The sequence below is a fragment of the Podarcis vaucheri genome, assembly GCF_965113315.1.
Source record: "Podarcis vaucheri genome assembly, chromosome: 14".
In the NCBI taxonomy this organism is placed as follows: domain Eukaryota; kingdom Metazoa; phylum Chordata; class Lepidosauria; order Squamata; family Lacertidae; genus Podarcis; species Podarcis vaucheri.
Window position 1 is genome coordinate 1,232,277 of NC_138752.1, and position 55,049 is coordinate 1,287,325.

Consider the following 55,049-nt stretch of genomic DNA (forward strand, 5'->3'; position numbering starts at 1 on the left):
CAAAGTGCAAGTAGATAAATAGGTACCGCTCCGGCGGGAAGGTAAACGGTGTTTCCGTGTGCTGCTCTGGTTCGCCAGAAGCGGCTTACTCATGCTGGCCACATGACCGGGAAGCTGTACGCCGGCTCCCTCAGCCAGTATAGCAAGATGAGCACCCCAACCCCAGAGTCGGCCACGACTGGGGTCCCTTTACCTTTAAGAACGTTCAGAATCTTTAACAAACTGCGGCTCCCAGAATTCTCTGGGGGAAGCCCTGACTGCTTAAAGTGGCATCACAGTGCTTTTGGTGCCTGGTGTGGATGCAGCCAATGTACCTGCTTTCAGAACCGCAAGGGTAGTGCCTCCTGATTCCTAGATGGGCCTTCTTTGGATGTGTTGAAATGACCTGGAAAAGTGGAGCTAAATGCTTCTGGGGCTTTTCCACACGGCGACGGCTTTGCCTTCTACAGCAGCTTGTCCTGGGGGTATATCAGGCCTGCTCAAGCGCAGGACTCCCCCCCCCCCCCGCTTCAGAGGCTCAGCCTTGGCCTATCAAGCCTCACACAGGTTCTTTGGAGAGGATGTGGTCGGCCACTGCGAGAGCCGGATGCTGGAGTCGAGGGGCTGAGCTCTGCTTGCTTGAGCCAAGGCCCTGCAAAACGCCCTTCCTTGTTCCCAGTTCATGTCCTCCAGGTCTGATCCAGTGCACAAGGAGGAAGCAACCCATCCTACATGAGGCCCTCAATCCAGTGATCGCGTATTGCTCTTAGCACAGAAGGTTTCAGACAGAGGATATCCCCAGCCTTACTGGGAGATGCAGGGATTGCGCTTTCTGTGCGAAGAGCAGATGTCTGGCCCTGAGAGGCTGCCTCCCCCTGCCTGGCACCTCACTGCCCTCTGGGTGGGATGAAATTAAGCCTGGCTTCTCAGGAACTCTGAAAGATGAACTGAGTTATAAAAGATGTAGGAACTGGCCTCCGCTCTCACTCAGCACATCCCAAAACACAATGATGAACTTCTTTTAAGGCTAAAGTTTCCATAGGGGAAAACAAAACACCAAACAAAGACTGATGACAGCAAGTGTGTTAGTGTGTGTCAGAGTGGGTGCACATAGGGTGAAGTCAAACCAGTACATCATTTAAAAAGGTATCAAAGCGGTTTACAGTAATATGAACATAAAAGCATACAATACAACCTACAAACAGTTAAAAGCAGACATCAATTAACTATTGTGGAAGGATGTATTTGTAATTCTCTGCATGGGTGTGGAAGAATAAAAAAAGTTTTCAGCAAGCATTTGAAAGTTAGCACAGAAAGCACCTACTGAATCTCTAGTGGCAGAGAGTTCCACAGGACTGGGCCAGTGACACTAAAGGCTCAGTTTTTTGATGTTGTCAAGGGAGCCTCACCAACTTGGGAAATGACCAAAGAAGCTTCTGCAGATGTCCTCAGTGACTGAGCTGGAGTATCAGTCTGCACTCTGTTGGGCTTCCCACTTGCAGCGTCCAGGGAAGAGCTAAACTGTGCCAGGGTTAGCAAGTTCACAAGTGTACACACAGAAACATATATCCAAATTAAATGCACTTCTTCAGTGCCTTGATTTAAATGGTTTTACTCAGAGTATGTCTTCATTTAGGGGCAGGAAAACTCTGGCCCTCTCGATGTTGTTGGAGCCCAGTGTCCATCCGCCTCTGCCAGCATGTCCACTGCTTAGGGACAAGAGGAGTTGGGGTCTAACAGCATTGGGAGGGGAGCAGGTTGCCCCTCCCCGACTTAGTTGGCTATCACTCATATATTTTGTGGGGAGAATTGCCAGTCCCGTATTAGGAGCATCGCCCTCTTTCTAAGAAAAATAAGATATGAATTGATTTGTTCATAAGACAATACTTATGCCTTCAGGAAATCACAGCAACTGACATCAAGGGCAGATCATAACTGTACATTTAATGCACACCCAACAAACAGTTAAGCCATATGATCCCCACCCCAATAATCTTGAGAACTGTCTTTGGTTAAGGGTGCTGGGATTTGTAGCTGTGAGAGGGAAACATGTGACTTTCTCCAAAGAATCCTGGGAACCATAGGTTCCCTCGGCAGCTTTGTGGGCTTTTTAGCACGAGGGCTGCAGAAACGTCACCCTTGGCAAACTACAGTTCCCAGCATTCATTTTGGGGAGGGGTGGGGGGCATGCACGAGAAGTGTGTGAAGCTACAGAATATGCAGTGTTTGGAAATAAAGTAGGACGCTTGTCCCCCAAACCTTTTCAGCTTAGCGGTTGCGCAGAAAAAGGAAAAGAGTGGCTGATGGTTGGAGTTTTGGAAGTTCCCAGGAAGGCAATGAAACGAAAGGAGGGTGAAAACCACGTTTGATGGTCTTAGCAAAGTCAGTGCAAAAGGATATGGGACGCGTGAGGCCCCCGTATTCCTTTTTGTGTTTGCAGAAGCGCGCTGCCTGTTTGGCGACCCAGCGTGGCGACGGAGCCCCAGCAGCCCGACGCCCTCTCCGCAGCCACTAGGGGCAGCAGCGAGCGGAAAGCGCAAAGGACGCCGCCCGGCAAACGGCCTCCTGCCCACCAGGTGGCGGCAGAGAAGCCCCTCTCGGGGCCTGAAAGGACTTCCCCGCCCTCCTCCACGACCTCCTGGCGGCGAGCGGCGCGTCATCGTCTGCGTCACCAGGAGGCGCCGGAAGTGCTGCGGGGAGCCTTGGAGACGGGTTGAACCATCCCTATATCCGTCGAGACAAAGATCTCTGAATTAGAGGCGAGCACTGCGTGGGGGTCGCGCGGGGAGGGCGAGGGAGGGGGCGGCCGTGGGGGGCGGGGTTTACTAGGCCGCGATTCCATAGCAACATCCCTTTCGCCTCCCTCGGGGGCTCCTCTGCAGAGCGAGGAAGGGGGTCTCCCCCCCCCCTCAGGGCGGGCCTCTTGCCCGGGGAGGCGCTGGATGCGGCCGCCCTTGCGCTGCTGCCTCGGGCGCCTTGGGGCAAACTTTGGGCCATTGGCTGGGATGGGAAGCCGAGGGGAAAGGCCTCCCCTTCCGCCACCTCGGGGAGAGGGCGACCTCGGCGGCGGCTCCCTCGGCTGCTATTTTTATATTTCTATGGACTCACCTTTTTTCCATGACAGGAACTCCAGGCGGCTTACAGATAAAATAGAAACAGCTGAAAATAAAGAGGGGTGGGTGGGAAGAGCCATTAAAAAGCAATTAAACAATAAAATTGAAGCTATCTATCTCTCTATCTGATATATGAGAACATACAGATCATTATAGTAAAAACATCACAGCACTAACCTTTTAGGACTTGGAAATAATGACCTAGTGAATTTATGGCAGAGGTGAAATTAGAACATGTAGCTTGTTTTCTTGCTCTCTACATTGTTTATTATTTTATTGCTTTCCTTGTAACTTGATCTTACGCACATTTATTTCTTCACTGGGAATGTTTCTACCTTGGTTTAACTACCCCTTTCCTTCCCCAGACCAATTCTGTGTGTCCTCAGTTTGTATGAAGAAATGACTACGCAAGTAAGTGTATCAGAGCCACAACTTTTAATTTTATGATTTAAAATTTATTACTTTATAACAGGGATATTCCTTTTTCTCCCCTAGTACAGTATTCTCTTCAAGCAAGAACAAGGTGAGGAAATAATCCTACTTTGTGCCTGATTAACAAAAGCTGGCAAATTGAATGTATGAGAAAGGTATAGACTTTTAACATAAGTTATGAATTCCATCTTAACTGTTCAAAGAAAGAAAGAAAAAAAGAATTTATGAAAGAAATGTTCTAGTTGTCGTGATTTCTGATATGTTTGAAATATGAAGACACAAAATTAAGGATCAGAAAAGGGAAAAGTGTGAAAAATGAATCCAATTTGTATCCAGCTGTCATAATTTCTGATACCATAGGGATAGGGTACCTTTGGCCCATCACATGTTCTTGGGCTCCAATTCCCTTCAGTCCAAGTCAGCATGGTCACTGGTCAGAATGATGGGATTTGTAGTCTCTAGGTTGGCGAAGTTATGTACAGTCTTGAGAAGAGACAAACGGGGTGGTGGGAGAGACATCCTAACACTCTTCAAATGGCTTCCTAAATAAAAGCTGGCAAAGGCTTAAACTCTGCTGTTCAAGAGGACATGATTAGATCTAATGGGCTTAAATTGCAGGAGAGTAGATTTTGGTTGTACCATTCTTGAGAACGAGCAGATTGACAATGGAACCAGTTTCCTAGAGCAAAGATAGTGTGTCAGACCTAGTCACTTTGGATATCATCATCAACCTTTATTACAGTCCAGAGACTCAACAAATTGTTACAAGGCAATACACAATTCATACAGCCTACCTCCAAGTTAAACAAGCATTTTGTTCAGAATATAGGGATCATTGGTTCTTGCAACCACCGAAAAAAACTTTGCCACTGCTAATGTTCTAGCATTTGTCCGGTCTTCCAATAGGAACCTGCTATAGTAAGCCTCTGATTTTCCCAGGAAAGGTACCAGCAAGGGTAATATCAGTTCAGCCCTGGCTTGCTCGTATTTTGCACAGTGCAACAAAATATGTTTTATGGAATTGATGTCTTGAGCACACGAGCAAAGTCTGTCCTGGTAGGGAACTCCTCTCAACCTGCCATCCAACACTGCAGAAGGAAAGACGTTTAGTCTGGCTTTGGTGAAAAGCCTTCGATAATTTGGTACTATCAGGTTTTTAATGTAAGATGTTAACTTAAAGACACTTTGGATATGGAGCCAGATTTTCTGTTACTCATCCACCCCTACCCCACCTCACTAGCTGAGTAAAACAAAGGAGAAATATATCTACTTCTAAAATTGTGTCCAGAGTGGACTAATGGACATTAGGGCAGAATTGATACTATCTGTGACACCTTGCTGTTATCCAGTAAAACTTAAGATAACCACAGCTGTTAAACTGCATTCCTTTTTGGAATCATCTTGCATTCATCTTTCAATCAGTTATTTTCTTTCCCAGCACATGATGACGCCATCTGGTCCGTGGCCTGGGGGAAGAATAGAAACGATGGCTCAGAAACAGTCATCTCAGGCTCTTTGGATGACATGGTGAAAGTCTGGAAATGGTGAGTTCCAAAAAAGAAAGAAAGAAAAAGAATTGGTTAAACTGAATTCTCGAGAAGCCAGGAGCATGATGTAAACATGTGCTGGTCTGTTTGGCATCATAGCTAGTTGCTGCTGATATAACTTCTGTTAACTTGTCTAATCCTTTTTCTTTCAGCTCTGATATAATTTGGTTTCCTGTGTATACACGCTGTAGTTCAACACAAATTCAGATTTGATTTTTAAGCTGTGCTTTGATTTACCCAAGCAAGCCTTGCAAAAAATTGTTTTCATTGTGCTGTTAGTAACTTGTGGTTTCGAAAGTGTTGACAGTGGGTTTCAGACAAGGGTGTTTCCTTCCTGGAAATGCCAGGGATTGAATGTGGGATCCTTGCCACTGAGCTAAGGCCTTTCCCATTGACTTTCTTGGGACTTCTATGTGCATAATTATTTCATCTCCTTTTCATGTGGAAGACTGAAATTTGGGGAGGGCAATGGATTGTGAAAACCAAAATTAATATGGAAATGGAAAAATATGCAGAACAAAATTTCAGAATGTGGTGATAGGTGTGCCATATGAAGAAACATGTATTGTTTTTAAATTTTAGTTTCCTTTTATTTTGCAAAGGAACGGAGAGAAGCTGGATCTCAAGTGGACATTAGAAGGTCATCAGCTGGGTGTAGTTTCGGTGGATATTAGTCACACGGGTACCATTGCTGCGTCAAGTTCTTTAGATGCTCACATTCGTATTTGGGATTTAGACACTGGCAAACAGATCAAGTCAATAGATGCTGGACCTGGTAAAGTTCAAAAGTTCTCTGACTACTAAGAATATACGGTTCAAGGGCTGCAAGTGTTCTAATGAGTAGTTAATATTTATTTTTAGCATACTGTTTCTAGTATTTGTGTTATGAAATTTATATGAGAGTTATACATTGCTCTGAACCCTTTGAGAGGAAGGTAATTAATAGGTTATTGATTTATTGTTGATATTTAATTTAAAACATTAACTAAAGCTTTATGTATGTATTTGCTATTTTCATAAAGGAGGACCTTGTGGTGGATTACAAGGTGAACATATCATCATCAAACCTTTTGTTGGCATCACATACAAACATCCATAACATAGCAGTACAGAGTTACCACTTCCCCCGTGGCACAAAACATTTACCAAAAAAAAAGGAGAGGCAGAGCAGACTACTGTCACATCTCTAGGTCTCCAGGGAGATCAGTTGTCTGCAATGTGTTTCAACAACAGAAAGTGTATGACCACTGACTCTGGTTTCTATTTGGGGATGCAGAGTTGCTCTAGGAATTGCTGGTGGAGATCAGCATATAGTTTACATTTAAGAACCATATAAGTAAGAGTTTCCACCAGGTGGTCATCACATGGGCAGATTCTACCTCACTCCACCTTGTCCGAGAACGTTTCTCCAAAGGAGGTTTGATGGGTTTGAGTTGAACCTGGCCAGCGAAAATGCCCTTCTTTCTTGAGGGTTAAACAAAAATTTGAGATAGTTGTGGTTAGTTTCATGTGCCCAAGAAAGTAAAGAGGGGAGCATGTTTTTTGTGCTGCTACTGTTAGATCTGGCTTTCCTTGTCCCACAACCTAGCCTTGGCAGATGGTAGGGACATTGAACGCAGAAGTTCCATTGACAGCCCAAGTTGCTGTACCTTTGTGTTAAACTGTTGTAGCCTGGGGAAAGAAAGGGATCTAGCAACACTTCACTAAGAAGAGGATCTTTATCTGTTGTGAGGCAGATGTTTAACCAGCATAGAATAAATCTCGTCCAGGCAACAGTCTCTACCTTGTGTTGACCTCCCTCTAGACACAAGGCTGCATAGGGTACACAGCGTGGGACAGCAAAAATCTTAAAAAGGAAAGCTGTCTGCACTTGTTCAACCATCTGGGTAAACCCTAGCAGCCAGATTGGAATTCCATAGAGCAATTGAGCTATAATTTTGGTGTTGAAGACCTTAAGGGTCATATGTTCCATAAAAATCTAGTCACAACTAACTGCAATCATATGCATGCTGACTGTAGTTCATTAAACTCTTCAGGACTGACTTCTGAATAACTTGACACAGGATCAGGCTATGGATCCCATAGAAGTCAATGGGGAGTTAGTTAGTAATTTGTTCCATTAGGAAGTAGAGCTCTGCATGTTTGCTCAGATGGTTTGTTCATTGGGACAGTTCCAAGGTGACTGAGCTGGTGATGATTCAGTAAGGGGCCCCAGTTTTAACCTTGTCACTGTGATGAAGTTCACTAGCTGAATTTCAGGTAAGCCACTTCTTCTTAGCTTCTTTTTCTCCATCTTCAGAATGGAGGATAGTAATCCTGACTAGTGATGTGAGGTGAGAATATTCTCCGGAGAATATTATCGAGAATGAGAATACAGTGGTACCTCGGGTTACAGACGCTTCAGGTTAAAGACGCTTCAGGTTACAGACTCTGCTAACCCAGAAATATTACCTTGGGTTAAGAACTTTGCTTCAGGATGAGAACAGAAAGCATGCTGCGGCGGCAGCGGGAGGCCCCATTAGCTAAAGTGGTGCTTCAGGATAAGAACGGACCTCCAGAATGAATTAAGTACTTAACCCAAGGTACCACTGTATTCTCTGCTAGAAAATTCTCTGGAGAATATTCTCCTCAAATTATAAATTTGAATGTAAGAACCAGTTTTACAACCCACATTTAAAAAATCTAGTAAATAGTCAAGCCAGTGTAAGTAATGAATAATGATTTTTTTGATCCAGTTACATTACTGGGCATTGTGTCATTCACCACTGGCAGTTCTGAAATGTGAGCATTTTTTAGTTTTAAAAATGCTATTCATTTAATCTGATGTGCATTTTAATTCGCATGCATTTCAACTACATGTAATAGCCTTTTTTCTATTTTGGTGTGACCTTATTCTTAACAATTCTGTACCCTTGGCCATACAGTGTTATTTTTTTTTACAGAAAGTAGCTTTAATGCTTTATACACTTAAAAGTACCTAGGCTTATACAATTATGTGTAACAGCATGTGAGGTGGCTTTGATTTAAACAGTTGGTGTTTCTATATTTTTATTTAGTGCCAGTACAGTGGTGCCTCACAAGACGAAATTAATCCGTTCCGCGAGTCTCTTCGTCTAGCGATTTTTTTGTCTTGCGAAGCAACCCTATTAGCGGCTTAGCGCTATTAGCGGTTTAGCGGCTATTAAAGGCTTAGCGGATTAGCGGCTAAAAGGCTATTAGCGGCTTAGCGGCTTAGAAAAAGGAGGGGGGGAAGCGGGGGAAAATCGGAACACTCGCAAGACGTTTTCGTCTTGCAAAGCAAGCCCATAGGGAAAATCTTCTTGCGAAGCAGCTCAAAAATGGAAAACCCTTTCGTCTAGCGGGTTTTCCGTCTTGCGAGGCATTCGTCTTGCGGGGCACCACTGTAACTGATTTTTGCAGTGCCATTCAATGGTACAAGGTGCCATTTACCAGGGATTGACATACTGAAATATATTATCATTTTTATATGTATTCATATAGTTTTGTTTATCAAGCTGTGTTTTAGTCACCAAAACAGTTATTAAGTGTTAGAGCTATTAGAAGCACAAGATAGCCTATTACTGAATTTACTTGTATCAAACCTTAACATGCCAATTGGATTTTTTGACTAGTCCTGTAACATTTACAATGCGTGTTCTAATGGAAGAATAAAATATGATTTCACTACTGAGTTTCCTTATATCAAACCTTAACATGACCATTACTGGTGCCATCACCTTAGAATGGTTTAACTTTAATTATAATGAATATTCTATTTTAAATGAAAATTCTCTAATATTCTCATTAATCAAGAATATTCTCCAAAAGATTATTCTCAAGAATTTAGCATCACTAATCCTGACTCACTTTATTGGATTGTTTGTAAGGATTACAAGCTCCATCTGGTATGCAGGCTGAGACCCTACCTGCCTGTGGACTGTCTTGCCAGAGTGGTGCATGCTCTAGTTATCTCCCACTTGGACTACTACAAATGTGCTCTACGTGGGGCTACCTTTGAAGGTGACTCGGAAACTGCAATTAATCCAGAATGCGGCTAGACTGCAGCTAGACTGGTGACTGGGAGTGGCCAACAAGACCACATAACACTGGTCCTGAAAGACCTACATTGGTTCCCAGTCATTTCCGAGCAGAATTCAAAGTGTTGGTGCTGACCTTTAAAGCTCTAAATGGCCTTGGTCCTGTATCCCTGTCTTCTTCTGCCCGGACACTGAGGTCCAGGGCCTTCTGGTGGTTCCCGCCTTGCAAGAAGTGAGGTTATAGGAAATCAGGCAGAGGGCCTTCTTGGTAGTGGCGCCGGCCCTGTGGAACGCCCTCCCAGAGGTGTCAAGAAAGTGAGCAACTACAGTGGTACCTCTAGTTGCGTGCACCTCTGGATACGAATCCTAGGGTTACGCACGTGGCAAACCCAGAAGTATTTTCCCAGGTTTTGCCATGTGCACATGCACAGAGCAGGCACCTCCGGTTGTGAAAACCTCAGGATCCAACTGGAGCTCCGGAACGCATCCTGTCCGCAACTGGAGGTACCACTGTATTTTACTTTTAAAAGGCATCTGAAGGCAGCCGTGTTTAAGGAAGTTTTTAATGTTTAATGCTGTATTGTATTTTTAATATTCAGTTGGGAGCTGCCCAGAGTGACTGGAGAAACCCAGTCAGATGGGCAGGGTATAAATAATAATATTATTTATATTATTATACAGTGGTGCCTCGCAAGACGAAATTAATTTGTTCCGCAAGTTTTTTCTTCTTGCGAGTTTTTCGTCTTGCGAAGCACAGTTTCCCATAGGAATGCATTGAAAATCAATCAATCGCCTTCCCCTCTCTCCCCGGACCCCTTTTGAACCAAGGGGCGGCAACGGGGAGAAGCGATTCTCCCCGCTGCCCCTTCCTTTGCTTTAAAACAGGTCCGGGGACAGAGGGGAAGGCGCACGCGCCTTCCCCTCTGTCCCCGGAGTTTGCGGGGCTGGCAACGGGGAGAAGCGATCTTCTCCCCGCCGCCCCTTGCTTCAAAAGAGGTCCGGGGACAGCGGGGAAGATGCGCTGCGCTTCCCCGCTATCCCCAGAGCTTGCGGGGCAAGCTTCGTTTTGCGAAGCAAGCCCATAGGGAAATGCGTCTTGCGAAGCGGCTAAGAAAACGAAAAACTCCTTCGTCTAGCAAGTTTTTCGTCTTCCGAGGCGTTCGTCTTGCGGGGCACCACTGTATACACCACTGTATAAATAATAATAAGTTGTTGTTGTTAAATAATTAATATAAATCATTTTGAATGATTCAAACCATTACATAGATATCATCTTCAACATCATCACCAGGATATTGAGCACAATAGCATGTGAACGATGATAATGGCTTGCAATGGGATGCACCTTCTAATATCTGCTTTCATGCACAGCTAGTCATACATCAACATTGCTGTGCACTTATAAGGACAGTTCAATTAGTGTTGGATATTTAATCTGGAGTTTAGAGCATTAACTTTTCCCTCCTTCTCCTCTCACAGTGGATGCCTGGTCACTCGCTTTTTCGCCTGACTCCCAGTATGTTGCAACAGGAAGCCACATAGGGAAAGTGAACATTTTTGGTGTCGAGACTGGGAAAAAAGAATATTCCTTGGATACAAGAGGCAAATTCATCCTGAGTATTGCATATGTAAGAATCCTGTCTGTTAATTGGCCTTTGGTGCAATCTCTTTTACTATCTCCACCACTTACTAATTTGTCCTGAATGCCCTGTGTTTTGCTAGCATTTAAAAAGTGGTGCCAAGGGAGAGATGACCAGGCCCCAGACCTCCGCTGTGCTAGGTCATTAATGGTTTCAAAATGCTGATCAATAAGTGCTGCTTAAGAAGATTTTCAAATCCAGCACCTCTTACTCCGTTTTCTTCTTCCCAAGGCTGTGTGTGCAAATCTAAACCAGATAAAATGCTATGCTTTCACACTATATGGGGCCCACAGTAGGAAAAATGTATGGGTGCCCGGAGACATTAAAACACAGGCCCAGATAAATTGAATGTGACAAGAATATAACTGTGTACTTGTCAACAATCAGTGTTTGTTTTTTCATGGGATTTATAGGTGTGTCCCCACTAGCTGATCCTAGAATATGTTCTGGTGGGGAGCCTTTGTCTTGCCAGCCAGTCGTTGCCCACCAAAGGCTCTAAGGTGGCCAAGGCTGTTTCCCCCAATTCCTGATTCAAGGGCTTTGCATGGAACCCCAACTGAAACAGAAGTGGGGGGGACACCTTCCTTTTAACAGCACTTTGTACATTATGTCATTTTGATGACATGTGATTGGCGTATGGGCAGCCCAGTGAGGCTGATCTTGATAAGGATCTGGCCCATACCGCCAAAAAGGTTCACCACCCTTGTGATATAGCCTGAAATCAGCAGTTGGCACATTTTATGCCCCGGACCAATTGGTGCACTTGATTAGGGATTAGGGATCCACCTCTGGGTTTTCTTGCAGGAAAATCAGAGCCTTGTTGAAGTGAGACTGATATCCTCTGGTGGAGTGTAGACCAGTACTGCAAAGCATCTAGTGCTCTGCAGACTTGCCTAATGCTGCCAAACTAGCCCCAAGCAGGATGATTTGTAAGAGACCTGCAATGTCAACCTGCAGCTTGAAGCCTTTCCCATCACTGGATCTTACCCCTTACATGCGCACTTGACCACTTTGATCTGTGGAACTTGCACTTTCACAAAATGCCACATAATGTTCATTCCTCATCTGTTTGGACTCATCCAGTCTATGCTTTGGAGCAACCTTCCTAACATTAACACAGGCAAGCATCTTTTCTGTGCTGTTCTAGATGCTTTCTAAAAACTTTTTATTTCAACTTAGAATCATAGAATCATAGAGTTGGAATAGACCACAAGGGCCATCGAGTCCAACCCCCTGCCAAGCAGGAAACACCATCAGAGCACTCCTGACATATGGTTGCCAAGCCTCTGCTTAAAGACCTCCAAAGTAGGAGACTCCACCACACTCCTTGGCAGCAAATTCCACTGTCGAACAGCTCTTACTGTCAGGAAGTTCTTCCTAATGTTTAGGTGGAATCTTCTTTCTTGTAGTTTGGATCCATTGCTCCGTGTCCGCTTCTCTGGAGCAGCAGAAAACAACCTTTCTCCCTCCTCTATGTGACATCCTTTTATATATTTGAACATGGCTATCATATCACCCCTTAACCTCCTCTTCTCCAGGCTAAACATGCCCAGCTCCCTTAGCCATTCCTCATAAGGCATCGTTTCCAGGCCTTTGACCGTTTTGGTTGCCCTCCTCTGGACACGTTCCAGTTTGTCAGTGTCCTTCTTGAACTGTGGTGCCCAGAACTGGACACAGTACTCCAGGTGTGGTCTGACCAGAGCAGAATACAGTGGCACTATTACTTCCCTTGATCTAGATGCTATACTCCTATTGATGCAGCCCAGAATTGCATTGGCTTTTTTAGCTGCCGCGTCACAATGTTGGCTCATGTCAAGTTTGTGGTCAACCAAGACTCCTAGATCCTTTTCATTTGTACTGCTCTCAAGCCAGGTGTCACCCATCTTGTATTTGTGCCTCTCATTTTTTTTGCCCAAGTGCAATACTTTACATTTCTCCCTGTTAAAGTTCATCTTGTTTGTTTTGGCCCAGTTCTCTAATCTGTCAAGGTCGTTTTGAAGTGTGATCCTGTCCTCTGGGGTGTTAGCCACCCCTCCCAGTTTGGTGTCCTCTGCAAATTTGATCAGGATGCCCTTGAGTCCATCATCCAAGTCGTTGATAAAGATGTTGAAAAAGACCGGGCCCAAGACAGAACCCTGTGGCACCCCACTAGTCACTCTTCTCCAGGATGAAGAGGAACCATTAATGAGCACCCTTTGGGTTCGGTCAGTCAGCCAGTTACAAATCCACTGAGTGGTAGCATAGTCAAGTCCACATTTTACCAGCTTCTTTACAAGAATATCATGGGGCACCTTGTCGAATGCTTGCTGAAATCAAGGTAGGCTACATCCACTGCGTTCCCTTCATCTACCAGGCTTGTAATTCTGTCAAAAAACGAGATCAGGTTAGTCTGACATGACTTATTTTTCAGAAATCCATGCTGACTATTGGTGATCACAGTATTCCTTTCTAGGTGCTCACAGACTGTTTGCTTAATGATCTGCTCCAGACTCTTCCCTGGTATTGATGTCAGACTGACTGGGCGATAATTATTTGGGTCCTCTCTTTCCCCCTTTTTGAAAATAGGGACAACATTTGCCCTCCTCCAGTCTGCCGGGACTTCGCCTGTTCTCCAGGAATTCTCAAAGATGACTGCCAGTGGCTCTGAGATCACATCTGCCAGTTCTTTTAATACTCTTGGATGCAGTTCATCTGGCCCTGGAGACTTGAATACATCTAAACTAGCCAAGTATTCTTGTACTATCTCCTTAGTTATTCTGGGCTGTGTTTCCTCTGCTGAATCATTTGCTCCAAATTCTTCAGGTCGGGCATTGTTTTCTTTATCGGAGAAGACTGAGGCAAAGAAGGCATTGAGGAGTTCAGCCCTTTCTGTGTCCCCTGTTTGCATTTCACCATCTTCTCCTCTGAGTGACCCCACTGTTTCTTTGTTCTTCCTTTTGCTACGAACATACCCATAAAAGCTTTTTTTGTTGCTTTTAACCTCTCTAGCAAGCCTGAGTTCATTCTGTGCTTTAGCTTTTCTGACTTTGTGTCTACATGTTCTGGCTATTTGTTTGAATTCCTCTTTGGTGGTTTCCCCCCTTTTCCATTTTTTGTACACATCCTTTTTTAATCTTAACTCAGTTAAAAGTTCTTTAGATAGCCACCCTGGCTTCTTTAGGCACCTTCCATGTTTCCGTCTCATTGGTATTGCCTGACGTTGTGCTTTTACTATCTCCCTCTTAACAAACTCCCAGCCATCATGAACTCCCTTTCCTTTTAGTATTACTGTCCATGGGATCTCACCCAGCACTTCCCTAAGTTTTATGAAGTCGGCTTTCTTAAAGTCAAGAAATTGAGTCCTAGTATGCTTGGCCGCTCCTTTCCGCTGTATAGTAAACTTCAGAAGAGCATGATCACTCACGCCTAATGATCCTTCCACTTCTACCCCACTAACCAGGTCATCAACATTGGTTAGGACCAGATCTAAAATGGCTGTTCCTCTTGTTGCTTCTCCCACTTTCTGGACAATGAAGTTGTCTGCAAGGCCAGTGAGGAATCTGTTTCACCTTATGCTCTTGGCTGAGTTTGACATCCAACAAATATCTGGGTAATTGAAGTCCCCCATTACTACTATCTCCCTTCCTTTTGCATGCTTGACCATCTGTTCCAGGAAGGCATCATCTATGTCCTCGGTTTGGCTTGGGGATCTATAGTAAACTCCCACAATGAGGTCTCCGTTATTCTTCTCTCCCTTAATTTTGACCCAAATGCTTTCACTTTGGCTTTGAGGTTCTAAATCTTGGATCTCTTCACAGGTATACACATCCCTGACATATAACGCCACTCCTCCTCCTTTCTTGTCTGGTCTGTTTCTCTGAAATAGATTGTATCCCTCCATTATTACATTCCAATCGTGGGACTTATCCCACCAGGTTTCAGTGATGCCTATTATGTCATATTTAGTTTGCTGTACCAAGAGCTCAAGCTCATCTTGTTTATTTCCCATGCTTTGAGCATTAGTGTACAGACATTGAAGTCCATTGATCATTCCCCCGTGTCTCTTATTTAAGGATTTTTTCCTCCCACCACTAGGTCTGCGTGCTGTTTGCTCCATTTGGTCTATGACATTTGGATGATCATCTTCATCAATTGATAGACTCCTACCTTCAGGAGCACTGTCTCCCTCCCCCACATTAGTTAGTTTAAAGCTCTCCTGATGAGGTTTCTGAGATTTTTGGCAAAAACATTTCTCCCAACCGTTGTGAGGTGCAGCCCATCGCTTGCCAGAAGTCCATCTTCAAGAAACTGCAGTCCGTGATCTAAGAATCCAAACCTTTCCTGTTTGTTTACACCATTTGCGAAGCCAGCTGTTCACTTCCACTATTTTCCCCTCTCTCCCAGGGCCACGGCGTTCAACTGGGAGGAGAGATGAGATGACAATTTGTGCATTTAATTGCTTCAATTTCCTGCCCAGAGCCTCGTAGTCTCTTTTGATCTTCTGGAGGCTATTGCTTGCAGTGTCATTGGTTCCCACATGAACCAAGAGGAAGGGGTATTTGTCAGTGGGTTGTATGATTTCTTGCAGTCGTTCAGTTACATCTTGGATCTTAGCCCCGGGGAGACAGCACACCTCCCGAGACATCTTGTCAGGCCCACAGATCACTGCTTCTGTTCCCCTCAGTAGGGAATCCCCTATCACCACTACACGCCTCCTCTTAGGTTTGGTCGGGGTTCTTCCGTGAGCTGTCCATTCCAAGGTCGCCTGCACATTCCCTGAGGACTGACTTTGCTGCTCGTCTTCATATACCTGATCGACTGTAATGAGGGAGAGATCCTCAAATGGAGTCTGTTCTTCGTCTTCCATGCTAGGGGAGAGGACCTCAAAGCGATTGTGTATTTCTAAACAATCAGAGTGAACCCTGGGCCTCCTACTTCTTTGAGTCACGTTTCTCCATATATCTGGCGCCTGTGTTAGTGAACTAGCCTCCTTCTCAGGGGTGTCCCCTGTCTCCTCCTTGGTGGAGACGGTGTTCTCTGTTGCTTCCAAGAAGAGCTCCAGCTCTCTAATTTTTTGGAGCGTAGCTACACGTTCCTCCAGTTGCTGGACTTTGTCTTTTAAGAGGGAAATCAACATACAATTGCTGCAGGTAAAGCTGCCTGCAACCTTTGGCAAGATGGCAAACATTGCGCAGGAACCGCAGGCGACTGCAGCTGTTCCCTCCCCCTCCATCCTGAGAACGTGTCGTTGGGGGTGGCTACAGTGGTCCTCCATCTTAAAAAGCGTGAAGACAGGACAAATAACCCCCCCCCCAAAAAAAACCCTAGGTCTCCCCCAACAAACATTTGAGACTAGCTCCCCTAAATCTAAAAGATGGATCAAACTGCGCCCGCCATAATCAGCCACAAACACACACACAAGAAAACCCTTTTGCTCCTCCTTCAGCCGCTGCCCTGCAAGCTCTGGGGCAGCGGTGGTTGTTTTGATTAGGTGGTCTGTAAATTTCTCTAAATAGAATATGTTTTCCCTTTATGCCTGCTTGCACTTGGGGATGGAGGAAGATAACATTTTTTTAAAAAATAGCAAATTCTTTGTTATTTGCAGAGCCCGGATGGAAAATATCTTGCCAGTGGAGCTATAGATGGAATTATCAATATCTTTGATATTGCGACTGGAAAACTTCTTCACACGTTGGAAGGTAAGGCTTGGAATGCTTGCAGCAGATTGCTCTCCATCTCTGGGAAGTGGTCTGAAGCCTCCAAATATAGAGGCTGTGCTTTGCTTTCTTCACTCGTTTTCAGGTTCCCAGCAGAGCTTCTCCTGCCCATGCTTCCAGAAACAGTTCAGGAAAGGAGCTGGTCAAACAGGGTTGCAGGGGTGGGGGCAGTACAAGATGTGATATCTTCAGGCCTTCATGGATGAAAGTGGGATTCTTTTATATTTCAGGGCACGCTATGCCAATCCGTTCCTTGACATTCTCCCCAGACTCCCAGTTACTTGTCACAGCTTCAGATGATGGCTACATCAAGATTTATGACGTGTAAGTGTTAATCCTTCTCTGTCCAGAGCATGGCAATGTCTCTCAAAACTGATTCGGTGGTAATGTAATGGTAAAATCTTACCTTTTGGAGATAAAAAAGTCAATTTCCCCTTGACTCTTGTACACCTTTCTACCTCCTTGCATCTCCTCTTAACTGCTCCTCAGTTTCCCAAACCAACAGGAAGTTTCCAAACTTGCCAGGATAGCATGTCCTTCAGAGGTTGTTGGGCTCCAATTCCAAGGCCAATGGTCAGGACCGGTGGGAGTTGTAATCCAACAACATCTGGAAGGAACCAGGATGAGGAAGGCTCTCTGAATCACTTACGTCAGTGACAAACTTTGGCTTTCATAGAAAAGAGCAAACAGCCCCAGAAGACAACCCTAATCTAGTGTTAGCAGTTTCTTACAGTGGCCAACGGAGTTAGAAACTCAGATATACAAACTAGGCATCGCATGGCACCTTAAGCCTAGGTTATGGTCACAACAATGGAAAGTCTAGCCACCCCCACCCCCCAGATTACAAAGCTGAAAATGAATTGTGTATATCATCAAGCAGAATCAAATTTAACAGTGGTGGTTCCCCACCTTTTTGCTGCTGTTTTGATTCCTTTGCGTTATTCCAGGTGTCTTTTGTGGCCTTTTGAACAATGGAAGCAATTAACCATTCTAAAAAGAAAGCATCAAAAATAAAATGAGCACCCCAGACCATACCTTTGTGTTTTGGGCAAATAAATCCAGAGTAACTACCATTTCCTGATTCTGTTCTAACCAACAACACCACTTATTACAGCCTACGCAACTGATGGCAGAGAGGCCCAATGCATGCGTGTGCATGTATTGCTTGCTAGCTTTTTAATCCAATGAATTCACAAGTTAGTTTACAATTGAGACAAACAATTATAAGTGAGCCAGAACATCATCAGAAAAACTACCAAATAAAACAAGTATCAATAGAATCGATATGGAAGCGGGCCATTCTTCAGATTGTTAGATGGCAATGGCAAGGAAATCTGCATGCTTCCCATGGCTTCCTCCACTAAAGAAAGGCTGTGTTAAATTTTCACCTACAAAGCTGGCCAGGCCAAATTTAGGGTGCAGAAAAGGCAAAAAGAAAGAAAGAAAAACAAAATAGGCCATCACCATGATAGGGTAGGTTTGGTGGCCTAGATTTGAAAGAAAATGGGAAGGATCTTACAAGAGTTGGGGAGATGAGGGGGAAAAGGGGGCCATTGCATTTTAAGATAAAGGAGGAAGGAAGGAGGAGAGCAGAATGGAGCCTGCAGAGACAGGATTCAAACACAGAACACTGTCCCTCTAGAAGGGGTCTAGGTGGTCAGAAGGGAAGAAATGGGGGAAATATCCAGACAATGAAAAGGAGAATGATCCGGTGGGGCAGGGGGAGGAAGAGGTCATGAGAAAGCTGGGATTCCTCCCCAAAGGCAGAAACGGTGGGGTGGTGAGTGGGCAAGATAAACTGCAGGAGGCAGTAGAGTGAACATGGTATACTTTAAAACATACACAACCCCTAGCCGGCCAGGCAGCACTGACCCTGGAGGAGACGTTACCTTCATATGTTCACTCCAGCCTTAACAGTCACACACAGTCGCACACGGCTTCAGCCATTCAAGCACAGGCAACCCATGCACGTTTTACTTTGGAAGAAGCCCCATGGAGTTCTGTTGCAAGTAGAAGACAAACACCAGATCAGGGATGGAAACAACCCTTTTCTCCAAATGGCACACACATGCATACCTCTTCTCCCTCCCTCCCTCTGCTGTCAGAGAGATCTCAACCTCCGTCCCTCCTCCCACAGTGGTGGCTCCTTCCCTCCCAGCACTCAGACAGGCTCTCTGAAGTGCAGATTTAATCCTGAATAAAAGCCTCCCCTATGGCACCCTCCCACCCTTGCTTATTCTTTCTCAGCCTCCTGTGTCTGGTGGAGAAACACACTCAAATGCAGCTGAGCAGCAGAGACACACCAGCAGCAGGCAGCCGCCTTCTCTCTAGAGAGCCAGTATGGTGTAGTGGTTAAGAGCAGTAGGCTTGTAATCTGGGGAACCGGGTTCGCATCTCCGCTCCTCCACATGCAGCTGCTGGATGACCTTGGGCCAGTCACACTTCATTGAAGTCTCTCAGCCCCACTCACCTCACAGAGTGTTTGTTGTGGGGGAGGAAGGGAAAGGAGAATGTTAGCTGATTTGAGACTCCTTGGGGTAGTAATAAACCAGGATATCAAATCCAAACTCCTTCTCTTCTTCTTCTTTCTCATGTCTTTCTAATGTAGGGTGGCATTAGCATTCACGTGTGCAAGTAGATCCAAGTGGCAGCCAGCAACAGGCAACAGCCTCTTAGAAGCGCCAGCAATTTAAATTAGTTGCAATACACGGCGACAAGACATAAAAAATTCCTCACAATCAGCCCATTCTCTGTTACAGGAGGTGCCTGGTGCCCAGTTAGTTTCAAACACTGATGGCCACCCAGATGCCTTTGGGTATCCTGCAAGAGCGGCCTTCTATGTCTGAATCATAGAATCATAGAGTTGGAAGAGACCACAAGGGCCATCGAGTCCAACCCCCTGCCAAGCAGGAAACACCATCAGAGCACTCCTGACATATGGTTGTCAAGCCTCTGCTTAAAGACCTCCAAAGTAGGAGACTCCACCACACTCCTTGGCAGCAAATTCCACTGTCAAACAGCTCTTACTGTCAGGAAGTTCTTCCTAATGTTTAGGCGGAATCTTCTTTCTTGTAATGTGGAAGTTCTATTTTGTTGACATGTCTAATAGCTACAAAAAACCTCTTTTTCCTTGGATTTTTGTTCCCACCCGGCCATCAGCCCCTAGGAAGCTGCCTTTATACCAGGTGGTATTGGTTCATCGAGCCCATTTCCCCCCTGGATCACCATAAAAATATTTACCTTCATCCATTTGGCTTCTGCAAAGAAGCATCTTTTGATGTTGTTTGCCCTTTTCCTTTGGAAGATGAAGGTTGTAATTAATGTGACTGATAAAGGCAGCCTTCCCCAGCCTCTGGCCCTCCAGCGGCTGCTGAACCCCATCTCCCCTAAGCCCCAGGCTGCATGGCAACCAGTTGGAGATGATGGGGGTTGGAGCGCACCAGGTTGGGGAAGGTGGAATTAAGGGAGAAGTCATATCCTGCTAAGTGATGATGTTGGTTGTGTTTCCATGAAGTGTGAACCCTTTCACATGGCAGGAAATATGGGATGCAGTCTGGCACATACGTTTTATTCTTTTGGAATGCTAATCTCTTGGACCTTGAATGAAGAATGTGGTAAAACGGACCCATCACTCCCAGGTAGCTGAGAATTGCAAGGAGGATTCATGAGAAGCAACCGTTTTGTCACACTTGTCCACAAGTGCGCCAGCTTTTCATTGAGAATCCTCTGATAAACATCTGAAGAAACTCAGAAGTTCCCTGGAATATTATTTTGAAGAGCCTGTTGTTAGGGTGTATTTCTAAACTGGAGCCTGTTTTTGAATTCTGCAGGCAGCATGCGAACCTGGCAGGCACCCTGAGCGGCCACGCATCTTGGGTGCTAAATGTCGCGTTTTGTCCTGACGACACCCATTTCGTTTCTAGGTATGTAGAATGTTGACATGGCCTGATTTGGTTGGGTTATGCGTTACATGTTCATCTTGCACTTTCTTCATGGAACTCTAGAAAGGAGTATGTCACTGGTGGGTTCATTGTTGAGCAGCACTTAGCCTAATTTCATGTGGGTAGCAAGGAGAGGGGGATATGGAGGGGAAAGGAGGTGGTGCAGAGAGAGAGAGAGAGAGAGAGAGAGAGAGAGAGAGAGAGAAGTGGTGACCCACACTGGGCTTTGACCTTTCCACGCCTGTAGCTTGTATGTGGCCTCCAGCAGAGGGAATGGTTGCCTGCTGCAGGCCTATGCTGGGTTTACTCTCTTCTGCCTCCCCCCAAGCCATTCTTTTTAAATCACTAATTTTATAAGGGGCAAGACTACAAACACATAACACATGAGAGGAATCCCCAGAATTACAAGAGAGGTAAGTAGAGCAGCCTTGTAAAGCAGTCTAGGCTGAGATAGACTCTGGTCCCTCGTCATCTGGTGAACTTCAAGGCTCACTGTGGATTTGAACTTGCCCCCTGAACCTATGACATTACAGCATCACCGTTCATTTATGTGGATGGGATGTGGAGAGGAAGGCCTGTTTATAAATGGAGCTTCATAGAGTAACATTCACATAGTTGTAAATCTGAGTGCATGATTTTCTTAATTGGGCAGAACTAAGAATTAGCAGCCTTATTTTCAAAAGGTGCCAAGTAACTGTAGGATTGTATTCAACTAACTTATACTCAGATAGACTCCTTAAAAATTATGGACCTAAGTCATGGCCAGTTAATTACAATCATAGGTCTACTATTGAGTAAAAGTTAGTTGAATACAACCTATGCAACTGCTTCCCCTATTTCTAAGATGAGTTTTTCACAAATGAATATACTGTATTGGGGGGGGGGGGTTGCCCAGAGTTGTTCAGCTTTTTTGGGGCGGGGGGTTGCCAACAATCGCTCCCCCGCCTGACCAACACTCCCAATTGCCAGCAGCCACCAATCACCCACCCAATCACCACTGAGTTTCCTACTCGCACCTGCAACCAATTGCCCATCCCCCCCTGCCCTATCCATGTTTAAGACGACCCACTAAAAAAACATCATCTACACGGAAAAATATGTGTTGATGTTAAAAGAAGTCTGATTAAGAGTGTATTGGGATAAATGACAAAGAATTCCTAAGGAAAAATTCTCAAATGGGGTCTGCTGCCCAGAGAAACGTGTATGAGGCATTCCGTTTCTTTACCTTGCTGATCTTGCTCTACTGAGTGTGGGTTTGCTCTACTCCGCTGCAATGTACTTCCGTGTGTGGCTTTCCCCATAAACAGCAAGGTGTTAGCAGCATGCCTAAGCTCTTGCCCTTGTTCTCCTGGGTTGGTTTGTGTGAGTGGAAGATAACTGTTGGTGTCATCTTCAAGCATGGCAAAATGAGGGGCATCTATTGCAGGGGTATGAGCCGTGCAGAATTTTTCTGACAGCTGCATTGAGCCACACTTGTCTTGCTGGGTTGTGCAGGACAAAGGAATTGCCTTACGCTGACTCACACCATTGATCTATCTTAGCTTAGGGTTCACTACACTGACTGGCAGCCCTTTCTGCAAGTGCTGGGGACTGAAGTCAGATGCCGTACCACTGAGCAAGGTTCTGCATTAGACACAGTTGCAAGCTGTGGGCTCACTTTCTTGCATGTTGTTTGGATAGCTGCTGGTCATCAAGTGTACAGTGAGTGGAATGTGTGAACTGTGTATTGCTGTGGTGAAGGAACATTGATGCCTGAACTTTCAGCTCCCTTGTTGGGTCAGGCCAGTGAGTTCTGCAAGTTTGGTCTCGGTTGGAAACTAAATGCACTGCAGTCTTTAATCTTGTATTGCTAAGGTCAGTTAGTTACTCTTTACTCATCTGCTTAGTTTTTGTGGTGCTGTAGTGTAAATCACCGAGCCTTGGGCTTGCCGATCGGAAGGTCGGCAGTTCAAATCCCCACAACAGGGTGAGCTCCCGTTGCTCAGTCCCTGCTCCTGCCAACCTAGCAGTTCGAAAGCACGTCAAAGTGCAAGTAGATGAATAGGCACTGCTCCGGTGGGAAGGTAAACAGTGTTTCTGTGCACGGCTTTGGTTTCACCAGAAGTGACTTAGTCATGCTGGCCACATGACCTGGAAAAACTGTCTGCGGACAAATCTCGGCTCCCTCGGCCAGTAAAGCGAGATGAGTGCCACAACCCCAGAGTCATTCGCAACTGGACTTAACTGTCAGGGGTCCTTTATCTTTATGTAGCATGGCAGCATCTGCTTTGTGCTGTCTAGCACAACACATGGACTGAACATTATGCATGGCAAATAAACACTTAGGGAAACAAAAACAATTCTAATGCCAGTCTTCAGATTTTCTGCAGAGTCCCTGCTCCAAGCATCTTCTTTAGTATGCTACACTCTTAAAAGAGGACCTTTTCTGCGTCCGCTCAAGGGACACGTCTGGTGCCAACACTGGCACAGGGGAAGACCTTTTTGCCCAGACAATTCAGATGGTGGTTTTGTTTTTGCTTGCTCTGTTCTGCTTTTCTTTGGGGTTGGAGGTGTTAGTCACACTTTTGTACACCAGGCCTGGAACTTTTCAAGGAAATATCCTAAATAAACATGACAAAATAGTTAGTACCGTGGCTTCAGGATAGATGAAGTGAGAGATGTGACTTGCAATTTTTTAATTCCCCAAAGAGGGAAGGGCGAGCTCAGGGTTGGGGGCTCACACCAGTGGACTGCACAAATGGTGATGATTTCAGGAAGCAGAGGTGGGTTGGTATTAACAGGGAACAAAATTGTTGATCATTGTTCTTTTCCAGTTCATCAGACAAAACTGTGAAAGTGTGGGATGTACCTTCCAAGACCTGTGCTCATACCTTCTTTGATCATCAAGATCAGGTATATAGAACTTTGTGGCTGCATAGAACTAGTCTTGAGACGTTCCAAAATTTGAAGGGTTACTTCCTGCTATATTTGTGGAGTTTTCTTACAAAAGTAGTATATAAATTTTGTTCCATAAAATAAATGTGAAGTGTGTCGAATTAATTGTCTATTAGTGCTGTCTACTGAGTTCTCTTAACACCTGAAACTGAAGATTTCCACCCACCCACCCCCAAATAAAACTGGCATTTTAATTCAAGATGCTTGAACCACTCAGCTTGCCTCTGTGCAAAGTGCTGGTAACAGGGGTGTGAGAGACTGAAAGTACAATCCCATTGGCCTGCCTTTTTAGCAGAATGAGTGTGCTTTTGCTGGCAAAGGGGCCATAGCTTGGTGGCAGTATATGCCTGGCATGCAAAGAATGCAGGCCCAATGCTTGGCATCTCCACATCAAGAAGCAAGCGACGGGTAAGCTCTGCCTCAGACTATGAGTTGCTGCTACTCAATATGAGGCAGCTTCTTGTGTTTCAGTTTTACGATTGTCACTGTTTGACTCCTATCAGCCACAGTCAGGCACAGTGGAGTTGCAGCCCAACATCTGAGGGCCCATTGGGTTGGTTTTCTCTTGTGCAGTGGGCGGTACACAGCATATATAAATTACCTTTAAAGAAAAGGACTTGTGATCATTATAATTTTTTAAATGTCTGTTATAAGCTATTGCCTAACTCTATGCAATCAATCTTAACAGATTTTTGGTTTGTTCACAGGTCTGGGGAGTGCAATACAACGGAAATGGTTCTAAAATTGTATCAGTTGGTGATGATCAAGAAATCCATATTTATGACTGTCCAATTTAAATGTACCTAAATCAATTTGGGTTCCTTTTGAAAGCTGTGGAACTTTCAAAAGGTGTCAAGAAAACCTTTAGATTTTGACAAATGCAAATAATCAATATATATCTAAGTTTGCATGATTTTTGCTATTTATGTTTATAAATGTATTTGTTACTTTAAATTACTTAATTTGCCAACTGGGCTACTGGAGTATCATTTCCCCTATTGGCCTTTTTTCCTGTTTTTGGGGTGGCAGTGCTTGTCATGGGCGGCACAGGTGTGACTACAAACAAGAACAAAGGCTGTGCAGGTGCTCAGGGGAGCCCAGCAATTTGCAAATATATGCAATATACAAAGAGTTTCTTTCCAGCAAGGGGCACCCAAGCATAAAAAAATCAGAAAAAGATGCTGCTTGCATGCAAGTTCTTAAGCTTTTAGCTGGTGAATTTCTATTGTATGTCCTAGCTCCCTAAGCCAAGAAAGCATTTAGTTCCCATTCCAGAGGGATGAGATGGGGTGAGAGAGTTGCCATCTTGGTTAAGAGTCCTCACACCACACAGAATGGTCCTGTTTTATTTGAAGCAATAATTCAGTTTTACAGCAAACAGGTTTAGAGAACAGCCCATTAAGCTGAAACTATAGCTGTTTTATGTAAATAGTGTTCTGAAAATTATTTCTACATTAGGGATTTTTAGAGAAACTGGAAGTGCTTATTCAACCAAGTTGCAGTATACTCAAGTCTTGCTACAGAGGGATTTTTTGGTGTGGGGTTTTTTTTTTTGCATGAACGCTTAAATATATAGTTACAAAAATGATACTCAGCATCTCTGTGCTGAACATGACAAGTGGCTTCAAAAGCCAATTTTTGAATCTGTCACTAGCAGTCCAGTTACACCTCCAGTTCAAGATGTCTGACACTGCACACCAGTTCTAGGACCTTCGTCATCCTCCTCATAGGCTTCCCCATGATTACGGAAAGCTCGCTCTCTTGGATCAAATTCAACAAGATCAACTTGATCCATGTCTTCTGAAATCATTACTTCTTCTCTTGGAGGAAGCAGAGCTTCTAACAAGGGTAGCTGTTCCTTGGAAAGCCACTGATGCTCTGGGAATGCAACCTATAATAAAAAGACAGCATTAATGTAACTGGTGTGGAGCTCACATCCTGCATTTGGAACAGCAGCTCCTTGAACACAAGCAAATACCTTAAGGCTGATTTTGTTAACAAGCGAAAGGAAAGTCCAATGCTGTAAAGAAAAATATTGCATAGGAACCTGGAATGTAAGAACAATGAACCTGGGTAAGTTGGATGTGGTCAAAAATGAGATGGCGAGAATAAATATTGACATCCTGGGCATCAGTGAGCTAAAATGGATGAGAATGGGCGAATTCAGTTCGGATGACTATCATATCTACTACTGTGGGCAAGAAACCCGTAAAAGAAATGGAGTGGCCCTCATAGTCAACAAAAGAGTGGCGAAAGCTGTACTGGGATGCAGTCTCAAAAATGATAGAATGATCTCGATACGAATCCAAGGCAGACCTTTTAACATCACAGTAATCCAAGTTTATGCACCAACTACTGGTGCTGAAGAAACTGAAATTGACCAATTCTATGAAGACTTACAACACCTTATAGAAGTGACACCAAAGAAGGATGTTCTTCTCATAGGGGATTGGAATGCTAAAGTAGGGAATCAAGAGATAAAAGGAACAACTGGCAAGTTTGGCCTTGGAGATCAAAATGAAGCAGGGCAAAGGCTAATAGAATTCTGCCAAGAGAACAAGCTGGTCATCACAAACACGCTTTTCCAACAACACAAGAGACGACTCTACACATGGACATCCCCAGATGGGCAACATCGAAATCAGATTGATTATATTCTCTGCAGCCAAAGATGCAGAAGCTCTATACAGTCTGCAAAAACAAGACCTGGAGCTGACTGTGGCTCAGATCATCAGCTTCTTATAGCAAAATTCAAGCTTAAACTGAAGAAAGTAGGAAAAACCACTGGACAGGTAAGATACAATCTAAACCAAATCCCTTATGAATACACAGTGGAAGCGAGGAACAGGTTTAAGGATTTAGATTTGGTGGACAGAGTGCCTGAAGAACTATGGGTGGAGGCTCGCAACATTATACAGGAGGCAGCAACTAAAACCATCCCAATGAAAAAGAAATGCAAGAAAGCAAAGTGGCTGTCCAACGAGGCCTTACAAATAGCGGGGGAGAGAAGGCAAGCAGAATGCGAGGGAGATAATGAAAGATACAAGAAATTGAATGCAGATTTCCAAAGAATAGCAAGGAGAGACAAGAAGGCCTTCTTAAACGAGCAATGCAAAGAAATAGAGGAAAGCAACAGAATGGGAAGAACCAGAGATCTGTTCAAGAAAATCGGAAATATGAAAGGAGCATTTCGCACAAAGATTACCATAATAAAGGACAAAAGTGGTAAAGACCTAACTGAAGCAGAAGACATCAAGAAGAGGTGGCAAGAATACACAGAGGAATTATACCAGAAAGATATGGATGTCTCGTACACCCCAGGTAGTGTGGTTGCTGACCTTGAGCCAGACATCCTGGAGAGTGAAGTCAAATGGGCCTTAGAAAGCACTGCAAATAACAAGGCCAGTGGAAGTGATGGTATTCCAGCTGAACTGTTTAAAATTTTAAAAGATGATGCTGTTAAGGTGCTACACTCAATATGCCAGCAAGTTTGGAAAACTCAGCAGTGGCCAGAGGATTGGAGAAGATCAGTCTACATCCCAATCCCAAAGAAAGGCAGTGCCAAAGAATGCTCCAACTACCGCACAATTGCACTCATTTCACACGCTAGCAAGGTTATGCTTAAAATTCTACAAGGAAGGCTCAAGCAGTATGTGGACCGAGAACTCCCAGAAGTGCAAGCTGGATTTAGAAGAGGCAGAGGAACCAGAGACCAAATTGCAAACATGCGCTGGATTACGGAGAAAGCTAGAGAGTTCCAGAAAGACATCTACGGTACTTCTGCTTCATTGACTATGCAAAAGCCTTTGACTGTGTCAGCCACAGCAAACTATGGCAAGTTCTTAAAGAAATGGGAGTGCCTGATCACCTCATCTGTCTCCTGCGAAATCTCTATGTGGGACAAGAAGCTACAGTTAGAACTGGATATGGAACAACTGATTGGTTCCAAATTGGGAAAGGAGTACGGCAAGGCTGTATATTGTCTCCCTGCTTATTTAACTTATATGCAGAATTCATCATGCGAAAGGCTGGGCTGGATGAATCCCAAGCCGGAATTAAGATTGCCGGAAGAAATATCAACAACCTCAGATATGCAGATGACACAACCTTGATGGCAGAAAGTGAAGAGGAATTAAAGAACCTTTTAATGAGGGTGAAAGAGGAGAGCGCAAAATATGGTCTGAAGCTCAACATCAAAAAAATGAAGATCATGGCCACTGGGCCCATCACCTCCTGGCAAATAGAAGGGGAAGAAATGGAGGCAGTGAGAGATTTTACTTTCTTGGGCTCCATGATCAGAGCAGATGGTGACAGCAGTCATGAAATTAAAAGACGCCTGCTCCTTGGGAGAAAGGCGATGGCAAACCTAGACAACATCTTAAAAAGCAGAGACATCACCTTGCCAACAAAGGTCCGTATAGTAAAAGCCATGGTTTTCCCAGTGGTGATGTATGGAAGTGAGAGCTGGACCATAAAGAAGGCTGATCGCCGAAGAATTGATGCTTTTGAATTATGGTGTTGGAAAAGACTCTTGAGAGTCCCATGGACTGCAAGAAGATCAAACCTCTCCATTCTGAAGGAAATCAGCCCTGAGCGCTCACTGGAAGGACAGATCGTGAAGCTGAGGCTCCAATACTTTGGCCACCTCATGAGAAGAGAAGACTCCCTGGAAAAGACCCTGATGTTGGGAAAGATGGAGGGCACAAGGAGAAGGGGACGACAGAGAATGAGATGGTTGGATGGTGTTCTTGAAGCTACCAGCATGAGTTTGATCAAACTGCGGGAGGCAGTGGAGGACAAGTGCCTGGCGTGCTCTGGTCCATGGGGTCACGAAGAGTCAGACACGACTAAACGACTAAACAACAACAACAACAACCATCAGGAATTATTGCCACTGTCTTGCATAGGTGGCAGGGTAGGCAATCTGGTGTGTGGAGGGGTCAGACAAAATCCAGCACTCTCTCCCTCGTTTTGTCCCTCAGCTGCTTTCTACCAAGATGACACACAGCTTGGCTTTCTCAAAATAGCTTACAATATAAAACAAGCCAGCAATCCCAAAATAAGAGCAGATTAAGTGGCAGAGCTAGGTGAAAACTTTGCTAAAAAGCTATTCAAAGGATCCCAGATGCCATTAAAACAAGAAAACAGGGTGATGCTCATTTGACACTGAACAATGAGTAGTTTTTAGATAACATGGCTGGAGAGGGAATTCCTTTGTGCACCTCCCTACCTCACCTCGGAACACCACATTTTGGCACATCCCTTCCATTTTTAAAAATCTACTGCTTCATGTGCACAAACCCTGAAGCAGGAAGCAGGAAGGGACAGTTGAGGTGCCTCATGAGCTTGCAGTTCAGTGTGTTTCAAGAACGCTTTGCTGCTTGTGTGGCACCTACAGGGCACAGCCCATGTTGCTGACTTTACAACTGCCCATTCAGTTGGAAATGCACTTCATCCAGCTTGTAGGCAGATAGATTCAAACAACTGTTTAAAAGCAACTAACTTACTTACCAAGAACTGAATTATTAGGGAACCTTTTTCCAATGGTGACTTGTAAATTGGCATTCCCTCATTTATGATGCATTTGACATCTCCATGCTTTATCACTTCACCTGTTTGAATAGCGATTACACACAGTTAAGTTTGTTAGCTTTCCGAAACCCCTTTTTCCTTGCAGAGAGGTTCCCAACAGCAAAATGATACATGAAACCCTACTGGGTCAGACAAGGGTCTCTATCTCGGTGGTGAGGAACCTGAGGCCCACTGGCCCAATTAGGTAGGTTCTGTCTCAGCTCAAAGTGTGTTGCAGGCTTTGAGCCTTTCAAAGCTCTGTAGAGAATAACGTTTTGAAAAGGGCTTCTGACAATCTGGACACACAAAAAAACCAAAAAACGGGCAAGATGTCATTGTGACATCGGGTACCTGACAGGTGATTGACTCTGCTCTCCTGTCCAACTTTGCTCAAGATGGGTGGGTAGGGGAGACAATTTGGCCCTTTGGGCTAAAAAGCTCAGCGTGGTTCAGCATTCTACTTCCACACAGCCAATCATATATTTGGAAAGCTCAAAAGCAGAAAATGGAGTATATTTATACAATATATGAAAGAACACTGTAAACATCTGAAAATGTTTGTAGGTTTGAGTTAAAATATTTTGTAATGCTAATATTTGGAGCTGGTTTACAATAAATAAGGAAAGTTTTATTAAGATAGAAAGAAGGTAAATAGGCGGTTATAGAAATGCAAAGATGTAACTGAATATTTATGAAAGCCAGAGAGTGGGATGGGGGCAAGTCGAAGCTCAGTTTGAGAAATATTTTTGGTGATGAGATTATTTAATGGATTGTGATCATGGTAAAATGTAAACTTAATAAAAATTATTTTTAAAAACCACAAAAAAAAGCAGAACACGAGGAGCTATAGCCCTTTCCCACTGTTGTTCCCTGCAATGGGTTCTGAGAGACAAACCCTTTTAAAGCCATCTAAGTTTGTGGGCATCACATCTCATGGAAACCAGTTCGTCTTTTTGTCCATCCTCTGTCTCCAATCATCAGCTCCAGTGGATGATCTAAACTGGTTTGCAGCAGAAACTCATTAAAATCAGTATCTTAATGGAAACATGCAAGCTGCTAATTAAATAGCATTTGCTAAGCATTTTTTTCTTTAACAAGGTAGATGCAACACCTACCTGCTTTGGAAGTTATTACAAGGACTCTGTCATCCAAGGTATCAATTGTCTTTTTGAAGCCACACAAGGCTTCCGTGAGCTGAATTTTCATTTTCATAATTAAGTCGTTGTCTCTTCTCTGAAACACTGGGTGGTCTTTCTGATCTAGCACAATGATGACATCTCCAGGCTCCAAATCAGGTTCCTGGTCACCTTCTCCGTGAAATACTATTTTCTGACCATCTTTCATACCTATGAAGCAACACATACACACACATAAAAGAAATCACATTCAGAAGATTTGTCAAAACAGTGCCAGCAACCTGATTAATGGATATCCTGTAACTTCTAGCCTATGGCAAGTTAGGAATACTTCCAAAAGTTCCAAATTATGTGGCCTTATTTCCAAAGTAAAACTGATGCATTAGGAATGCTTCTTCTGACCAAGGGTTTCAACAGCCTTGTCCTTTTGCTTCTTTTCCCTTATAACAAATCATAAATATTGATAAAAACCACTACAATCCTAGCACAATCACAATGCAATGTTAAGTATGATTGCATGAAGACTGCTTACTCTGCAGTGTGTTTATAAATGTGTGTGAGGAAGAGGGTGTGCTGCAAATTAACTCTAAATGCAGCCAACTATATACACTGGGATTAATTATCCTAGTTAAGTTGTAACTTAAGCAACAAAGCACAGCAAAGCTTCAAAATGTGGAGGAACAGGGGAAATCCATCCATCGCTTAGTGCCATGCTACTCTACTACTGCCTTCTGAAACAACTGAAACATACTGTATAGGATCAAAATTCCAAAACTGACAATTTTGAAAGTATCTCTAATATTTGAAACAAAATTTAAAAAATCCTTCCAGTAGGCACCTTAGAGACCAACTAAGTTTGCCATTAGTATGAGCTTTCGTGTTCATGCACACTTCAGCTATCTTCAGATACACGAAAGTTCATCCCCATAACAAACTTAGTTGTTCTCTAAGGTGCTACTGGAAGGATTTTTGTTTGTTTTTTTAAACTACGGCAGACCAACACAGCTACCTACCAGTATCTAATATTTGAGATACTGTTTATGACTTATTTTAATCTGCTGTGGGTTCCCTACGGGGCAAACAGCAAGATAAAAATTATTGCATGCCTATGTGTCTGCCTTCCTTTCATCACTATGTAGTTACTTGAGCAATGAAATTCCAGTCCTCAAAGATCACTAGGATACCTTAGTGCCTTGTGGCAGTGAAGCCTTGCCATGAATGTGGGCATGTGCAGGAGGGCCAGGCTTTGGGTATGAGCAAAGAGATACTCCCTCGTGAGCTGCCAATTTGGGTAGCTAGCTGCCTGGGAAGGTTGGGTGTGATGAAATCCTTACCTTTGTCAATGTGTATTTCTATTATTTTTTTCTCTCTAACCACCTTGTTGCCATTGCAGGTGGTGCATCTGTCTTTGGGATTTATTCGTTCCCCTTGGCCTTTACAGTCTGGACAAACAGTCTGGATTTGCTGCACCATTCCAGGTGCGATCTGCTGAACAAGCACCTGCACTCCTCTTCCTTTGCATGTAGGACACTTTTCCACAGCACCTTTCTTTCCACCGAGGCCTTGGAAGGAAATACATAAGCACACACACAGTAACTCCTAAAGCTCCCTGATGGCAGACAGCAACTCACCAAGCTCTCATTACCAATCTCAACATCCGTGTATAGCTCTCGTACCAAGCAAACAGGGCTTTGACTACATCTTATCTACGAATTCAGTGTCAAACATTACTCCCTCTGAGCTCTGCGTCTCCCTGGGTCTGGCATAATTATTCAAAATAATGAACAAGTCTAAGCATATTTATGTACAGTTTGGACAACAGCAAGGAAACTATTTGATTAAGTCCACAAACATTGCTAGGCTGCTCAACAGTTTCCAGTGCACTCTTTGAACAGAACAATCTGTTCACTTCTCATGACTTTTCATAAGACTGCCAAATATTTGACAATAGCCTTGAGAAGTGGAGATCAGTTGGAATCCCATCAGTTCACAATTTATGTGATATATACTTATCAATCCACAACTGACCTGTATCATCGACCAGAGATAAACACCTTTTTAAAGAGGATCATGGCCACTTTTCCTATGGACTCATTTTTTTTGATAGCAATCATTCTTGTTTTGTCATTAAAAAGAATGTTTGCTGTTAAGAAAATTAGCCGTTTGCCCGTTTCAGAGGCAAATATGTCTGAAACAGAAAGTTTCCCGTTTCACCCCTTTGTGGATTGAGATTTTGGATCTTAAGTTCCCTTGGGGAGTGAATTTAACTTGGCAGCTTGTAGAAGAATACAAGCTTCCTAATTAGGTAAAGTATATTTTTCTCCATTCCCATCCTCAGAAGTTTGTCCCAAAAGTGATTTCTAGAGATAGAGTCAAATGCTCCTTTAAGGTCAAGAAAAGGGAAATTCTAGAAAATACCACTTGTAGAAAGACTATGCCTCTGTGCATAGACAAATAGAATCCGCTGTGCATAATCGGTTGGTTGTTAGTAGGGAGTGGTATTCACATGGATTTAATGTAGCCTTCTTTATGTTTACTCAGGATGGGGATAAGATGGAGATAGTAGCCAGGTTTCGGCACCATGCAATGAGGACTCGTGAATGCTTATATAGTGGTACCTTGGGTTACATACGCTTCAGGTTACAGACTCCACTAACCCAGAAATAGTACCTCAGGTTAAGAACTTTACTTCAGGATGAGAACAGAAATTGTGCTCTGGTGGCGCAGCGGTAGCAGGAGGCCCCATTAGCTAAAGTGGTGCTTCAGGTTAAGAACAGTTTCGGGTTAAGAACAGACCTCTGAAACAAATTAAGTACTGTATTTTTTGCTCTATAGGACACACCTGACCATAGGACGCACCTTGTTTTAGAGGGGGGAGAACAAGAAAAAAATCTCCCCCTCTCTGCCCAGCGCCCCTCCCGGCTGGTGAGGTGGTGCGCGGCTATGGCAATACCCCACCTCCCGCAAAAGCCCACGGGAGCTGCGCACCCTTTAAGGAGCGCGCTGCTCCTTTGGGCTTTTCTACAAGGAGGGAGAAGGGAGTGACTGGCCACATCAGTCCCTTGTCCCTCCTGAGAAAAAGTCCGCAAGAGCCGCGCGGAGCTTGTGTGCGGCTTTTGGGGGCTTTTCCTGCCTGCCTCCCCCCTGCATTCGCTCCATAGGACGCACACACATTTCCCCTTCATTTTTGGAGGGGGAAAAATGTGTCCTATAGAGCGAAAAATTCGGTACTTAACCTGAGGTACCACTGTACAATGTTAACTCAAGTGTTAGATGCAGGTTTCTGATGAGTAATTTTATTGTACTGAACCATACTGGAATCTTGTGTAAACGTCAATAAAGGTTTGTGAATTTGAAAGAACGTAATGGCACATTCTTGATTTTAGATTTAAGAATGGTTTGGTGAGCACCGCAAGTACTTCCTGAGTAATCACACCCACAAAATGATTCTGTGTCTGACTTTAATGTATTCAAGGCAGCTGGTGCCTTCAAATATCCCTGCATATAATGTTCAGCATTTTCACTTGAGGTTACAGGAGTGGCCTTTAGAACACGTTTTGGGCACAGCCCAACTTCTATATTCAAGTTCACTGAGTCATTACCTTTGCACTTATCACAAATTACATTCTTCTGAAGCGCCAGCTTTCTTGTGGCTCCATTGTACAAGTCTTCAAGGGATATACTCAACTGATGGACAACGTTCTTTCCTTAATGAAAATGAAGGTCAGATGCTTAACACAAGATCCCCATTTCCAATGTTCATTTTAAGCTTTTTATCCTACCTCCCTGCAAGCCTAACAATCCTCCAGAATGGAATGTGTACCTTTTACTAAGAGGAAACTGCTTCTGGAACACAACAGCTCTGTTTCTGCAATACGGCTTAGCTTTTCAGAATTTTGTAAAGTTAGCTTCCTATATAGCTACTTAATTTTTTTTCCTTTTTAACTTATCTGTAATGCCACACATGGACAAAACCAAGATGAAATTCCCCTCATCTGGCTTTATCATATATGCATCCTAGACAAAGAAGAAGGCCATGGCAGTTCCTCCCTCTCAAAGGCAATTTTCTTGAAAAAAACAGCCAGGGCTGCCAGCAACCATGGCAAGATATAATTTAAAAAACTGTACTTGGGAAGGTTGAGCAGAGGCTATTGACCAGAATAAACTTGGTCCTCTGGACAACTTACCTCTATCCACTTCCTTGTTTAGACACTACTGGGCAGTGCTGAAATATGTATCCCTAAACCAACCAGTTTTCAAATGCATTTGTATTAATAGTTATAGCCCTCAAATTCTAAACACTATTCTAAGTGCAGAACAAACCCTCCCCCCCCCCCAAAAAAAACCAAGGGGAAACTCTCAAAATTAGTATGTTTCCTGGATATGAAACCAAAGAACTGATTAAACTATCCAGGCTTGAATTTTGCATATATATTTTTTGTTCAACCCCACCCCCCAAATTATTTGGTTCTGAGGTCTATCACCTGAATCTAAGCATTTCCAAAGATAACCTCAAGTTACAGTGCTTCAGATAAACCACACTGCCTTTTCAGCAGTAATGCTAAGTAAGATATTGTTGCCATATTCCCAGAATGGAAAAAACAGGTGCAACAGGGCCAACAAAAGTCAATCCTTAATAATAGTAGCTTTGCCTTACAGTAAGGCCAAGAGAGCTGCCTCATGAATGAAACCTTCAGTTGCAGTTCCCATTGGTAACTACAGTGGAACCTTGGTTCTCCAACTCCTAGGTACTCAAACATTTCAGCTCCCAAACGCCGAAAACCCGGAAGTAAGTGTTCTGGTTTTTGAACTCTTTTTCAGAAGCCGAACATCAGATGCGGCTGTCAGCTATTGTTTTCAGGGCACCCACGCCAATCAGAAGCAAAGCCTTGGTTTTCGAATGTTTCGGAAGTTGAACAGACTTCCAGAACGGATTACATTCAAGAACCAAGGCACCAGTGTAAGTATTTTACGCTTTGGACACAATACTACAGTAGCATTCTACATTTTGGTCTCACACACTAGAATTTAACTGATGCAGTATTTAAAACACACATGCATACCTCTTCTTTCTCTATTCATTCTGCCTCCACCACCAAAGAACATGTCAAAGATGTCCATGGGTGAAGAGAAATTGCCGCCACTTAGGCCTCCTTCTTTAATAGCTTGCTCCCCACCCTGGTCATAGAGGTCTCTTTTCTTTGGGTCTGACAGAACTTCATAAGCCTGGGATATGAGTTTAAACTAAGAAGAGAAAGAGACCCTCTCAATAGCTGGCTAGCAGACAACAATAGTTAAGTTTCATTCAAGTGATTAAGAAAACTCCTGAACATCCATCAAGAGACTATTCAGTAAATATATACCCAGCAAAAGCAGTCGTCCACCTATTTTAGAGTATTTTCCCCCCTGCAGTGGTTAATATAAGAAAAAGCCAGGCCAAAATAAAGGCTGTAAAGGAAATTATATCAATATAATATAATATATCAATCAGCCACGGAAAATAAAACAGATATACAGCATTACTCACTGAGGAAAATGCTCTATTGCCTGCAAGACTTCCCATCCCTGGGTTCAGATGGAACCCAAGAAATTACTAGCAAAATGCCAATCATTTTGATGGATAAAATGTAATCTATATTGCAAGGATCTCCGGAATACAGAGTGTGTGTGTGTGTGTGTGTGTGTGTGTGTATACTCTGTATGGACACCCACTGTACTCCTGTGCATAGAGTATCTGTTTTAGGACTGTTGTTTAGTCGTTTAGTTGTGCCCGACTCTTTGTGACCCCATGGACCAGAGCACGTCAGGCACTCCTGTCTTCGTTTTAGGACTACTAAGTGTGAAATGCTGGTCATTCCCACTACAATAACTAAGCACAGTGGTTTACTTCCTTCTGCAAAAGACCAGCCACTTGCTTTCATGAACTAAAAAATAAAACATGTGCCTCCCAGCTGGTGTCTCAACGGGCCCACCTGCAGTTGCCCTCCTAAGACCCCCCCCCCTTCACCCTCTCCAACAGAAGTCCATACCCGCTCGCCCTCGCTGGGATTCTTGTCCGGATGGAACTTCAGGGCTAATTTGCGGTAGGCCCGCTTGATCTCATCCGAGGTGGCACTTGGCTTCACCCCCAGCGTATCATAGTAGCCAGTTTCCTTCACCATGGCAGCAGCCTGAGAGGATGAAAGAAACAGAAGGAATGAAAACAGCACTCAGGTTTTTCTTCATCAAATTTCCCTCATTTTGCTAAAGAATTTCCCATCCTGGAATGCAGGTTGTCATCAAATATGTTTGAAGGCACTAAGAAAGCTTTGTATATGGTAAAAACCAGAACTGGATACTGCCAATTAATCAAATGTTCCCTTTTTAAGCTGGGGTTTAAGACAGAAGAACTTGTAAAAATACAAATGGCAAGAACCATTTTAGAAGAGGTATGCTCTTTCCTTACACACAAAGTCAATGCTTCATTATTTTCTACATACATTTCATTGTCTAAACACAAAACATGCTTTCTTCAGAACTACTGTATTATGTAAATGTATACTTTAACAAATTAATCCAAAATGAACACAATTGAATGAACACATTAAACAAGCACAAAAATTGCCCCAGACAGTCCTTACTTTCTTCAATTATCAGAACAGATATCCTCTGGTACAACAGGATTCACCCTTCCACTCCTCCTCCCTGCAGCCCCCCAAACTCTGCTTAGGATGGTGGGAGAACCTCTGTAACAGGTTTGAGGGTGGTGGGGGAACAGAGAAGGGGAAGTCCACTGACAGGGTTATTGGCTGTTGATATGCAACTATGCATTTTGCATGCTGTTTTCAGTCACATTAAAAATATTTCGGCATCTTCATCTAATGCATTATTTCATTTCATCTACTTGAGGGAACTGGATTATTTTTTTCAAACACTGATAAGAGAACATAATAGCAACACAGCACAGATTTTTAAAGTTTTGTTTATAGGTTAAATAACTATGGAAAAACAAATTCCCATCAACTTAGAGCAGAAAAAATCCAACAGAAGGCCCACACCACTAGACACAGAAACTACTTAAAAATGACAAAATCAGTTTGCTGCTCTCCTTTTTTAAAGAGTATTCTAGTATCTAAGACACTGAGGCCTTTAGCTCAACGACAGAGCACTTGTTTTTGCCTGCAGAGTCCTTAATTCTCCAACCCTGGACATCTCCAGCTGGTGTTATGGAAAGACTGCCGTCTGAAACCCTGGAAAACTGATGCCAGTCAATGTGCTGCCCTAGATGGCCCATGGGCTGACTTGCTGCAAGGCAGCTTCTTCAGATCATGTCTCAGATCTCAGCCTGGAGTTTTCTAGAAGGCCTTAGATGAGACACTTGGCTTCAGCCACTTCGCTCAACCCGCAAATGGGGACGACAATGCTGGCCTAGCTTGCACAGAGAACTGCAAGGCCATAAGCTAAAATAAATTATGACATGGTAAAAAAATGAAGCACTCTTGAACATTAGACATGGGCCACGCTTGTTCTCCATCTCCTAGAGATGGGAGATAAAAACTGAAGGTCTCCAGTTTGACTATCCCTATAGCCACCAGTTCGTTCTTCCTCAGTCCCCATTTGTCACATTAGTACTGATCTAGCTCACTGGGTTGTCAAATATATATATATCTCTCTGATGTAAATGCAAGGCAATACCAAGGCGGCTCCGGGTGTCCTCTTTTAACCCCAGTGCCGCCACGCGAGGGTAACAGCGTGGACCCCCCCCCCCCACCGCGCACAGCGTTTGCCTTAACTACTACAAGGCAACTTACAGAAAACCCTCTGAACCCTCAAAAACACAACGGAAACACTATGTTCCCCCAACATTTCCAAAATGCATATTAGAAATGATCGTATTGTACCAATAGCAAGCTCTACTTGATGCAATTCTCGCTTCTTCGTTCATCTGTATTTTTATAATCCTCTTCACTACGAAAAACAGTGTTTGCGCCTATTGGCATCCCCAGCGCAAACCACTGCCTCGCGCGACCCGTCCCCGTCCCCGTCCCCCCCTCTCCGTTGCCAGCCAGAGCGACGCCTGAGGAGGCAGGGGGCGAGGCAGAGCAGGGCGCCGCCGAGGGCGCGGAAGGGGCCCCCAGGGATCATCCAGCCCACCCCCAGTCCCACTGCTGCGCCTGCAGCTCTGAGTCCTTCCTCGGGAGCCGCGCCGGCCTCGGCCCGCCCTCCGCCCGCCCTTTCATCCCGCGCCCGCACCTCAGCCTCGCCGGCGCTTCGCTCGCGTCTCCCTCGCGCGCTCCGACCCGGCGAGCGGCGCCTCGACCGAGAGCCTTTTATAGGCGCCGCCGCCGCGAACTTTCTGGAACGACGCCGCCGCGACGTCACGACTAAAGCCTCGACAAACCTAGCGGGACCAATCGGCGAGCGCCGGGAGGGCGTAGGCTCCGCCCCCTCCCTTCCGCGTCCATTCAGAGGGGAGACGAGGACGGAAAGGGCGCCTCGGCCGCGCGGAGTTGCTAAGCGACGGCTGCCGCAATCGGGCCGGCGCCGTGCGCGAGGAGGGCGGAGCATGAGGCCCCGCCTCTTGCCTTATATGGCAGCCGGCGGCCGAGCGCCTCCCGGATTCTGCCGCTTTCTCGTTGCTTCGCGAGCGGCGCTTCTGGGCGCCCCAGTGCGCAGTCTCCGCCCAGGAGGACGGCGGCGGCGGCGGCGGCGCTGCTCTAACGAGTTCCTGTTTTGCACAGCTGCCTTGCGCTTCGTCCTTCTCTTTCCGCCTCCCCCGCGGGGTCCCTTCCGACCCCACCAAGCCGTGATTCCTCTCGGAGGAGCTGAAGCGCCGGGGCCTCCCGCGTGGGACTGGCTGGAGAGGGAACCTGCCCGGCGGGGCTCCGGGCAGGAGACTGCCCCGCTTATTTCTTACCGTTTATTTATTAAATGTATTAGTCTCCTGTTATGGCCCAAGGCATAGCTGCTTGCAAGCTAGGACCTAGGCTCACGTGGTTGACCTGCAACCCCTGGCAGGTGTCAATCACCTGGTGTCATAATTACATCAGAAGATGTAATCATCCCACTCGCTTGCTAAAGCTGTCACCCCACCCCCACCCCCCTACTGAAGGAGGTGAGGACAGGTGCCAAAAAGTACATTCAACTTGCAACTTTTCTTTCTGTGCCAATAGAGCAAGAGAAAAGAAACATATCTTGGACACGCTGAACGCAAGGCTTCTCGTCCCCTTTTCCTGGGAAGGGCGCCAAGAGTCCAAAAGAGTCCCAAGACAGGAACTTTCTGTTCATGCTCAGGAAACTCAACATGGGGCAGGACTCCGGAGGAGGAGGAGAAAGGGGAGGGAACTGAAGGGGAATATATGCTCTGTGCAAATGGCTGTGAACTCGTGCTTGCTTTGTGAATCTATCACACTTGCTCCTTCTACCAGCCCGGATGGTAGAAATAAAGCTTTTTCTCTGAAACTATTCCTTGAGTGTCTGTTGGCTCCCATTTCCCCGTCCCGGGCGCAAAGCTCTTCTCACCCGAAGCTAAAAAGGCTACACTACCATATGGATCTGGAAAGCCAGGCCAAAAAAATTGCTGGTTGGTTTATTTTAATGCATTTATCTTGCCCCTTTTTTCTCCATGGAGCTCCAGGTGGAGTCCATGGTCCTCCCCTCCTCATTTAATCCCCACAAGAACCCTGCGAGGGACGCTAGGCTGAGAAGCAGCCCAAGGTCACCCATAGCTGGGGGGGGGGGTTTCTCCCAGGTCCTCACCTGACACTCTCACCACCCCACATAGGTGAGATATAGAATTGCACGGATAACAAGGGGTGGATAAAACCGAATTCCAATCCCCACTTGGCTGTGATACTTGCTTGGAGAGCTTGGGTCACTCTCTGCCTCTCAGCTTAATCTACCTCACAGCCCTGTGGTTGTGAAGGTAAAATTGGGAAGGGGGTACCATTTAGGCCACCCGGAGCTCCTTGGAGAAAGGGTCAGATGCAAACATAATAAATAAGCAAATTAAAACAAAATTCGAGATGAGAGTCAACTCCATTGAGCTCCATGAGATGCAATTCCAAGCAAACATTCATATTTTAAAATGTATTAAACATTTGTTCTCTATATTGGATATATTGATATATCCAATATTTTGTTGGATATCTCATAGAATCCTAGAGTTGGAAGAGACCACAAGGGCCATCGAGTCCAACCCCCTGCCAAGCAGGAAACACCATCAGAGCACTCCTGACATATGGATGTCAAGCCTCTGCTTAAAGACCTCCCAAGAAGGAGACTCCACCACACTCCTTGGCAGCAAATTCCACTGTCGAACAGCTCTTACTGTCAGGAAGTTCTTCCTAATGTTTCTTGTGGTTGTTTTCTGCTGCTCCAGAGAAGCGGACATGGAGCAATGGATCCAAACTACAAGAAAGAAGATTCCACCTAAACATTAAGCGGAGGCTTGACAACCATATGTCAGGAGTGCTCTGAAGGTGTTTCCTGCTTGGCAGGGGGTTGGACTCGATGGCCCTTGTGGTCTCTTCCAGCTCTATGATTCTATGACACACAATTTGGAAACAAATTGCATTGTTAGGACGAGCCTTCCTCAACTTGGTGCCCTCCAGATGTTTTGGGACAACAGCTGGAGCTGATGGCTGATTAAACCATCTACAGCCTTTAAGATGTGTTTGCAGGGAGGGGAATTGCTTTTTTGTTGTGATTGAATCGCAGTGCCTGGAGACAATCGGTCAGGCTGCGCATGCATCCACAGCAGGGACTAGAGGAGGAAGGAGCGCTGGGAGGAGTGCAGAGAGGAGAAGAAGTGCCAAGGTGCATCTGCAGCAGCCTTCCTCTTCCCCAGCTGCAACAAAACCTGTCTCCTCCTGCTATAGCCACAGCAGGCACTGTAACTCTCCATTGGTTTGACTTTAGCTCTGAAAATGCAGTCCTCCGTTGTCTCCCGAGACAGACGGATGCCAACAACAACAGTTTTTAATTTTTGTTTTATGTTGTAATCTGCCCTGTGATCTTTGGATGAGCAGTATATGAATTTAATAGTTAAAATAAATAAATGGGGGTTGTACTCAAAATATCTGCAGGGCGTTAGTGGTGTGTTGAGGGGGGGAGGCTGACTGAATGTTATGTGTGCAAATCCTTCAGAAATATTGGGATGTCTCCAAAGTCAGTCGTACTCCGAGCAGACCCCTTGAAATCAATGAATATGACTAATTTCAAAATTGCCACTGTAGGCTCCTTTGGGAAGAATGTAAACTAAATTTAAAATTATTCAGGTACATTGATTTCAATGGGTCTACTCTGAGTAACACTTTGCTGGATACAACCTACTGGGGTACATTGTTCTGCTAGTGGAAGCCAGCACAAGGACTGCTGCTGGTGCAACTCTCCTGCCCCCTTCCCATGTGTCCCATGTGTCTTCCCCAGGCCTGCTTGGGGGGGTCAAGAGAACCCCCAAAACAGTGCATGGGAGGGAGTAGGAGAGGGGAGATGGTTCTGTTTAGTCCAAAGAAATGCTTGCAGCGATGAAGCCATCTCAGAGCCACATTGCATTCCTGCCATTACATCTGCACAGGGCTCTCCAGTGGTGAGCTTGGAGATAGGATCCATGTGCCGGGATGACAGGCAGCATGTCTTGGCAGAGAGGTCCGTTCAAACTGGCCCAGTAAGCAGAGAGCAAGAATGCACAGATCTGAAATTTAGGAAAGGCTTCCACGAGGGAGTGAAATGCAATTCATATCAAACATCTAGAGAGCTTTGTGCTAGAATGACCTGGCAGTTTAGAAGTAGTTTTCTGAAAGTGTGCTGACATGTTATAAAATAGTATCTTGGATAACTTTGATTTAAAGGAAGGAATATGCATGGAATATAAGGAGGTTGTCTTACTGCATTTCCATCAGCTTGTTTGTCCTCGGTTGCTTGTCCATCCACTTGCTGCTTCTCTGCAGAATTGGCACTGGATGCCTTGTCCTCTGCTGGCTGCCCATTAGCCTTCTTCTCCTCCGAGGGCTGCCCGTTGGGTTTTTTGTCCTCTTTAGGCTCCATTTTAGGTTCCTTTGTTTAGATATGCTGAAGTAGAATGGGAAAAACATTCAGAAATGATGAGATATGAAAGTACCTATTCCCCAAATGCAAATTGCAAGTGTGTCTTGCCCATGATCCATTTTGGGAACACAGTACACATAAACCTTTAAAAAAAAAAACACTTAAAAACCCCATCCTCCACATCAGGGTCCCAATCTGGATCAGCACCACTATTCCTGCTGACAATTTGTGGAAACAAAAACAACAACCTTGCACTTTAGGACACAGATTCATAGCTAACATTACACAAACTTGGATCTTCACTGTCAAATAAGTGCATCGTTCTTTGCAATCTTAAAGCAAAATTATGCATGTTTCCCATGGAGGTCAGTTGTACATACCCTTGGGGTAGTGGGTGTAGGATTTCAGGCCTAAAGTTTTCTCAGAAGTAGGACTTCTGGGGTGGCATCATTGGTAATGGCGGATTCCCTCTAACTAGGAGGGAACCGGCTCTGCAGAAATCGGGTCTTTAGCGCTACGGCGCAGCGGGGACCCTTTATAAATCACAGGCGGGTGAAGCCTGTGACCGTGGGACTTGGCGGGCACCGTTTGCGCCCCCCCAATCGGCAAAGGAGCCCAGTAACGGGCTCTGGAGCGGTGCTGTGAGTCATCTGCTTCTTCTGTGTTACCGGAGAGCGCTGCCTTTTTCCTGGGACAATTTGGCTGTGAAACAACGATCCATGAGTAGGCTAACTTCGGAACTAAAGGAACTTTACAAATTTTATGATCAATTTGGCACCGAAGCGGAGAGGTATAAACAGGAAGTCTGCCTCCCGTTCTTGTAAATGGAGTAAAGCAATGAACTTGAAAGCGGAAGCTTTAAAAGACGTTGGAAAAGGACAATAATTTTGAGCATCAAGATAGTGTTTTTCCCCCTTTAAAAGCAGGGGAGGAGGGGGGAGAAGATTGGAACATTATTTCCCTGCAAAATAGAGGAAGAGGAGCAAAAATCCACCGCTCAAAACCCTGGAATGGTTCCCAGTGACAGTAAGAAAGCCGTATTGAGAATCACACTGCTTTTGATTTTGACAGTTAACTCTGCATTTGAGATACAACTAAGATACAATGTTGCTGACTGGATATAACTGAGATAGAAACTGTTGTCTTTTAGATCAACTGGGGGGCGAAAGGGAGGAGTTAATTACTTTAAAGACATTTCTGATTGTTACTGTGTCCCCCTAGAGGAAGTTTGAAACTGTTGCAATTGTAGCTGGGCTAAGGGGATTTTCCATTTCAAAACAACGTTGACTTCGAGCGTGAGATCGACCTTGGGCCATATCTAGAAGGATATGGCAGATGGGAAAGAGAAGATAGATTTGTTACAAGCAACGAGGTCTGGCAAAGTACTTCGCACAGATGGTGGGCTGCAAAGAAGGGCTTCGACACCTGGCCCTTCTGGTTTACCAACAGTAACCACATCGGCACAACTAAAACCCAAAGGTATGGCCACTGACGATGCCCTGGCTCAGGCACTAGGAAAAATAAATGAATCTTTGGAAAGAATAAGTAAACAAGTAGCCGAGGCATCGGGCAAAATAGATCAAAATACCATAAGTATTAACAATTTGGGACAGAAAGTAAATACTAACACAGAAAATATTCAGAAATTATTGCAGGAATCCACTTTGACACGAAAGACAGCCGAGGAGGCTAAAGAAATTGCAACTGCTACAGCCACTGTCTTAGACGAGAAAGTACCACCGTTGCCTCACCTGGGAGCTTCTCTGGGCAGGAATTCCCTCAGCTTAAGTGGGGTGGGGGAAGTGTGGCAGGTAGGGGGGTACTGAGAGACACATGTCTCTCCGATGAAAATTGGGAGTGGGCATTGTGTGAAGTGGCTGTGGATCTCCTGCCACAGAATTGTAGGACTGTATAGAGTTGGGAGGGCCACCCGAGGGTCATCTAGCCCAGCCCCCTCAGTGCTTAGGAGGTGGCTCCTATGGACTGAATTATTATTATTATAACAGTTGTGAGCTGTAATCTTTTGTTGAAGAGGTGCCCAAGACAGGACATACCTGTATTTACATAAGAATTCATCTAACAAATGTGATGCTTGAAGACATCTTGTCCAAATGTGCAGATGGGAGATTCAGCTGTGTAAACAACGGAAGATCTGCTTGAGAAAAACAAAAACAACAGAGAGCTTAGAAACATCCCGTCCTTTCAGAGACCACTGAACAATACCACCAGCAGCCTTTCCTCTGGCCAACTGTCAAATGGAATGAGTGGAATGTTTCCCCCTTTGACCTTTATGGTCGCTTAGGAACACAGTTGCTCCTGATTTGCTGCTTCCTTTACCCTCTAAAAATATGTGTGTGTGTGTGTGTGTGTGTGTGTACATGGACTTTTTAAAAGAGTGAGGTCTGTTTTATGTGTTTAAAATATTTCCATACTGCCTTGTCTAGTGACTTAATGCAGAACAAATTACTCTGCCACAGCAAAAGTGTGTCCCCCCCAAAAAAATCTATGTAGCAAAGCCACAATTTATTAAAACAACTTCAATAGTAAAAATGCCTGTGCAAGTGATGAGAGAGAGAGTGATTTGGGGGAAATGGAGATGCAAATTTGGGCCACAGAAATTTGAACTGGCCCAAGACACTTGGACACCTGAGGCAAACCACGAAATGATGCCCCCTCCCCACCAGGGAAGAAGGGGTGAGTGATGATCTACAGCGGGAACAGGGAGTGGGGTGGGGAATAAAAATCCATGTTGGGAACAACGGTGGGAAGCAACCAGCAGCACCTCTATTTGACCTCCAGCAAGCGCATTGCAGCTGTTGCTGCCACAGCAGCAGTGGTGATACATTGCTTGGAGGCCAGATCTGCTGCCCCTGTGGATCCTGCCACCTACGGTGGTTGCCTCCCCTTGCCTCATGGGTGGGCCATGGGTGGGTGTGAAGTCCCTATGGAACACCGGACAAGGCCACTGCAATGGTCTGAGACCCTGCCTGGGTTGGCTCCAGATCATTTCAGGTCCCCACTCTCATGTGATGGATTGGGCCCCAAATCAGATTGAGGGGGGCACACACCATTCTAATACAGACTTGGAATAGAATCCTAAACACCCTTATCTGGGAGTAAATCCCAGTGAGCCTTGTGGGGCTTGCTTCCAAGAAGACATAGAATCATAGAATCATAGAGTTGGAAGAGACCACAAGGGCCATCGAGTCCAACCCCCTGCCAAGCAGGAAACACCATCAGAGCACTCCTGACATATGGTTGTCAAGCCTCTGCTTAAAGACCTCCAAAGAAGGAGATGCCACCACACTCCTTGGCAGCAAATTCCACTGTCGAACAGCTCTTACTGTCAGGAAGTTCTTCCTAATGTTTAGGAGGAATCTTCTTTCTTGTAGTTTGGATCCATTGCTCCGTGTCCGCTTCTCTGGAGCAGCAGAAAACAACCTTTCTCCCTCCTCTATGTGACATCCTTTTATATATTTGAACATGGCTATCATATCACTCCTTAACCTCTTCTTCTCCAGGCTAAACATGCCCAGCTCCCTTAGCCGTTCCTCATAAGGTATCGTTTCCAGGCCTTTGACCATTTTGGTTGCCCTCCTCTGGACACGTTCCAGTTTGTCAGTGTCCTTCTTGAACTGTGGTGCCCAGAACTGGACACAGTACTCCAGGTGAGGTCTGACCAGAGCAGAATACAGTGGCACTATTACTTCCCTTGATCTAGATGCTATACTCCTATTGATGCAGCCCAGAATTGCATTGGCTTTTTTAGCTGCCGTGTCAGACTGTTGGCTCATGTCAAGTTTGTGGTCAACCAAGACTCCTAGATCCTTTTCACATGTACTGCTCTCAAGCCAGGTGTCACCCATCTTGTATTTGTGCCTCTCATTTTTTTTGCCCAAGTGCAATACTTTACATTTCTCCCTGTTAAAATTCATCTTGTTTGTTTTTGCCCAGTTCTCCAATTTGTCAAGGTCGTTTTGAAGTGTGATCCTGTCCTCTGGGGTGTTAGCCACCCCTCCCAGTTTGGTGTCATCTGCAAATTTGATCAGGATGCCTTTGAGTCCATCATCCAAGTCATTGATAAAGATGTTGAATAAGACCGGGCCCAAGACACTCTTCTCCAGGATGAAGAGGAACCATTGATGAGCACCCTTTGGGTTTGGTCAGTCAGCCAGTTACAAATCCACTGAGTGGTAGCATAGTCAAGACCGCATTTTACCAGCTTCTTTACAAGAATATCATGGGGCACCTTGTCAAATGCCTTGCTGAAATCAAGGTAGGCTACATCCACTGCGTTCCCTTCATCTACCAGGCTTGTAATTCTGTCAAAAAACGAGATCAGGTTAGTCTGACATGACTTATTTTTCAGAAATCCATGCTGACTATTGGTGATCACAGCATTCCTTTCTAGGTGCTCACAGACTGTTTGCTTAATGATCTGCTCCAGAATCTTCCCTGCTATTGATGTCAGACTGACTGGGCGGTAATTATTTGGGTCCTCTCTTTTCCCCTTTTTGAAAATAGGGACAACATTTGCCCTCCTCCAGTCTGCCGAGACTTCGCCTGTTCTCCAGGAATTCTCAAAGATGACTGCCAGTGGTTCTGAGATCACATCTGCCAGTTCTTTTAATACTCTTGGATGCAGTTCATCTGGCCCTGGAGACTTGAATACATCTAAACTGGCCAAGTATTCTTGTACTATCTCCTTAGTTATTCTGGGCTGTGTTTCCTTTGCTGAATCATTTGCTCCAAATTCTTCAGGTCGGGCATTGTTTTCTTTATCGGAGAAGACTGAGGCAAAGAAGGCATTGAGGAGTTCAGCCCTTTCTGTGTCCCCTGTTTGCATTTCACCATCTCCTCTGAGTGACCCCACTGTTTCTTTGTTCTTCCTTTTGCTACGAACATACCCATAAAAGCCTTTTTTGTTGCTTTTAACCTCTCTAGCAACCCCCATTACTACTATCTCCCTTCCTTTTGCATGCTTGGCCATCTGTTCCAGGAAGGCATCATCTATGTCCTCCGTTTGGCTTGGGGATCTATAGTAAACTCCCACAATGAGGTCACTGTTATTCTTCTCTCCCTTAATTTTGACCCAAATGCTCTCACTTTGGCTTTGAAGGAGCAGAAGATGAAGTGGCTGTACCTGCTGCTGATCAACCTTCTTGCTCTTGATGAGATCCAGCTGGCTCCAGCTTTCTTAAGCAGGGTTTCCAGTCTCAGTGAGTTGCTGAAACAACATTCATAATTCCTGACCAGACGCTTGCTGCTTCATTTTTTCCTTTTTTTTCAGGCTTTGTTTTTTTAAAAAAATAGATATTTATTAAGAATTTTCCATTTTAATACATTAAAAAACCAAAAAGAAAAAAGAAAAACAAAAAAAGAAAACATATACAATTTACAATCCTTATTTTTCTATAACATATTTCCCTGACTTCCCCACACCTCCCCTTCTTATATTCCAATTCAAATTGTTAATTCAACAAGTTCTTATCCCCAATTTTTAACCTTTTTATATTTAGTTCAATTTAAAAAACCAATTTTACAACATCAAAATTTATACATCAGTGCTCATTCTTAAATCTTAAATCCTTTTTCTAAAGTCGACCCAAATTCCCTTCCACGAATTCTCCACTTTTCATACTAATAACAAAACAGAATAAAAAGAAAAAAGACGGATTATAATTATACACCCTTTGGATCCCCAAACCCCACCCCATCTCCTTTCCCGGTTTCAATCCCCAACAAATGTCCATCAGTCTTAATCTACTATCAGCCTGGAGATCTCACGTCTGAGGCTCTTAATTGTCTCTCAGTTCCTCTCTGCCGGTTTTTTTGATAGTCCTTAGTATTAAACACCAAATCTTGGAGACACTCTGGCCCGATAGGGGCAATGTTTCTTCCAGCCAGACCTCCATACTTAAAAGTGGAGCCCAAATCTTGTTTCTTACTCCTTTCAAGTCCAAATGTCCCCAAAGCTCCAACTTTCACCTTAATCAAATTTGTAATCCTTGGGTCTTCAGATCTCCACATAAGGAGATCTCTCCATTCTTCAATCTCCAGCTCAGACCAGATTTTCATCATCAAGTTCTTATTTTCCTTTTTAACCATCATGTCAGGCCTCTGGCTCTCCTTTGTCATTGCATGCAACATTGCATCGCCTCCTTCCTTTTCCTCAGAAACAACATGTATCTCTTTCTCCACACTCTCACAAATTTCTCCTCTTGTCCAGCTGCATGAACTTCCTGGATCAAGTCCTTATCAAATTCAATGAATTTGTTTACTGTTAAGTCCAGAGTTGCAACGTTGGTAGCCAAAACATCAATTTGGCCTTGTAACTTTCCCAAGAGGAAAAAAACTCTGTCCAATTTAGCTTGAATTTTCCCTCCTTCAGTCATTCTTGTAATGTCCCAAAACCCCCTCTAGAGGGATTTTGGTTACTTAGTATTCCTTCCAGTTCAAATCCAAAAATCAAGTTAGTTTGTATCAGTTTTTCCTTGTTTTCGACAAAATATAGCAAAATTGTAATGAATATAACCAGCAGAGACAATAGAAAACAAAGTTCTCTTTTCCCATCTTGACAGCTAATTTGACAGCTGTCAAACTCTTCAATATCTCTTCAACAGGCTCTCTCGCGGATCACTCCCGGGTCCGGGGTGGCGGCACTTCAGCTCCCAAAATTAGCTCTTATCCTCCAGTAAGATTACTTAAACTGCCAAATCGTGAAATTAATGTCTTTACCCAATAAAAAAGAAAAAATCCTCTCGACCTTAGTTAGCTGGTCCTTGCTTTAGATTATATACAAGACGGGGGAACGGACTTCCTGTTTGTGCCTTCCCCAATCGTGCCTAATTAAAAAAAATAATTTCCTTTACAAATCCAATTTCCGTACTACGCACGGGTTGCTGCTTTAAAATCCAATTGTTCACAAGAAGAAGTCAGTGCTCTCCGACCATGGCATGCGGCTTCACTCTGCAGGAGAAGCAGTCGACTCTCAGCACCGCGCCACTCACCCCGCCCCACGTTCCGAAGCCTTTAAAAAGGCTCCTTCGCGGGTCGGGGGGGCGCAAATGGTGCCCACCGAGTCACCAGGTTCACAGGCTGTACCGCCTGTGATTTTTAAGGGTCCCCGCATCGCCGCAGCGGCTAGACCCAAATCCTGCGGAGCCGATTCCCTCCGGAGCTCGGAGGGAATCCGCCATTAGCCGATGGCGCTAACCCGGAAGTCCGCTGCTTCATGCTTCTTGTGACGTTGGACCCTCGGCTTTCTTGACCCCCGGATCGTCTGACTATGTGAACTGAGATACTCCTGAACTTAGGACTAGACTGGACCTTGTACAGTGGTACCTCGGTTTATGAACTTAATCCATTCCAGAAGTCTGTTCTTAAACCAAAGCCATTCTTAAACCGAGGTGTGCTTTCCCTAATGAGGCCTCCCACCACAGGTGCCCCTTCCACTGTTCGGCTTCCGTCTGTAGACTGAGGTAAAGTTTGCTAACCGGAACACTACTTCCGGTTTTGCGGAGTTCATATACCAAATAGTTCATAAACAGGGCTGTTCTTAAACCGAGGTCCCACTGTATATGGACTCTGCTGTCAGGCAACCTCTCCCCTGAGACTCGGCTGGTTGGCTGGCCTCTCCCCCCACTGAGCTCTGCCGTGGCCAGCAGCACAGGACTACCACCCCATCTCTGCTGACTGTTGGCTGTAGCTAACAACATCTGGGCAATTCCATATGGGCTATCTCAGGCCCTCCAAGTGTCCCTGTTTTCCAGGGAAAGCCCCAGATTTACAAAAGCTGTCCTGGATTCTGATTTGATCCTGGAATATCCTGCTTTTCCTTAGGATGTCCCTATTTTCATCAGAGGAATGTTGAAGACAGTGCTATTTTTCCAAAAAAAGAGATGCCAGAACTCACCATGAACACCTCCCTCTTTCTCTCAGAATGGTAATAGTGGCCACCTGGAAGGTGATGGAACCCACTGAGAGGTGCCAGAACAGAGCTATGGTGCGTTCCGGCTGCAAAGAAACCCTGGTTGGAGGGTTAAAGATGTGCTGCCTGAGCCTTAAAAACTTGCAGCCAGCTGGCAAGGGGTTAGGCATGAGGTGGCCAGCAATGGTTTGGGGGAACTAAAGTTTTTTAGGAACTGTATGAAAAACCTGCTCTTCTGGTTTCCTGCCGATCGGGAAGGGAGCGTGGATCTGATCGTCCGATCAGTCTGAGACCTGTGGGGGAAAGAGGGGAGAGCTCCAAGGCAAGCCCCCCCCCTGCAAGTTCCGCTATGTTGTGGAACATTGAGAAGTCCGGCAGAGCGGCGATCTCCCGCCCTTGAAAAGCACCACCGAAAGGCAAGTAGCGGGGAAAGAGTGGTCTAGAGCGCTCATGGCTGCATCGCGAACCTGTGGGTCAAAGCCTCAATCTGCCACTGTAAGCAGGGAATTTTCATAACAACATTATAAAGCCGAAAAATATCAGTAAGAAGATTTCTGTAAATGTTTGAAATTTCTTTCTTTCAATTCAGTGAAAACGGAAACTAGAAAGGAAGTCAACTTCCATTTTCTGGCTACTTTCCAACTGCTGGGGAAAGATTTGTAAGTGGAAGAATGACAAGCCACTTCAATCGCTCTGGTAAGAAATCCTTTTTTTGAGCTTCATTAGCATATCTGTCTTATTGGAATACTGGATATACTCTTTGATCTTTAACTTGAACTTGAACACTGAACTTGAACCGTGATATAGAATATTGGATATAATTTTGATCTTTAACTTAAACTTGCACAGTTTCTGATTTGGAAAATACCTAACTGAACTATTTGGAATTATTTGGAACTACCTGGAACTTCACAATCAAACCCAAACCTACAGAGGGGAACACTCATCTAACTTTGGACAAAAAAGTCCATGGAAAAGCCTGGAAATAGCTGGAGGTTGGGCAACTAATCAGGCCAAATAAAGTGATTGGTGAAGACCAGAGTATTTGGAACTTTGGAAGGAAATAATAACTGATCACAAAAAGAAAGTAGACTACATTTAATTGGACTTGGGGAAAGTTTCTCTTTGACCTTGCGGCCTTTTCCTTCAACCGACGGTTCTGGATTGATGTTGAGAGAACTAATTAACAACTACTGCATACCATCTAGACATTGTAAACAGTATCATTTTGTTAACTTTCCCCACTTTATTAGCTTTATTTTCTGTCATTATTTTGTGGAACTGTCTTTGTTAATTTAGGGTGTTTCCATTTCTGAATTGCTCCTATCCCTTTGTCTGATATTTTGCTTTCTATTTTGCTTGCTCCCAACTAAGGCTGGGCGATGAGAAGAACCAAGGGGTGACTTGTGGCCTTGAAGGAGTGATAAGACTGAGCTGAAAGAATTATTGTTTTGAGAATAAACCAGAAGACTGGCTAGTATAGAAACAGTGTAAACTAACTTAGAATGACAACATCAGAAAACAGGCTGCTGCAGGCAGAAGGGGATCTATGCAGGAGACACCAGACAGACCTGTCTCTCCAGAAATGGCAGGTTTTCTGGCAGAATTTTAAAAAGACATGTTGAAAGAAATGCAAAATCAGTCTGAAATGATGGTAGTGGAATTGGGAAAAAATACTAAAATGGTCACAGAAATGTGCAATAAATTAGAAAATTTAACAACCCCCCCCCCGAAGCTTTGCCGCCTTGCCGGCGTGGGGGGGAATTGTCATCGCGCCACTCCTTGGTGTGTGGAGTACCTCAGGGTGCGATACTCTCCCTGATGCTTTTCAACATCTTTATGCGCCCCCTCGCCCAGCTTGTTCGGAGTTTTGGGCTGGGCTGCCATCAGTATGCCGATGACACCCAACTCTATCTGTTGATGGATGGCCATCCTGACTCGGCCCCAGACACACTGACCAGATGTTTGGAAGCTGTGGCTGGATGGTTACGTGGGAGCCGGTTGAAGCTAAATCCTTCGAAGACAGAGGTCCTGTGGCTGGGACGGGGCGATATGGGATTGGGGGGGCAACTCCCATCTCTTGCGGGGGTGCAATTAGTGCCAGCACCGTCCGTTAAGAGTTTGGGTGTAATCTTCAACACCTCCCTTTCCATGGAGGCGCAGATTACAGCTATAACAAAGGCGGCATTTTTTCATCTCCGCCAAGCTAAGCAGTTGGCTCCTTACCTCTCTCGCCCTGACCTAGCCACTGTGATCCACACGACGGTCACCTCCAGACTGGATTATTGTAACTCGCTCTACGTGGGGCTGCCCTTGAGACTGACCCAGAAACTCCAGCGGGTGCAGAATGCTGCAGCGAGACTCCTTACGGGGTCTTCGCTGCGAGATCACATTTACCCGGTGCTATACCAGTTGCACTGGCTCCCGGTGGAGTACAGGATCAGGTTTAAGGTGCTGGTTTTAACCTTTAAAGCCCTATACGGCTTAGGACCCTCGTACCTACGGGACCGCCTCTCCTGGTATGCCCCACAGAGGAACCTACGGTCTGCAAATAAAAACATCTTGAAGGTCCCAGGCCACAGAGAGGTTAGTCTGGCCTCAACAAGAGCCAGGGCTTTTTTGGCTGTGGCTCCAATCTGGTGGAACACTCTGTCACAAGAGACAAGGGCCCTGCGGGACTTGACATCTTTCCACAGCGCTTGCAAGACAGAGCTGTTCCACCAGGCCTTTGGCCAGGGCACAGCCTGACTCTCTCCCTCGGCAATCTTCGTGGAGCTCTGGCCCACTGGTTGCCATCGGTTTGATTTGAATTAATTTTTATAATGAAATGTTTTTAGAAGGTTGCACTATTTTATTGTTGTTAGCCGCCCTGAGCCCGGCTTCGGCTGGGGAGGGTGGGATATAAATAAAAATTATTATTATTAATTATTATTATTATTATTATTATTATTATTATTATTATCATTATTATTATTATTCTGAAATACAAAGATCTTTTAGAGAGGAAAATACCCAGATGGCTTTCGACAATGGAGGCATAGGCCCAGAAAAAGTTAAATATGGAAACCAAGTGGTTGAGATACTCTGATCTGTTATTGGAAGATAAAGGATACAAATTAAAACCATTTGATCAAATTAAAGATAAAATAAATTGGCTACACAACCACCAGATCAATGAACTGTACAAATTAGATAAGAAAAATGGTTTTGCTTCAGAAAAAACTAAGTTGAAAACGGAGTTGTTGGACTCTAAAGTTAAAAATTGGTCTAAAATGTATAATTTACTGTTGGAGTGGCATACAAAGGATAAACAAGTTAAATCTGTGATGATAGATTGGGCAAGAGATGTGGGACATAATATAATGTTTGAAGATTGGGAAAGGTTGTGGAGGAAAGGAGTCAAGTTCACTGCATGTATGGTGTTAAAGGAAAATATTGTGAAAATGATGTATAGATGTACTTAACCCCTGTAAAACTAGCAAAGATATATCATAATAGTAATAATCTATGCTGGAAATGTAAAGAAAAAGAGGGTACCTTTTATCATATGTGGTAGACCTGCACCAAGGTGAAAGACTTCTGGGAGAAGATTTATAATGAATTGAAAAAAATGTTGAAATATACATTTACTAAGAAACCAGAGGCCTTTCTTATTGGAATAACAGGTATGGAATTGCCCAAAAAAGATGTTAGATTGTTTTTGTATGCCACAACTGCAGCTAGAATTTTGTTAGCCAAGAATTGGAAATCACAAGAAGTCCCAACAGTGGAGGGATGGCAGATGAAGGCGATGGACTTTTTGGAGCTAGCTGACCTGACGGGAAGAATCTGCGACCAGAAGGAGGAGGAGTACCAGGAGGAATGGATGAAATTCAAAGACTATTTACTTAAATATGCTAAGATAATTTAATTGGAAAAACTTGCAAATATCAGATAGGCTTAGGATTTAAATATGTGATGTTAGAGAATAATATGTTTAAAGTTAAAATGAAAAGAAAAGAAAGATGTTAAGTGATTAAGTTAATTTTATGAGAAAAATTGGTTTTGTAAAACTGTTACAATGATATACACTGAAATTCAGCCAGGGGGATTTGAGGAAGTCACTTAACAAGGTTCTAAGATTGGATCAAGTATAGTTAATATCTATGTTTGTTTGTCTGTTTAAAATTTTCGAAAATCAATAAAAAAAATTGGGGAAAAAATAGATCAGGGGTCAGCAACATGCAGCCCATGGGCTGGATGCCGCCCATGAAGACCATTTTTCCGGCCCATGAGCCGCCCCTGAACCGAGCCGCCTGCTTGGCGAGTCTCCTGCGCGCTTCACTAAACCAGTACAGTGCGGCACAGGGACTCACCAAGCAGCGCCAGAAATAGTGCCTGTGCATGCACAGATACTGGAAATCGCATCTGTGCATGTCCAGACACCAAAAACCGCTTCCGCACAGGCACAATTTTTGGCGTCTGGGCATGCGCAGATGCGATTTCCGCCGCTGCGGACATGTGCAAATGCAATTTTTGCATTCGTGCTGTGCCAGTCTGGCCCACGGATGATCTCCGTGAGAGTGATTCGGCCCATGGCCAGTAAACCTTGCCGACCCCTGCATTAGATAGAGAGTTTACAGTCTTTTCACATGTCTACGAAAGTAGTGCAAGAAGTCATGCAATGTGACTCTCTAAAGAATTGGAATTAAGAGAAAATAAAATAAAATAAAATAAAAAATGCCAAGAACACAATCCATTAATTTTAGAATTGCAAAATGAAAAACATTCCACTCTGAGGTGGAGATTGAATGAAGATTTGTTAGACAATCGGAATCTGTTAGAGAAAACAGAGAAAATATTAGGGGATTATTCTGAGCTAAATTTTTAAAAAAGGAACAGACCTTCAGATTGTTAGGGATGCCCGTAAGGCTGTGATGAGAGGTTTTATATTCAACAAAATGCATACCAAAAGAAGGTGAGGGAACAGAAGAAAAGGGAAATTTTAGAGGCTCTGATAAAAATGGAAAGAGTTAATAAACAAACCAAATAAAGAGAGTACAAAGCAAGCTATTAAATTATTACAA

General features: G+C 44.5%; 2 protein-coding genes across 6 annotated transcripts; one reads left to right on the forward strand and one right to left on the reverse strand.

Moving 5' to 3' along the window:
* Positions 1-2,539: 2,539 nt before the first annotated feature.
* SKIC8 (SKI8 subunit of superkiller complex) lies at positions 2,540-24,289 on the forward strand. 4 transcript variants are annotated; one of them, XM_082198146.1, is made up of 11 exons: positions 2,540-2,738; positions 3,458-3,503; positions 3,593-3,679; positions 4,963-5,068; positions 5,674-5,846; positions 10,588-10,736; positions 16,333-16,426; positions 16,675-16,768; positions 20,275-20,367; positions 23,199-23,277; positions 24,027-24,289. In XM_082198146.1, the coding sequence occupies exons 3-11, from the start codon at positions 3,667-3,669 to the stop codon at positions 24,114-24,116; spliced, it is 891 nt and encodes a 296-aa protein (XP_082054272.1). In that variant the 5' UTR covers positions 2,540-2,738; positions 3,458-3,503; positions 3,593-3,666; the 3' UTR covers positions 24,117-24,289. The 4 variants fall into 4 exon arrangements, with proteins under 4 accessions (XP_082054272.1, XP_082054273.1, XP_082054270.1 ...); XM_082198147.1 differs by having other exon boundaries at positions 2,545-2,738; positions 3,593-3,615; XM_082198144.1 differs by having other exon boundaries at positions 2,548-2,738; positions 3,588-3,615.
* Positions 24,290-24,651: 362 nt separating this feature from the next.
* Positions 24,652-44,303, reverse strand: DNAJA4 (DnaJ heat shock protein family (Hsp40) member A4). 2 transcript variants are annotated; one of them, XM_082198084.1, is made up of 9 exons: positions 44,108-44,303; positions 41,895-42,077; positions 36,056-36,196; positions 35,090-35,270; positions 33,629-33,733; positions 31,361-31,588; positions 30,006-30,236; positions 28,831-28,931; positions 24,652-25,210 (listed from the first exon to the last, which is right to left on the reverse strand). In XM_082198084.1, exons 2-9 carry the CDS (start codon positions 42,051-42,053, stop codon positions 24,995-24,997), a joined length of 1,362 nt encoding a protein of 453 aa, XP_082054210.1. In that variant the 5' UTR covers positions 42,054-42,077; positions 44,108-44,303; the 3' UTR covers positions 24,652-24,994. The 2 variants fall into 2 exon arrangements, with proteins under 2 accessions (XP_082054210.1, XP_082054209.1); XM_082198083.1 differs by lacking the exons at positions 41,895-42,077; positions 44,108-44,303 and adding an exon at positions 38,259-38,407.
* Between the last annotated feature and the right edge of the window lie 10,746 nt (positions 44,304-55,049).

Excerpts from the sequence above, each read along its gene's own strand:
- DNAJA4 (XM_082198084.1), bottom strand. The coding sequence starts at position 42,053 with ATGGAGCCTAAAGAGGACAAAAAACCCAACGGGCAGCCCTCGGAGGAG. Across the intron at positions 33,734-35,089 it reads AATGAATAGAGAAAGAAGAG|GAAAGAACGTTGTCCATCAG; the intron begins GTATGCATGTGT and ends ATTTTCATTAAG. Across the intron at positions 30,237-31,360 it reads AGAAATACACATTGACAAAG|GTATGAAAGATGGTCAGAAA; the intron begins GTAAGGATTTCA and ends GTTGCTTCATAG.
- SKIC8 (XM_082198144.1), top strand. Across the intron at positions 10,737-16,332 it reads TCATCCTGAGTATTGCATAT|AGCCCGGATGGAAAATATCT; the intron begins GTAAGAATCCTG and ends TGTTATTTGCAG. Across the intron at positions 20,368-23,198 it reads GACACCCATTTCGTTTCTAG|TTCATCAGACAAAACTGTGA; the intron begins GTATGTAGAATG and ends GTTCTTTTCCAG.